This window comes from Prunus avium, chromosome 1 (genome assembly GCF_965620075.1).
Source record: "Prunus avium chromosome 1, drPruAviu1.hap1.1, whole genome shotgun sequence".
NCBI lineage: Eukaryota > Viridiplantae > Streptophyta > Magnoliopsida > Rosales > Rosaceae > Prunus > Prunus avium.
Genome location: NC_142284.1, coordinates 7,072,362 through 7,143,798, shown reverse-complemented (window position 1 = coordinate 7,143,798; position 71,437 = coordinate 7,072,362). Strand labels below are relative to the sequence as shown.

The 71,437-nt window shown below is 37.0% G+C and overlaps 5 protein-coding genes, 2 non-coding genes and 1 pseudogene across 7 annotated transcripts in view; 2 read left to right on the top strand and 6 right to left on the bottom strand.

Annotated features, from left to right (window-relative positions):
- Positions 1 to 13,745: 13,745 nt before the first annotated feature.
- On the top strand, positions 13,746 to 17,512 carry LOC110752513 (protein DETOXIFICATION 16-like). Its single transcript, XM_021953184.2, has 8 exons — positions 13,746 to 15,031; positions 15,186 to 15,730; positions 15,835 to 15,921; positions 16,143 to 16,199; positions 16,292 to 16,530; positions 16,739 to 16,857; positions 17,008 to 17,094; positions 17,176 to 17,512. The coding sequence occupies exons 1-8, from the start codon at positions 14,747 to 14,749 to the stop codon at positions 17,233 to 17,235; spliced, it is 1,479 nt and encodes a 492-aa protein (XP_021808876.2). The 5' UTR covers positions 13,746 to 14,746; the 3' UTR covers positions 17,236 to 17,512.
- Positions 17,513 to 28,249: 10,737 nt separating this feature from the next.
- On the bottom strand, positions 28,250 to 30,023 carry MYB36 (myb domain protein 36). Its single transcript, XM_021953212.2, has 3 exons — positions 29,831 to 30,023; positions 29,584 to 29,713; positions 28,250 to 29,368 (listed from the first exon to the last, which is right to left on the bottom strand). The coding sequence occupies exons 1-3, from the start codon at positions 29,964 to 29,966 to the stop codon at positions 28,474 to 28,476; spliced, it is 1,161 nt and encodes a 386-aa protein (XP_021808904.1). The 5' UTR covers positions 29,967 to 30,023; the 3' UTR covers positions 28,250 to 28,473.
- Positions 30,024 to 34,551: 4,528 nt separating this feature from the next.
- TRNAP-AGG (transfer RNA proline (anticodon AGG)) lies at positions 34,552 to 34,623 on the bottom strand. The gene has a single exon. It is a non-coding gene; the product is annotated as a tRNA-Pro (tRNA).
- Positions 34,624 to 39,217: 4,594 nt separating this feature from the next.
- On the bottom strand, positions 39,218 to 39,289 carry TRNAP-AGG (transfer RNA proline (anticodon AGG)). The gene has a single exon. It is a non-coding gene; the product is annotated as a tRNA-Pro (tRNA).
- A 511-nt stretch (positions 39,290 to 39,800) lies between these two features.
- Positions 39,801 to 46,330, bottom strand: LOC110752547 (kinase superfamily with octicosapeptide/Phox/Bem1p domain-containing protein). The gene is made up of 9 exons (XM_021953229.2): positions 43,240 to 46,330; positions 43,052 to 43,156; positions 42,767 to 42,919; positions 42,265 to 42,428; positions 41,989 to 42,136; positions 41,746 to 41,868; positions 41,544 to 41,631; positions 40,175 to 40,636; positions 39,801 to 40,082 (listed from the first exon to the last, which is right to left on the bottom strand). Exons 1-8 carry the CDS (start codon positions 45,634 to 45,636, stop codon positions 40,470 to 40,472), a joined length of 3,345 nt encoding a protein of 1,114 aa, XP_021808921.2. The 5' UTR covers positions 45,637 to 46,330; the 3' UTR covers positions 39,801 to 40,082; positions 40,175 to 40,469.
- Positions 46,331 to 53,143: 6,813 nt separating this feature from the next.
- On the bottom strand, positions 53,144 to 56,642 carry LOC110752541 (uncharacterized; annotated as a pseudogene).
- Positions 56,643 to 57,415: 773 nt separating this feature from the next.
- Positions 57,416 to 63,128, bottom strand: LOC110752526 (FGGY family of carbohydrate kinase). The gene is made up of 15 exons (XM_021953206.2): positions 62,822 to 63,128; positions 62,520 to 62,599; positions 62,240 to 62,357; positions 61,908 to 62,086; positions 61,510 to 61,592; positions 61,213 to 61,397; positions 60,983 to 61,044; positions 60,673 to 60,781; positions 60,458 to 60,577; positions 60,163 to 60,282; positions 59,938 to 60,058; positions 59,689 to 59,845; positions 58,836 to 58,908; positions 58,319 to 58,446; positions 57,416 to 57,868 (listed from the first exon to the last, which is right to left on the bottom strand). Exons 1-15 carry the CDS (start codon positions 63,006 to 63,008, stop codon positions 57,746 to 57,748), a joined length of 1,845 nt encoding a protein of 614 aa, XP_021808898.1. The 5' UTR covers positions 63,009 to 63,128; the 3' UTR covers positions 57,416 to 57,745.
- Positions 63,129 to 70,480: 7,352 nt separating this feature from the next.
- The window catches only part of BIO1 (adenosylmethionine-8-amino-7-oxononanoate transaminase), a 7,999-nt gene continuing 7,042 nt past the window's right edge, over positions 70,481 to 71,437 (top strand). Inside the window, exon 1 of the mRNA XM_021953233.2 lies at positions 70,481 to 71,422. Coding sequence (XP_021808925.1) covers positions 70,692 to 71,422 — 731 coding nt within the window. The 5' untranslated portion in view covers positions 70,481 to 70,691. The remainder of the gene's footprint in view (positions 71,423 to 71,437) is intronic.

Sequence of the window (71,437 nt, the reverse complement as noted above, 5' to 3'; positions counted from 1 at the left end):
TTTTTCATGGGAGATATTTTGATAGATGTTGGAAATCAGGTGAAGACTCTCCCCTGTTAAATATTTGCAAGAAACAAAATGAGCCCCATTCAGTCGTTACTTTGTCAGTAAGCAGAGCTGGCAAACCTTTCTGCTCCATTTATAGTGGAGTCCAAAATCACAATTGGTGCATCAAATTCATGTCATACTTTCTCATATTTTATAAATTATCATCAAGTCATACGATTTACAAAGCTAGCTAACGTTTATATACAGGCTATGCATCAGTTCCAATCCAATTTCTTTTGAAGAATCAGTATCCAATCCAATTAGAATTTGATTTGTCATATTTGAATTCAATATTAGGTAAGCAATCCAATCCAAACCGATTCAACATGTATAATTGGACTGGATCATTTCCATCCAACATAAAACATCTTTCAAATAACCAATGCCCATTGGAAAACGACATTTGCTTGCATATCAGTGGTCTTAAGTTCGAACCCCATGACACCATGGTAGTGTGTGTGTGAGAAACCTTTGCATGCATGGGATTGTAGTTGGCATCATTCATCATGATTAGAATATGATTCTATGTTGGCGGTTCATTTTTTTTATCCTCTTGTTGACGGGTGGTTTTTAATGCTCAACATAGGACTTTGACGTAAAAGTCAAAGTTTCCACTAGGCCGATCAGCAGTAATAAGTGATCAACACAAAAGGGATGGTCATGTCTCCTAAAAGGCACCGATGTGGTGTTAGCTTGTAATAGATTAGTTAGTTGGTTACTTTTCTATCTTGTCCTACACAAAGTCCTAGTCCTTATTTTATGGTTACCTTGTTTTAGGGAACCTTGTTTTAGGGAGCTTTACTTTACTTTCTTGTCTTAGGGAAACTTTGTTTCCTTGTCTTAGGGATGCCTTGTCTACCTCTTGGCTTGTAGTTATAAATGTATTGTAAGTAATACAAAGAAATGTTAAGTTGAAATCAGAAAACTTGTTGCAGCTCCAATTCTCTCTACATTCTCCACTTCCTTCAATTAATCTTCTCTATGTTTTGACATGGTATCAGAGCAGCGATCTTGGAATTGCTGACTCTTGTTCTGAATCTTTGCTACCTCCATGGGGGAAGATGTTTTTTTCCCTGCTAGAAATAGCACCACCAACTCTTCTCAACCTACCTACCTAGAAGCATTGAAGACACCGATCCCGACCCAGACACCGACCCGACCGATTGGCCTCACTTGGACTAGGTGTTGCCGCCAACCCAACCGAACAACCCTGACTGAAACTACACGATATGAAAAAGATCAAAAAAGATATGAAGCTGCAAGTAGCGACTCTGGCTATGTATTCCATACTTTGGATGATAGAAATTCAACGGGCTGGATAATTGATTCTGGTGCAACCGATCATATGACATTTGATCCTGATGATTTTCTGAGTACCAGTCAACCCAGACGAACTAGTATTGCTAATGCCAATGGAGTTACTTCTCCTGTGACAGGGGCCGGCACTGTGGCTCTCTCATCCTCTCTTTCATTATCTAATACTTTACTTGTTCCATCTCTATCAATTAAGCTAATGTCAGTTAGTCAGATTACTGAACAACTAAATTGTTGTGTACTCATGTATCCCGACTTCTGTTTATTTCAGGATATTCTCACCAAGGAGATCATTGGTCGTGGTACTAAGAGAGGGGGGTTGTACTATGTGGATGATTTCAGTATGGGAAAGGCACATAGTGTGAAGCACTCATCGACTTGGAAGGATCGACAACTTTGGCTATGGCACCGACGTTTGGGGCATCCGTCTTTTGGCTATATGAGACATCTATTTCCAGATTTGTTTTCAAATTCCTGTACCACTGATTTCCAATGTGATACTTGTATCTTGGCCAAGAGCCACAGAGCCTCTGATGTTTGGGGTCCTTCACCTATCTCTACAACTTCTGGCTTCCGGTGGTTTATTACCTTTGTGGATGATTGTACCTGCATGACTTGGCTCTTCATGATGAAAAATAAAACTGATGTGTTCCCTATATTTCAGTCATTTCACAAGCAAATTGAAACTCAATTCTCTACCAAGATTCAAGTCCTTCGTTCTGAAAATGGAGGTGAATATATCACCCATGATTTTCAGACCTACTTCCAAATGCATGGCATCATTCATGAGACCACTTGTCCTCAAACTCCTCAACAGAATGGTGTTGCGGAAAGAAAAAATCGACACCTCCTTGAAACAGCACGAGCTCTTTTGATTGGAGCTCATGTTCCTCGCCATCATTGGGATGATGCTATAATCACTGCAGTCTACCTCATCAACCGAATGCCTTCCAAAGTTTTAGACTTCCGGACTCCATTACAAGCACTTGCCCAACATGGGCCCTTGCCCTCTGTTCAGATGCTTCCGCCCCGAGTCTTTGGTTATGTGGCATTCGTACACCTCCATAAGAATCAACGTGGCAAGCTTGATCCATGTGCTATCAGATGTGTTTTTGTAGGCTATGCTGCCCATCAGAAGGGATATCGATGCTATCACCCCTCCAGTCGTCGTACATATGTCACTTTGGATGTCTCTTTTATGGAATCGGAAATGTTTTTTCATAATCCGATGTCCAACTCTCCGCCTCACAGAGACATACAAAGAGAACCACTGGGCAAGGAGGCCCTGGAAATTCAAGAACTTGAAGATTGGAGCAAAACGGATCCCAAAAGTCCAGAAGAAAATGTAACCTGCCCAAAAGCGACCGGTCGCCAGGAGCCAAGCGACCGGTCGCATAGAAGTCCTGAAGGTGAAAATCGATTCTGTCCAGAAACGACCTGTCGCCAGGAGCTCAGCGACCGGTCGCATCAACGCACTGAAGCTGAAATTCGAATCTGTCCAGAAACGACCGGTCGCCAGGAGCCCAGCGACCGGTCGCTTCCAAGCACTGAAGCTGAGGATCGAATCTGTCCAGAAACGACCGGTCGCCAGGAGCCCAGCGACCGGTCGCTTCCAAGCACTGAAGCTGAGGATCGAATCTGTCCAGAAACGACCGGTCGCCAGGAGACCAGCGACCGGTCGCTCCACAGCAGAGAGCACAATATTTTTTCATACTTCACCGACGATGATGATGAAGACCCCCCTCACATCTCAGTACCAGCTGATCAATCTCCTGAGAATATTCCTGAGGTACGTGATTCTACTCCATCTACTGTTTTAGTTTATGAAACTGTTAGATATCAATTACCCAATAGACAGAACCGTGGAAAACCACCAATTCGGTATTCACCGGATAATGGCAAAGCATCGAAGTATCCAATTGCAAACTATGTTTCTGCGGAAAAATTATATGCACCCCTCCAAGGCTTTGTACACCAGTTATCTGCAATTCATATTCCAACCAAAGTGAGTGAGGCATTGAAGGATCCAAAATGGGTTCACGCAATGAAGGAAGAGATGCATGCTCTGGAGAAAAATCACACATGGACACTGGAGAATTTACCTAGAGGAAAAAGGACTGTCGGATGCAAATGGGTTTACACCTTGAAATACAATGCTGATGGGTCAATTGAACGTTACAAAGCACAACTTGTGGCAAAGGGATACACACAAACATATGGTATTGACTATGAAGAAACCTTTGCCCCGGTTGCAAAACTTAACACTGTTCGTGTGCTATTGTCCCTTGCAGCAAATCTTGATTGGCCTCTCCACCAATTTGATGTGAAGAATGCCTTTCTCCATGGAGAACTCGCAGAAGAAGTCTACATGGATATCCCACCAGGATATGTTACATCTACTCCTGCTAATGTGGTGTGCAGATTACGGAAGGCATTATATGGATTGAAACAGTCTCCCCGGGCATGGTTTGGGCGTTTTACCTTGGCAATGAAGAATTATGGTTTTAAGCAGAGTAATTCTGACCATACTCTGTTCTTAAAACACAAGGGAGGAAAAGTAACAGCTCTTATCATTTATGTCGATGATATGATTATTACTGGGAATGATAAGCAGGAAATTTCTCAACTCCAACAATGTTTAGCAAAGGAGTTTGAAATGAAAAATCTTGGTGGACTCAAGTACTTCTTGGGCATTGAAGTTGCTCGATCAAAGCAAGGCATTTTTCTCTCACAAAGGAAGTACGTTCTAGATTTATTGGCAGAAACGGGAATGTTAGATTGCAAACCTGTGGACACTCCAATCGTTCAGAATCACCGCCTTGGGGAATATCCCAATCAAGTACCCACTAACAAAGAAAGATATCAGAGATTGGTGGGACGACTGATCTACCTATCCCATACCCGACCCGACATTGCGTATGCTGTAAGTGTTGCTAGTCAGTTTATGCATTGTCCAAGTGAAGATCATATGGATGCGGTTCTTAGAATTCTTAAATATTTGAAGTCCGCACCGGGTAAAGGACTTCTGTTCTCTAAAAATGGTCATCTAAATATCAGTGGCTATACAGATGCAGATTGGGCAGGGAATGTCACTGATAGACGATCAACATCAGGGTACTTCACATTTGTTGGTGGTAACTTGGTTACTTGGAGAAGCAAGAAACAGAATGTTGTTGCTTTGTCTATTGCAGAAGCCGAATTCAGGGGAATGACCAAAGGAATTTGCGAACTCCTTTGGTTAAAGAAATTACTTACAGAGATTGGATATGCACCTACATTAGGAATGCATCTACAGTGTGATAATGTTGCGTAGATACAGCTGCACCAAAATGGATTCAGTTGCATCATCAACTTGTGATACTCGCAAGTGCACGAGCCGTTTGGTAGTATAGCATATGTAAGTGCGAGGTCGATCCCACGAGGATTGGTGATTGAATGATCCAATTCATTTTTCCTACACAAAACAGAAATGAAAAAGAAAGGAAATAAATAAAACAAGGAAGAAAGAAATAACTAACTCAAGCAGATAAGTTCCCAAGTTCAATTAGATTAATGGATTGATTCTAGCTAAAGTATGATTAAGCCATGGTGTGTGGTCATAACCTTGTGTTCCTAATTCCCTAACTTGATCATTTGTTGTCTAACCTAAAATTAAGCATTAGGAACCCATTAAGCATAGAAGAACATTTTAAACAACCAAGTATGTATCTAATCCCTGTTGTCGAATGTCCATACATACTCTTCCTATTCATAGTTCAATTCGAATTAAAGCATGGTGTCTACTCTTAATTCAAACCAAGATAGCTAACATGCAAGCCTAAATGGTGATCAATCATTCAAACTAGCATATTAACTTATAAGCATAATGAATAAGAACAAAAACCATAATTGAAACTTGGAAACTAATCAAACTTGAAACTAAAGAAAAGAATTTACATAACAATGAAAATTAAGTAGAACTTGGAAAAACTTAAGGAGAATTTCAGCACAAAGATCTCATTATAACAATTGAAAACTAGAAAGAGAAACTAAGAGAATTTGAGGGAGAGAAGGGAAGGGAGCTCTAGAGAAGTGTTTGAGAGCTCCCCCCCCTTGGGGTGTGTTTACAAGCTTAGAGAACTTCCCTATTTATAGGCCTAGGGGAAGTGAAAATCTGAATTCAATATGGCTAATGCATACAACACTTGTTTTATAAAATCTGAAATGGTTGATGCACTTGTATTAGAAAATCTAAATTGGGTGATGCACTTGTATTAGAAAATCTTGAATTGGTTGATGCACTTCACCAATAGATCCCACCAGCAGCCCTAGCTCATCTTCATGTCACCATGACCAAGCTTCCAACCAGAAATGATAGCTCATACCTAGCTCACCATGACCAAGCATCCAACCAGCACATGCTGAGGTCAGCATGACCAGCAACTTCAAGGGCTTACAACTTGGGCTTCTCTTAATCAAATTAGGACTTTAAGCACTCGAAATTTAAGTTCAGAATGTCTTCTTTCCAGCCATATGTTATTTGGGCCAATCCAAGGTCGGAGGAGGAAGTTAAGGCCAAAACAAATTGCTAACTCATTTTCCGCGCTGATAAGATCCATCCTGAGCATGGTTCTGTGTTTGCTAGGTAACGGACTCTAGATTTATCCAATGGGGCTGAATTTTGGATATGTTATATTACACACCAATTGGAACAACTTTCATGAAGAATGTGGCCTCATTCGAGCTATGTAGGTTGTTGAAACAAAGCTTGCAATATGACCTACGGAACTGGACTGGCAGGGGGCTGTAGCCAAAATGAGTTTGTCTTTAAGCTCTTCATCCATTCATCCAAATTAGGCCTTAACATGCTTGAATTGCATGAATTATGCTCTCTAAAGCCATCATTATTACCTAAAGCTCAATGAACTGAAAGATAAACACAAAAAGGATTAAAAGCACAAGTTTAACTCAAAAACATAACCAAATCATAAGCTAGAAGGGTACAAAATGATATACAATTATGAACTGATCAGATAACAAGGCTTCAATATCCATTGCACACAATCCAGTCCAACATGATCGTACTAAACATGTTGAAGTGGATCGACACTTCATTAAAGAAAAACTTGACAATAAAGAAATTCAGCTTCCGTTTGTCAAGTCCGAAGACCAGCTGGCCGATATTTTGACAAAAGCAGTTTCTAGCAGAGTATTCCACAACTCACTGATCAAGTTGGGCATTGGTGATATCTATGCACCAACTTGAGGGGGAGTGTTAGCTTGTAATAGATTAGTTAATTGGTTACTTTTCTATCTTGTCCTACACAAAGTCCTAGTCCTTATTTTATGGTTACCTTGTTTTAGGGAACCTTGTTTTAGGGAGCTTTACTTTACTTTCTTGTCTTAGGGAAACTTTGTTTCCTTGTCTTAGGGATGCCTTGTCTACCTCTTGGCTTGTAGTTATAAATGTATTGTAAGTAATACAAAGAAATGTTAAGTTGAAATCAGAAAACTTGTTGCAGCTCCAATTCTCTCTACATTCTCCACTTCCTTCAATTAATCTTCTCTATGTTTTGACATGTGGTACCCGGCGTAGCCCAGTTTGACACCAACGTTCGAATGAAATTGGGAATGTTTTTAGGTAGAGTATCTGAGTAGAAGAAGTTATTACCCTTCTCAACGTTGGTGTTACCTTATGAAAGCGTTGTTGATCTTAGATCATGCCATATAGTTCTTATGGGCATGACTCAAGGTATGGTTGGGATTCTTGATTAAGTCATGAAGGCATGTGAATGTACAACAAGAAAATCTCTATTTATAGTAAAGAGAGAGAATGCTCTGAAGAAATGGTTCGGAAGTCTTTGGTCAAAGCATTGGGTATGATTGAGAATCAGGGACGGTCCTATGACTTGTACAACCTGGGCTATAGCCCAGGTGAGTTTTATTTATTTATTTCTTATAGTTAGTGTTAATGTTAATCCTATTTATAGCATAAATATTAATTTGAACTAATTGGATAATTGTAGTGTTACCCTTAGTTGCCGTGTGTCTATCTAACTCTATCTTTGTGATGATAAATTTTCATTTTTGAATTTTCTTATGAATTTTCATTTCTTTGAATTCATTTTTGTTCATCATGGTAGACCTTAGTTGGCATTGTTGGTGTAAAATAGGTCTTTTAAATAAATAAAATAAAAATGATATGTTCTTACATTATATATATATATGATCAATTCCATAAGCCTAAAATCTAACAGTTCAATAAGGTAAATCTAGCCCACCCCATTTTAAAATCCTGGGTCCGTCCCTGTTGAGAATGTCGATTATAAGAGGAAGTGGGCAGCAAAAGATGGGGGCTTAGGTTAATCTAGGAGCTTATTATCTTATGGGAATTCCTACTGCAGTATTGTTAGCTTTTGTCCTGCCCATGGGAGGGAAGGTGACTCATACCTCTACTTCATATTTTTCTTTTTCAAGTCCCCTCACTTAAAAAAAAAAATATTCGTTTTAATGTATCTTCTTAACATATGTTCTTCACAGCGTCTTTGGAAGAGAATTACAGTGGCGCTATTTGTTCAAGCACTGCCTCTTTCATTCATATGCACAGATTGGGTCCTTCGGAGGAATAATTTAAGAAAGGGGAAAACTTAACAGACAAGAAACGAAGGTTGTGGTCTTAATCATGCACTAAACCATATATTTCTCATACGATCTTCATATAATTTCCCCAATTTGGTGTTGTTGCATTTCAAGAATATTTAAACAGAGTATGGTATATACTGTATAATTACTTGGATAAATTATTTAACTTTAGTACTGCATGAAACAAAATGAGCATGTTATTCACTTGTTTCTGCCTCACTAAAGCACAACTGTCAACTGATAAACCTTTCTTCTCTAGCAAGTAATAAGACAGGAAGGCAGTGCTGATCAGGGCAAACTTCCAATTTGACTTAAGAAATGGTCAGAAATTGATAAGAGATGCAGAAAATAATTAGTCCAAAAGTAATGTACATATAATAAACCCACATATTTAAATAAATAAATCCCATTTTTCAGGGGAGCCTTCAGTTTGATTTATTCAAATAACAATTGATAACCCGTGGTATAACACGTGGATGAGTTATACTATGTTGTCATACTTTAGTACCATACTATAATTGTTCAAACTTTAAATTAACAATAATACTAGCTATAGGTATACCAAATTTGAACACCAAATTGAATTCCCAAATGATGTGACATTCACATCCTCAATGTTTAGGGAATTTTTTTTTCAAAGAGCTATTAATTTCCTGCGCTGGTGAAGTGGTGGTGAGTGGTGACAATGGTGGTGACAGTGGTGGTTACATACAAGCACTGCGTCTGTAAATACATGAAGTTATAAACTCTAGGATTATAGGATTAATTAATTCTCAACATATATGTTTTTATTTCTGAAAAGAAATCAATCATTCTTAAAAAACATACTTGTCATTTTATTAACATAAATTTGGTGTCTCATGTATGCATATAATTTTTATTTTAAAGATCTTTTTTTATTGAGAGGGGCTATAATATACTAAACTCATACAAGCTACACGGACCCCCTTGTAGGGCCCACCACACATTGTTTTTCAATGATCCGAACTGTCTAATTTTTAAATATTTCATCAAAGATCGTCTCTGCAAAAATAACTTGAATCTAAAACCATTTGATCACTCAATTAGATAATTGTTATTTTAGTCTTTTCTTGAAGCACCATGTTCGTTTATTTTATTGTTTGCAATTAGGTGCCTTAATAATTTTCAATTTGTTTGATTTTTGGCAAGAATAATCTATGAATGAAGATTTGAAAAATAGTCTATTTGGATCGTTTAAAAAAAATTCGCATGGTACCCCGACAGGACCCGACCCAAATTCTACTTTGGAAGCTGAGCCGAACCCTGTGCGTGTCCGACACCTTGCGGGTGCAGGGCACACTTAACCAAATTTCCCTTCTAACAACAACCAAAATTAACTTCAAGTTTGACTTCTGCCGAAAATTCGGCAGAGTCTCCCTTATAAATACTCATTTCCCAAAAATTTACACTTGTACGAAAAGCAATTTATAACCACAACCGTTCAGCATGCACCAAGTTTGAATTCAAGCAATCCAACAACAAAACTTTATGGCCTCAAGCCTTACAGAAATCCTAGGGCAATATCAGAGCAATACTAATCTATTTAATTAAAATAGAAGCACGGATATGTGAGAATATCCTACATAGTGGAAAAAGGATGAAAAGTGATTATGAACGCTGGGTAGTGGTGCTCTGGTACACGTCCATTGCCTGGGGGCGCAAAACATTAAAAATGTGAGTGGACAAAATAAAGTTTTGGAAAATAGAATATTAATAAACTAACCCCACTGTTAAAACATTTAGAAAATTCAATTATATTCATGTTCTATATTCGTACAAGAATTAAGATATGCATATTTATATATTTGTTATTAATCATGCATTCAATCAAATCATCAAAATCAATTTAAAGCATTGAAAAGAAATAATTTCCTTCCACCTAGGTATACCCATAATACATCTGTCAATTCCATGATTTTCTATTTAATTCCCACATTATACCGTCAATTCCTTGTGTCACGTAGTGTGACACATCCTCTCAGGCCTCGGTAACACAAAGTCGACCCGAGCCGCATTCCACGCAAGACTCAGGGGACACTTGGTCAACCTGAGCCGCATCCTCGCTCCTCACTGTCCGGATATCCCTAAGACTCGGCGGGCAAATGTGAAACGCATGCTGACTCAACCGAAGGCAACTAGAATGTCCGTGGACATCATTATAACTGAAGGCAATAATTTATCCGAAAGCAACTTTTTGGGTACCTACGGTGGTTTTAAAAGAACATTTCCTGAAAAATTGTTGTTCTCATTAAATCCTTATATCCTGTTATCATTTTGTTTTCTACTTTCCAAGCCATTCATAATTAAACATAAATAGAATTTGATAAAAGAAATATTTGAATTCAAAATAACTGCTTGGAAAGCGAAAGCCATACATAATTCCTTAACTTAACCCAATCATGAAAAATCCTTCAGAATCGTTCTCAAACTAAATTCAAATATGCATAAGATACCATTTAGAAAACTGGAAATCATAAATTACCAATTCCATAAGCAAAACAATTAATAATCACCATTCAAGAATTTCTTAAAACTATTTAGAAAACAAATGTCCACTAACTGAGCGTCCAAGCTAGCCTGACCCTTTGAGGGTCCTTCCTATGGGTTCAATGAAGCACGATGTTGGCCACCCGAAGGTGCATGTTTTAAATTTATAAAACTCGCAAGCGCACGAATCGTTTGTAGAATAAGTGTGTGTAAGTGCGAGGTCGTACCCACAGGGAGTGCGTGAAAAAGATGGAAACAAACCCAACCCAAGTTAATTCAAAGTTGAAAAAGAAAAATAAATAAAGCAAAGAATTGAAAATGCAAATAAACTAAAATTGGGAAAAACTTAGGTTTTAGATTCCATACCATTATTCCATAAACTCTAACAATTCCCACGGAGTAGCAATCAAGAAATCAATCTACTACTTTCTCAAGATATATCAATTAAGCATGCGTTTTTATGAATCTTATGTAAATTCCCCTTCCCTTCATAATTACAAATTCTAAGTCATCCTATGTGAAAAATATTGTTTAACTACAAAGGATCAAAGAAAATTGTATATTAGTAATACAAAACCAAGGATGCATTAATAGATTAACTTGTATTCCTAACTACCACAAATACATGATAGAAGTGGTGAAAAGAAAATTAACCCATTAATCATGTGAAGGTGAAATTATAAACATTGAAGAATATAATAGTTGGGAATTGAAAGTTAAGAACTAGAACTTCATTTCATAATGGTATTACATCATTAACAAAGTTTAACTAGACATAAATAAAATAACAATACAAGATAAAAATGAAGAACAAAGAGGAGAAGGAAAAATTGCATCATCAACCTCTTGGTTCCTTGCCTCATGGCTCCCCAAGGTTCTCTCCAATTATATTGCCATTTTTCCTCTCCCTTTGGTGCCTAAGAATTGCACAAAATCTGCACTCTATTCTACTAAAATCTGCTCTACAATTCTCCTCCCATTCTCTTTGCATTACCTTCAATTTATAGAGGAAGGAAAGTAACTAAAGCATCAACATAATCATCATCTTCACATGTTGGCAGCTGCACACATGGTGCTGCCCATTCATCTTTTAGCATGGAGGTCTGGCTCTTTATTTGCTGCCAACCCATATGCTGCTGTCTAAAGTTGCTGACTGTTAAAGTTCTTTTGCTGCTGCACATGTGTTGCTGGAAAAACGAATTATTCTGCACCAGGCTTGGTGTAGGAAGGCCTGAGGTTTCAATATGTATCCAATGGGGCTCAAATTTGGATATGTTATAATAGACACCCATTGGAACAACTTTCATGAAGAATGCATTCCCATCCGAGCAGTACAAATGTGTGTTTTGGGGCTTGCAAGCTGACTGCCGAAAATGGACTGGAGTTTGGGCTTCATTTCTTTTCTCTCCTTGGGCTGCTTGCAAAGAGAGAGCTACCTAATAGAAAATTCAACTAAATTAGCCTTTATTTCAATGAAGTGCCAATGGATTTGTAAAATGCAATGTAACATTCTAATTGGTTCAAAATTCGTTGAAACAAAGTACTAACAAATATAGATTAGGGATATAAATTGTAATAATTATGTGTTTATCACCCGAGTAGCTATTTTGGCAATTCAAAACATAGCTCAACCATAGATATTTAATCAAAATCCTGACCCACGGCCTAAAAAGTGAGTGTACATAATTTAAGAAAGTTTCTAGGCCCATTATCAACATTCTAACACGTGGAATGGTCTGAAGAGACCCGAGGTTCAACAAGCGATTAATTTCCCATAATGGTCAACCCGGTACCCCGTGGGGTCCACGACCTCCGATTACCAATCCAAGAGTTCCTATAGGTTCAACACACTTTACTAAACATGCCCCAGATTGCTCATGATCGCACGATCAGACGGTTATCATTTATCTAAATTTTGAATTATTGAATCGGAGTATCTGAGACTTCGATTCTCGATCCGCAAATTCCTACAGGATCCTAGAGGTGTCTAGATCAACATATTTGAAAATGAAATCGATCCAACGGCCCAAACATATCGAACCCGGACAACGCCTAATATATGATATCCGATCGACAATCAAACGGTAACCAAATTGAAATCCGAGCATACCGTCGTGCTCGGGACAACGTGGGGAACATTCTAGGACAAAAACCCAACCTTAACACCCCGCTGACGCACCGCCACACGCCGCCATTGCCAGCGGGTGTGTAGAGCAATTTTTCCACGATCGGAAAACTCCAAACCTACAGATCAAGCACATCAAGGGGAGTAACTTTATACCTTGGCTCGACGATCAATTCCACCTTTAAAGCCCTCGAACAAATGATTTTATTTTTGAAAAACCTAGAAAGTTTTAGTTTGGGATTTGTCAATTTCTACTTGAAATTGAGTCAAGTCTTTGAGGGAAATTACTAAGGAAAGGCAAGGGAGTGTTTTGGAAGTGATTGGGTGGCGGGTGGTGGCCGGAGTTCGCCGGAAATGGCGTCGGTGGCCACTGAAAATTCTGAGGAAAATTTGTCAGATTTTTGGCTCTGTTTTCGATCCATTTTCTGGTTTAATCACTTGGAATATTGGTTAAATATGGGTATGTATGGAAAAAGGAGAGAGAGACGAAGAGTTTGCAAGTTGTGGCGTCGGAATTGGTGTCTGAATGGTGGAGAAATCTGAGTTTGAAAACGGCTGTTCGTGAAGCTCGCGAGAGAAAGAAGAAATCTGGGTTTTAAAAATCTGAACTTCGAAAAATTTACGACTATGTCACTAAGCTTCCGTAAATCATAACTTCTTCGTTATAACTCCGATTTGAGCCTACTACGTGTCTACAGATTTATCTCGACGTGCTCTACGCAACGTTACAACTAAAATTCCCAAATTTCTTCCTGAACAAAAAGTCAACTTTTAAACTATTAAAATATTCCCGAAATAAAATTATCTTTTACTTGAATAAATTAATAATTAAATAATAATTTAGGATCAGGTTCTTACATACCCTAAAGGGTGTCAATTTTCCCCCTAAATTATACCATAATTGTCAATTTTCCCTTTGAACAATGTTTTCAATAAATTAAGGATTTAAACTATATGAAATTAGCCAATTAGGGACTCGCCGTTAATTTTTCAAATGTCCATCCACCAATATTAATGGAAAATTTGTAATATTAAATAAAAAAATACCACCTTATTAAATAATAATAAAAAGGTCAAAAACAGAATTTTAAAAAGAGAAAATAACAACAACAAAAAAATTTCTGGTGAAATGAATTTGCAGAACGAAATTGGAGCTAAGCCTGGGCAGGGCTCGGTGTCACCTGGGCCTCACTTGGCGGACTGAATAGTGGTGGTGCCGTCCAAGCCGTCGGCATTAGAAAAGCCGGCGAGTTGGGAGTTGGGTCTGGCTGAGGTGGGGTTTGAATTGAGGTCGACGGAGGAGATGGGGTTTGAATTGGGATCGGTGGAGGAGGTGGGCTTCAAATTGAGGTTGGTTTGAACTGGAATTGGGGTTGGAGAAGATGAGAGAGGGAGAAGAGAGAGTGGCAAGGTCTGAATGGGCGGAGCATTTATGGATTTTCTGGAGGCCATGGTGCAAAACCCCAATAGCCACAAACAATATGACTACGAAAATGAAGATCCTTGTTGATTTTCCCACACAACACGTTTTTGTATTTCCTTTTCTGGGTTCTGCCGTAGAGTCTGAGAGATGAACAGAGAGAATGGTGGGTTCTGTTCTGCCCAGGCACAGCACCACCCCCATCACCAAACCCAGGCATAGCACTACCCCGTTACCAAACCATTCGAAGGAACTTTTTCGACCCTTTTTTGACTTTCTTTTCTTTTAATTTTTTTTTATATAAAAATTTTCTTCTAATTTTTCTTACATTTTTTAACTTAAAAACTGGCCATGCAGGTCACGTGATTAAAATTTGGATGGACATTCGAAAAATTAAGAGCGAGTCCCAAATTGGCCAATTTCATATAGTTTAAGTTCTTAATTTACCGAAAAAATTGTTTAAGGGGAAAATTGACAATTATGGTATAGTTCAAGGGGCAAAACGACAGTTTAGCCTAATTTATTTGAGGGATCTTAAAGGAAATAAATATTTTATTGCAAGTACAGATCGTTTGGACCATGTTGCTTGCTCGATTTATTTGAGTCACCATATTCCGTGATCAATATGTTTGCAGGTTGCAACAACGGCGGATTCTTTGTGTTCTACGCCTTCAACACATATTCCTCTCTGAAGAACGAGAAAGTACCAAATGAATGCAGAAGAACAAGCAGGTGATCTTGAGTCACCCTTGATTCCATTTGCAGATCAAGAACATGACTATCAAACAAGAAAAGGACAACAGCTGACCCGAGATGAGTTTTTCGTGGAAGTGAAGAAGCAGCTGTTGTTAGTAGGGCCTCTTGTGTCATCAAATTTCTTGTTGTTTTGTATACAGGTTGTTTCAGTCATGTATGTTGGTCATCTCGGAGAACTTGCACTTTCAGGTGCTTCCATGGCCACTTCATTTGCTTCAGTAACTGGTATCAGCTTGATGGTAAGATGGCTTTTCCTATTATCAAAAAATAATATACACACATATATTATATATCTATATAGTGTGTGTGCGTGTGATGTTTGAATTGTAATGCTTATGTTGTGTTCGATAATAATCCTAGTCTTCATTTCCGTCTTATTAATTTGCGGATTAGATTGGAATGGGAAGCGCATTGGACACATTTTGTGGCCAGTCCTATGGAGCAAAACAATATCATATGCTTGGTATACATATGCAGAGGGCAATGATTGTTCTTTTGCTGGTCAGCATTCCTCTTGCAGTTGTATGGGCCAATACAGGCTTCATTCTTGAATTTTTGGGTCAAGATCCAGAAATATCTGCTGCTGCCGGGGAATTTGCTTGTTACATGATACCAAGCCTTTTCGCTTACGCAATCCTTCAATGTCATTCTAGATTCTTGCAAACTCAGACCAATGTGGTTCCCATGATTGTTACCACAGGAACTGCAACTCTGCTACACTTGCTTATCTGTTGGCTTCTGGTATACAAGACCAGCCTTGGATATAAAGGTGCGGCTGTGGCAAACTGCATCGCATATTGGATCAATGCATTGTTATTGTTTCTTTATGTCAGATTCTCTCCCTCTTGTAAGCACACATGGACTGGATTCTCAAAGGAGGCCTTTCATGGAATTCTCAGTTTTCTTAAACTATCCATTCCTTCAGCTGTAATGATCAGGTAACCTTTTGAGATTTAAAATGAAATAAGAAATGTGGTCATTCGAAATTTCACAATGTGAACTTTACTATCGTTGGTTGATGGTTTTATGTCTCTGTGAACAGCTTAGAAATGTGGTGCTTTGAAATGATGGTCCTCTTATCTGGTCTTCTTCCTAATCCAAAGCTTGAAACCTCAGTCCTGTCAATCAGGTTTTCGTTTGACCTTAAGCAATGACAATAGAACAGTATCAATTCTAAGAGCTGTTATTGACACTCAAAACAGTCATCGTGCACTCTCCCCCCGGTGCAATTTCAAATGAGCCCAGTGTTATTTTGAAATGCCAATGACAGCTCCCAAAATTTTCATTGCTAAGTAATAAAAACTGAAGGAGAAACACTGATTACTAACCGATTGTGACATATTCACACAGCCTTAACACATGTGCACTGACTTACATGATCCCCCTCGGACTGGGTGGTGCAGCAAGGTGAGTTTACGGCTACATTAAGTTTCATATTTGTCTTTATTTTGCATATTTTCTAAACAATCCTTTTCTATTCTTCTATTATTTTCTGTTAGCACAAGAGTTTCAAATGAATTGGGTGCTGGGAAACCACAACTAGCCCATCTTTCCGTATGTGTTACACTCTCCATGGTTGTTACTGAAGGCATTGTGGTTGTTGCTGTCATGATATTGGGTCGAAAAGTTTGGGGCTACTGTTACACCTCTGATAAAGAAGTTGTGGAATATGTTGGAGAAATATTACTGTGGGTTGCAATAGCCCACTTCTTTGATGGAATTCAATCTGTTCTTTCAGGTCTCTGACATTTTTCTTCAAATACTTCTTCCATCACAGTATAATTTCTCATTTGAATCTGGGTTTGCAAACCTTTTGTGTAATAGGCATTCGAAAAAAAAAATTCATGTCAGGGCATCCTCTGTGAAAGATTGAAATAACTTTATTAGTTGCTTGTCATCTTATAATTGATTGATTGACAAAATGTTACTTCCAATTACAATTTCAGGTGTCATAAGAGGAAGTGGGCAGCAAAAGATTGGGGCTTATGTTAATCTTGGAGCTTATTATCTTATAGGCATTCCTATCTCAATTATATTAGCTTTTGTCCTGCACATTGGAGGGAAGGTAACCGGATGTTTCTCCCCTGCTCATTTATTTATTCAAATTTATATTCCACATTCTTAATCTTCCATAGAAATATATATATATATATATATATATATTTTTAGGATTATACTTTGGCATATTAATTTCAAGTCAACATGTTCTTCACAGGGTCTTTGGATTGGAATTACTGTGGCTCTGTTTGTGCAAGCAGTATCACTTTCAATCATAGTCACATGCACTAACTGGGAAAAAGAAGTAAAGTGCCTTGCCATGTTCTGTTTCATGTATGAATCAATGCTACATTCATCTCATACTCCTTTTTCATGCCTTCTGTAGGTGAAGAAAGCTTCAGATAGAGTGCACAAGACAATGGCTGTGACGGATGCAGTATCGTAAAATAGATGCAGAAGTCCTGATCATATCTGGATTGGGTCCTTAAGAGAAAAGAAAGAACGGAGTAATTAATGAAGGATCTAGCCCTTATTTGTGTGCCTAATGATGTCCTCGGTGGAAGACATTTCAAGCCGTATCAGAAGCCGAAGGCGACGAATCTCAAATTACTAAACATTTGATTTGTATGGCTTGGTTGCCAGTTTTGGCATCCTCAGAATTTCCCAAACCTAGTGTTGTTGCATTTTCAAGAGTTTAGACAGGGTATAGTACTCTGTAATTACTTCGGGAAGAAAGAAACAAAATGAGGTCTTTTTTTTGTCAAAGAACAGCAGGTGTTTCCAGTCTATTAAAAATTGTGTGAGTTCTTACAAGAGTTAGAATACCACCTCCCACCCAAGAGTCCAATTTCTTCAAAATCAAAATTTGAATTACTGATTTTGTGTAGACCCTACTTATATTTTCATTTCTTTATGTGGAGTAAACACCGGAGTAATATGTACACTCCATATTTTGATTCCGATTACGGATTAATAAACATGTCATTAATTCATTTTCAATTAGTTTTGAGTTGGATGCTTACATTCTGATATAGCATTCGAACATGCTATTCACGTGTTGGTCCTACATCCATTGCCAATTGATTTTGGGTTACGGGCTCACATTTAAATACTCCCAATATCTCTAACCTCATTCTTCAAGTCTTAATATTCATATGCGTTCTTCACTAACCTATTTGGCTCTTTTATGTATACTTTTTCTACCGCCACAGTTTGTTACTCCTCCAACCCATTTGAAACTTCTTTTTTTCATCACTCATCTGTGCCTTTTTATTTTACCCTTTTTCTTGTACTAGTGGTTTCCAAATGTAAGTTACCAAAAAAGTTAAAAAACAAATCAATATCAACTTAAAATATTTAAAAAAATAGAAATTTATTTATTTATGACAAACTTTTCAAATGCATAAAAATCTTGGAAATGACAAAAGAGCTAGCTGTAGAGCTCCATATGGATGCAGAAACTGTTCATATTCCAATGCACATTGAATATTGATGCACGCGTGCATGTAAAATCCGAATTATTCAATGGAGAGGTACGTTAACCGAAGGGGCTTTGGCTAATCAGATATGGCAAATTCCAATTAGTAGTATAGCTTTGGAGCAAAATCAATTTCGACTGCAAAAACTGTTCATAATGTCGTTCTTCCAGTTTGTTGAAGTTGCATCAGCAATAATTGCCCCAGTTGCCACTGTTGTTACCGTAGTTTTACCGGTAACTGCCCCGGTTGTCGCTCCCGTTGCCGCGGTTGCTGGAGCTGTTGTGGGTGCTGGGGTTGTTGTTAATAATGTAGCCAAATTGCTAGGGCAGAAGTGAAGTCGTTTAACTTTTTTTTATGGGGTTTTGGGAATAGTACGTTGTCTTTAATTTTCTGTCATGTTAGTATATGTACGTTGTCTTTAATCTTTATTATGAAATGGTAATCTTATGAAGGTTTGTTTGCCCGTCTTTTGCTCTTAATAGATTGTTTTGTTTGCTTAGCTAGTTGTAACTTGGTTATCTCCTTGCAGAAACCAATTCAGATAATTTACTTGTGGATGTGTCTTTGAACATTTCTCATAAGCGCATCGTATCTCTTGAAGCCCTTCCAATTAGAACTATGAATAAACAAGGGTTCCTCCAGTCTTTCCAACCATTGCATGCAGCAAAGTAATATTTCAAAGCCTATACATGCAGCGACATCCAGCTGAAACAGTAAACACTTTGCTATAAACAATTAATACGTACTGGAAATGGGTTGGTTTCGGATTTTCAAGAAGATTGTTGCAGCCGCGCTTTTTGCTCTTACAAGATTGATGGTTCGCTAATGGCTCATTTTAGAATGTGTGGATGATAATAAAGATGTCAATGTTCAAAACTCATAAAAAATGACAGCATCCAGAAATTCTACGAATGCAGAAGAATGCTTAAGTTTATGCATCGAGAATGTTGCTCTTCTTTTTATTTTTAGTAAATTGAGCTTAGACCCATAAAATTCATTTTAAATCACCTACAACTCTTGTTTTTAGTTTTCTATTTAAAATACCCAATTTTTTCAAATAATACCCGATGACTAGAATCCAACTAAGCAAGTTACCTATCTAATATAACTTAAAATATGATTTATTGTATTTTTAGGATTCCAAAACTACCCTTATTTATAAGTTAATGTGTTAAAAGGGGGGGGGTGTAACTATTGACACACGTTGAATTTGGAAAGATCTTCAAATAATTGTAATGGATGTAGGAATGAATTTAGAAACTTATTTGAAATTACATATTAAAGTATTAGTAATCTATTTTTGAATTAATGTTGTTTTCCTTTTATGAATTATACGACTAGTATTCTATTTTATTATAGTTTAATGAATAATAGTGTACATTCTAATTATGTTGAAAAATAATTTGATAATCTATTTATTATTATTTTTTTGAAAAACATTTTTTTAATGAACCTATTTTTTCTCTAAATAAAGCACCTATTACTTGTTTTATCAAAAATAATTTGATCATCTTTTTATTGTTTGTTTTATGAAAACAATTTTTTTTAAATGAACCTATTTTTTTTCTCTCCAAATAATGTACATTTTTTTTTCTCTAACAATGTACCTAGTAAAACAATTTACCTAGTATAATGAACCTATTTTTTCGCTAAATTTTGTATCTATTTTTTTCTCTAAATAATGTATACCTAGTAAAACAATTTACCTAGTATAATGAACTTATTTTTTTCTTCTAAATTGTAATTTGCTTCAATATAAAGGACTTGAATAAAAAATTCTTATAAACAATTACTTAAAATACCGAATTCCACATTAACTGAACGAAGAAAAAAAAAATTGTTATTCAACCCAATATGCAATTGGGATGAGGAAACGTTCATGAATCAAGGCCCAAGATATTGAATATGATCATTGTGGCGCCAGCCTAGGTGTTATCAGTAATTGGAGGCACTATTTTCATTATGCCTCCAGCCTTGGTATTACAAAAGTTGTCACCTGTAGTCAGAAACTGTTCATATTCCAATGTCCATTGATGCCTTAGAAGAAATAAACGACTTTAATCGAGGTGCAATAACCGAAGAGAAAATTTTGTCTAATTAATCCGAAGCCCTTCCAATTAGAAGTATAAATAAACAAGTGTCCTCAAGTCCTTCCAACCATTGCACATGCAGCAAAGTAATATTTCAAATCTTAATACGTACTGGAAATGGGTTGGTTTTGGATTTTCAAGAAGATTGTTGCAGCCGTGCCTTTTGTGCTGCCAATAATATTGTCAGCATTTTCGGTACCAGCTGCTGCCCCTCTTGCTTCGGCTGTTGATGCTGTTTCTTCTGTCGCAAATGTGGTGCTGCAGCTGATGTAAGGGGATGAATGTAGGTTCTCGATTTGCCTTGTGTACTGGGATTAATATATGTTTTGCTTATCCTCAGGGAGTTGAGTATGTAATCGTGTGGTGGTCTTTATTATTAAGTTTTATTATGAAATAGTATTATCTATTTTTACTTCGCTTTTCTCTTACAAGATTGATGGTTTGCTAATGGCTCACTTTAGAATGTGCGGATGATAATTTTTTTTTTGGTCTAAACCATGAGGTGGTCCTGGATGGGCCCCAACTATGGGTGGCACCTTTAAGCCTTAATCACAACCCAGACTAATCCCCACTCACACCGGGTCGGCCCGTAAGGGGTAAAGTGTTGGCCAAAGTGGTGACTCCGTACGAGAGCAGGGATCGAACCCCTAACCTCTCTTAAGGAATGAGAGTGCCGAACCACTCACACCAACCACCTTGGTTGTGCGGATGATAATTTAGCTTAACGTGAAAGTCATTTTTCCTGAACTACAACCCCTGTTTTTATTTTTGTTTGAATAAAATCCTGTTTTTACTAAATAAAACTGGATGACTAGGATCCAACTCGCCAAGTTACCTAATCAAGTGCAGAATCGATTTTATTGTACTTTTTTTATTCTTAAAAATATCTCCAACTAAGCCATTATTGCATTTTGTATATTAATGTATGAACCAATATAGAAACAAATTTTAATTGGATTATAACTGACACACGTTGAATTTGAAAAAATCTCCAAATGGATGTACAAATTAATTTGGAAACTTTTTTAAAATTTAACAATAAATTCATATTAACATACCAAATGGGTTTACTTAATATAAAAATATTTTTTTAAAAAATTATTTATGAAGTATATGTGATTAATTATCTATTATATTATTGTTTTATAAATATAGTAGCATACATACATTTTTATATTGAAAAAATAAAGTACCTATTACTTCTTTTACGACAAATAATGTACCTAGTATGAATTTACTTATTATTCAAATAATATACCCAACTTTTATAAATGCATTTTGGATATAATCTATCTAATAATTAACTATTCTCCAATAATATTACTTGTATTTTACCTATTATGGGTATATCGTAGGTATATTAAAGCCAGCACATTTATAGGTGTATTGTGAAAATAGTTTACCTACCCAACTTTTATAGGTACATTGACTATTATGTACCTAGTATGAATTTACCTAACTCAGGAGGTTAGGAGGGAATATGTGAAGTAATTTGATAGTAGCCCATTATTTATGGGAGTGGAAACATAAAAATGCAGTGAGATATTATTTATTTGCCTTAATTTGGTGATTGAAAAACGATTAGCAACCAAATAAAGATCTAGTGGCATGTTTGTAAATAAATCAACCTACATGGACAAATTTTATCATAATTTAACATTAAATTTTACTTAAAGATTTTATTATTGGTGGATTATTGTTTTGAGTTTTTAAATTGTAAGGGCCTATTTTAATATGACCCAAATATAATTACAGCAGGGTCTTAAAAAAAAAAAAAAAAAAATCTCTCTACTTTGAAGAAAGAAAAAACCCTAGGAGCCTACAGCAGTCACCGGCCCCAAAGAGGGCGGTGGCTTCCCACTCGCCCTCCCTCCTCTTATCATCTCTTGCCCTCATCCCCTCCAATATGCCAATAAACTGAAGCTATTGAACTATACGTGCGATTGCAAATAAAACTGAAATTAAATTCAATAAATGCCAAAATAGTTTAACAACCATTGCGGTTGCTCTAAGCATTAAAATTAGAGAGCATATTTGCTACCCGTTAATTGGTGGTGAGTATTAGCATTTATTTTGGTTAACAATGGAACACGAGGCCCCAAAAAAAAAACGCACGAGCATGTCATGTCAACAACCTTTTTTTGATTCCTCCAAAAGATTAACTTCAGCTAAAGGTCATTAACCAAATTAAACGGAAGATACAGAAAGTTTTTTTAATTTTTTTTTTCCCGCATAAGTAACAGAAAAATAAAGGAAATGGACTCCTTTCAATGCAAAGCAAGATCAATGGAAGATATAGAATCCATAAGATCAGAAAGTTTGTTGCGAGTTGAAAATCATCAAATCTTTCTTTTTCAACTCGTACTAATATCAAGAAATAGTCAAACAAAACGAAACCTTTGATATTTTACAAATTCCTCGAGAAGTTTACGTTCACCTAAAGATATTACGAAAAAGAAATTCCAAAACCCTAATATTATTATTTATTCATTATCACAGCAACCAAATAGCCAAATCAGGGAAACCCGATTTTGTTTTTGTCGGAATATTTATTAGGATCCTAAAATTAGAGAGCTTTTTTCCTATTAAGGATGGTGAGTATTATCACCGCATTAAATAACGTTAAAATCACATTCATTCAACAGTAATTAATACGGTGATAACACTTACCACCAATGCCTCGTGACTTATAAATAAGCGTCCAAGTCTCTCCATTTCACACACAACCCACTGAATAACACACACAAACACAAAAAAGCACACCCATTATCACATAATGGCCTACGAGCCTGAAACTGCTTATTCTGGCTACATCGAGGCCATCTACGAGTCCGAAACTGAAACTGGTTATGGCTACGACGAGCCGGAAACTGCTTATGTTGGCTACGACAAAGAGCCCGAAAATGCTTATGTTCGCTATGACGAGGTGGTACCCTCGAGCTACAACAGAGAGATGAACGTCTCTAATGAAGTTGAGAACCGAGTGAAATCGTCATACAACGACCAATATTGTCGATCTTCAAGCAGTTATAGGGAGAGTTACAAGACACAAGAGCATGTGGACAAGCGCACTGGGCAGATGGGTTACAAGGAAGAGGAAAAGTACACCTACAACCAAAAGTATGTGGACAAGGAGCAAGGCTACACCTTTGAGCGTGAGACCCAAGTCAAGTTCAAGGACTCTGTCTACCCTAACAAGTCTGCAACCAAGTCAAACAATAGTCGCATCAAGTATTAGCTAATAGCTAGTAGTATTTTGTGTATTTGGATTTCCTTTTTATTTGCTATTTTTGGTTTTTGTCTCTTTTTTTATGATAGTTTGTTATGAATTGATTTCATAATTATCTTTTAGCAAAATATTATTGTTTGTCCGTTTAGTTTACCTTTTATCACTTTGGGTTCCGTAGTTGTAATTTGGTCACTTTTGTCGATGTAGTTTTAAATCTCTTGCAATTCAAGGACACGTTACAAATTTTATCAAATTTTCTTCCAAATCTGTTAAAATACCCCGTGTCCTTGAATTGCGAGGATGATCAAACTACACAGGTCATCTTTCTTTTTCTTTTCAGTCTTTGCCTGACACTTTGGTATCACAAGGGGATGGGATTACGATGTGTTTTTCCCATAAAATTTTTGTTTCTATTTTTTCTTTTAAAAATATAAGCGACATTGTAAATTAATCTAATGTATGGGAAGGGGTAGAGGGGGCGGGCACACACATTGCATTTACATTTTCGTTTCAATTTTTTAGTTGATGAATACAATGGTTTAAATGAGTTCATTCTCATGAAAAAAAAGCTTTATTTAACTGTCGAATATATCTTATTTTAGTTACTGTTATCATACGTAATAGTTTGTATGTGTTTGGAAGGGCATTGAGAGGAGAAACCAAAGTGGGATTGTTGGATCTGCTAACTGTTTATTCAACCATTTTGCATCTTTCGTGAATTAAGTGGTAGGTTTAGTAATTTTAGGCTAATATGATGGATTTGAAGTCGAGAATCAAGGTGCCTTGCTTAGACTCAAGGCATGTTCTTGGTTTCTTTCCTTTTCTTTTAACTTAATTGGAGTAATTCTTTTCCCATTATTTGGTACTAGAACTTGAAGGAAAATGGACTAAACTCACCGTCAACCATTAAAATCATCCCGTCATCAATGTGCGAAGTAGATTCGATAAATTGTTTGGAATTGAAAGATATTCTTTCCTTTTCTTTTTACTTGAGCCAAAAAAAATTCTCTATTTGTGGCTTTTCCCCTATTGTCAATCACTTTTGACAAAATTCCAATTAACACTTACTTGACAAAATCAAAAGAGCCAATGGAGTTTAGCACAATGAAAAGAGAGCCTTAAGTTGTAGTAATTTCTCCTTAACTTGTAGACCAAGTTCGAACTCTCATGACACTTTGGTACGTAGCGTGTGAGAAACCCCTTACTCTTAATATAGACTATCGCTTTTATTAATTTTTTTTTTAAAAGGAAAAAAAAACTAATATTATAAGAGTATAATTAATAGTAATTAGCAACAAAAAGGAACATAAGCCAATGAGGGTTGGTTCAGTTGGTAAGGTCCATGTACTGTGTAATCCTCATTTAATTAATAATTTCAATTCTTAATGTTTGCATTAACCAAAGACATTTTTTGGTATTTTAAATGTTTTACCATTTTCTGCCTTTTGTGCTATATATAGATTCTTATGTATAGAGAAAAATCAATATTTTATGCTTTTGGTTGACAAAGAAAGAGTTATCAAAATTGTTTGATAGAAATTTTTCTCTAAACGATAAAAGGATAAATTAGGGATGAACAAATCATTGAATAGATAAATAAATTAAAAAAAACTAAAACGGAAAATAAATGGATAATGCAAACCGTGACACAGAAGTTTTACAGTTTACTCCTATATCGTGGCTTATAAATAAAGCCTTGAAACCTCCACCCCCTTTCTATCACAGAAACACGACACCCCCACTATCGATATCAAGTAACATCTCCTGACTTCTTGCGTGTATTTATTTCTGCAATGTTAAAATATATATATATATATATAATAGATAGAAAGCCCTATGAAAGAAGATAAAAGATTAAGATAATAAGAAAACAATTTAGTAGATAAAAAGTCCAAAAACAGAAAATAATAAATGGATAAAACCAAACCGTTACGTAGTTACATGCAGTTCACTCCTCTCCTGGCTTATAAATAGGCCAAACCAAGCCATTTCCATTTCACAAAAAAACCAACCAAACTCTCTATCGCATAATGGCCAAAAACTATGAAGTTATTGGTTTTTGTGGCATTGTGGAGGCCGTGCCCTCAAGCAACAACAACAGGCAGCAGATGAACGTCTCCAATGAGGTCCAGAACCAAGTGAGGTCTTCGTTCAAAGACCAATATGGAGGGTCCTCGAGCAATTCCACACAGAGCTACAAGGCACGAGAGTACGTGGACAAGCGATCGGGACAGACGGTTTACAAGCAGGAGGCTAAGTACACTTGCAATGACAAGTTTGTGGACAAGCAGCAAGGGGTCACTACAGAGTTCAAAACCCAGTTGAAGGTCACCAAGTCTGTTTACCCTAACAAGGGTTCCAGCAGCAAGTCCAGCAACAACCGCATCAACTATTATTAATTAGTTTGCTTTTTATTTATGTTTTATTTGGATTAATTTCCTTGCTATTTTCTATTTTCCATTAATTATGAACTTATTTCGTTGTCCTTATTAGTAAGTAATGAGTATTTTCTGTCTTTCTTATTGTTCTTATGGTTTTTTTTTTTTTTTGGCACGATTGGTTCAACTTTTTCCTTTCGTGATTGACAGAATTAAATTCTTTTCTTCTGACATTTGCTATCGCTTATGTAGGTTGAGAATATGAAATTTACCTATTAATTTTTCAATTGATACAAGGTTATTTCTCAGGGAAAAAAGCCTTTAATATATATATATTTTTCACGGCAAGGGAAGATAAATTTTTTATTTTTTTTATAAAAAAAAGTTTAGGGGAAAATTGGCTACTCTCACTAGTATAGATTTATGTAGGAAATTACAGATTGCACACCAACGAGGACTGCTAGTAGCGGGACTCGAACACTAATGGGGCTAAACACAATCCAGGGACCTTACCACTGGCGGGGAAGATAAATTTTGATGAGATAAATAAAGATATAAATTATAATGTTAATGCTTATATCTCTGTCCATGCATAGGTTAAGGCAAGGGAAAGTGAAGTTGCTATTGCTAAATTTACTACTTAGAATTGCGTAGAACATTAAAGAAAATGACAACGGGCCATGCCAATAATTGTTTCATTTGAGCAATTTCAATGCTAGGCTACAAGACAAAAAAAAATTGCAGCCCATCAAATTTGGGCCTATGTGGATTTTGTCACTCGTACGGTTGGAACTAGGACAAAGGCACTTAATTTTTCTTGATCACTCACACCTGGCGAGTCCTAGTTCCACTAGAAATATTTACTCAAGCTCAATAGAACAATGAATTCCAAACATACCCAAATAGGACTCAAAACACTATAGCAGGAAACAATTCTGCAAATTTCAAGCGAAGTTAATTATCACACACTTGAAAAACAACCTTTACAAAACTCACTTATGAAACTTCAAGAAAGATCCACCTTGCTTGAATAAACATTAAAACTAAAATTGGTACTTCTCTAATTTGAGCAGTAAAACATTGCTAATGTCACAACTTTGATGTAGAACACTTAGGGGAAGTGATCGAAAAAGAATTAGAGTGACGCTAGCATAGGGGCATATCAGGTAAATTGTAAGTTTTGGCGCCGAGCTCCGATTTCAGCCCATGATCCAATGTTTCTAAGAGAATAATGTCACGAGTCAAATTCACTGCTTTGTTGTGACATATGGGCTTTTTTGGGGCAGTTAATGACGTTTACTAGCCCAAAACAACATTTTAAGTTTTGATTCCCTTTTTGAAAGTTTTGTTATTTATGTTTTTCATTCCTATTTGGATTCCTAGAGGTTCTAGGGTTTGAGGCAGTATTCATTTTAACTTTAGCTAAGGGTTTAGGTTGTTATCCCGATTTTCAGAATTCATAGAACTTCACACTTTTGTCATATCTCCAGTGGATTCCAGTGTTCATGGTTATTGAGGCTATCGTTTGATTGCCTTTGTTTGTAATGATGCGTCAAACATGATTGATTCAAAGCGTAACTTGACTATGATACCAATTGATAACCTCAATAATAGACATACTTAGTCTTTAGAAAACTGGTGAATTAGCAAGGAAGGGATGACTAAGAGTTATCATGAGTCGAAACTATTTTTATTTTCCAAGGTGGGATATTGGGATCTAATAGATATAAATCACCTTTCAAGTTTTAATCAAGGACCTGCAGTTATCAGTTATGCAAGTCTTTGCTGCTCAATCGTCTACTTTGTGCTGTGCTTTGAGGTCTTGCTCTTATAGAGAAGTTGCAAGGGGATATGGAATTTGCAACAAAACAAAGCATCTTTGTCATACGAAAGTGTCCGAAGAGAATGACCCACTTAATCTCTGCTAGTTCTTCTCACCATATTATTGCGAACTCTCATTAAAAATGGATTTCGTGAGGGTGATTGGATCTTGGGAGCTACTACTAGCTAGGGCATTCCAAATGGTACTAGTTCAAAGGAACCTCTTGGTTGTTTTACTCGCAATCTATAAATAGTAGGGGAATATATTGTTAAGCAGTACTGAACCACTAGCTAGCTAGCTAGCATGCAATCAGAAATTAATATATGTGTTCTCTTTGTGAGCATCTACTTAAAGCTTGCACGACTTTTGTGAATGTCAAACAGATTTGGCAACACAATAAAAAGATATTGACATTATTTTTCAAACAATTTACAAAACACATGCATGGCATCATATATTTCAGTTCCGTCTTTGCCCTAGGCATATTCTTATGACCTTGAAAAATTACCATACCCAACTTCCTATAAAACTATTTGAACCACATATGTCAACCAGATTGTAGACTGCATCTTTGATAGAAGTATGACCCACTCATATTTGTGGGTTCGTCTTCTATTAGTGGCGCAGTCTCCAATACAGTTCATAAATGTGGTCTATATAACTTTACTTGTCCCTATCACTCATAACTACAGGTTGTAACGCAATTCATAATCTTGAAACATCCCTTGAGACTGGAGAACAGAAGTAGAATCCCAGGAGTTTGAGGATGCAGATTTGGCATCAAACTCATTAGCCCACCACACCAAGCTGTCCTTGGGGCCATTCATTTCCTTAAAACAATCAAATTCAGCAATTTGATCATCTTCCTGTTGTGGTGTGTAAGCAACAGATTTGTTACTAAGAATGTCACCAAATTCAGTTTGGAAGCTCGAATTAACCTGCTGATGATCATGAGTTCCTGCATCGTTCGAATGCTCCATACCATCGGCAGCTTCCGTCACCACAATAGTCGAGTCCACTTGATTGCTTGTGGAGATGAAAGCATGATATGCGGCGTCCGAGCATGACATGCCATTCAAAGCATTCTCCAACTCATCCATATTCTTGGGGTTGCATAGTTTTGCATATTCTTCCTGAATTCTGATAGAAGCAGAAGTGGGTTGCAGTTGTTCATAGACATCACTATTACTCTTATGCCCTTCAACTGTTTGATGAGGGCTTGAGAGAGCGTGATGGTGCATCAGAGGGTTACAGTTTTGATCATTCATGGATCGGAGGGTCTGGATCATCTTTTCTTGCAAAGGATGCAACTTGGGCCACAGTGCAGGAGTGTTGTAGAAAGAGAAAGGGTTTTGAAGGCTTTGAAGTTGCATATGGAGTTGGAGTCTTTCAAGGGCTGAGCTGCTTAAGGCATGTGCATCTTCAGCGTCCTTGAGGTGATCCTCACTTTGACCAGACGGCGATCGATTGATGTTAGACTGTTTGCGCCTTCCGAGTAACTTTTTCTTCAATCGGGTGTTCCAGTAGTTCTTTATATCATTGTCTGTCCTTCCAGGTAATTGGGCAGCAATTATAGACCACCTAAAAGTAAAAGAATATGAGCATGTTAGATTCCAACAAGAAGAAACTAAGGAAACCCTAGGAAAGTGGATCAATGATCTGTATTGTACTATTGGATGAGATGCATAGGCTAGCAAGGAGTTATAATTAATTATTTCTGCTGTGAAAGTATCATAGACAAGGGAAAAGAGACAACATATTGAGGTTAAAGTTTTATGGGTGAAATTAATTTTTACCTGCTTCCAATACTTATATAGAGGTTGCAGATGATGTTGTCTTCTTCTTCTGAGAATCCACCATGCTTGATGTTGGGCCTCAAGTAATTCAGCCATCTCAGCCTGCAACTTTTTCCACATCTTTTAAGCCCTGCAAGTTACGTACCCATCAAAGGGTCAAATTAAATGATGCTTTGAAATCTGTGTACAAGTTTCTAAACAAAAATTAAGAACAAATTATGTCATAGATGAGCATATATGTGTTTACCAATTTTCTGAGGAAGGGCAATCCAGTTGCCACCAGTACCATGCTCTTCAATATAGGCCTTGAGTCTTGCATCCTCTTCAGGTGACCATGGTCCCTTCTTGACATTGGCCTTGTCACAGCACGGAGCCCGTCCCATCTCGATCGATCTCTTCTCTTCGTTCCTTTTTTCCTTTTTAAGATCTTCAAGGAAAGTGAGTACCAAAAGAAGGCTGTCTGAGATTGTTAGGAAAGAATAGGAAGGAAGACTAAGATTTATAGGTAGGAAGAGTGGATGATGTGATGCTTATGAGGACAAAAAAGTCAAATACCTCTACTCATCTATCCCTCTCCTCACTATTCAACCCGAATTTTCTTCTCTAGGGTTTGATCAAGCTCTCTCTCTCTCTCTCTCTCTCTCTCTCTCTCTCTCTCTCTCTCTCTCTCTGGATTAGTTCGATCATATATAATTAATAATGCATGCAACTGGACAAAGTACGACACAAGTTTCTTCTTTCCCAATATTAAATTAAACTGCTTTTTTCCGGGATTAGTTGTTTATTATTTGAATCTGGTGAATCACAAGAAGCCTCCATCCTATTAATTATCCCTTGAAATGTTCCATTCTTTCCCAAATGCCTTAACCTATATAGCTTTTCTGATATATTGTTAGATTAAACATATAAACAGTCTGCAGGAAAATGCTGGCTGCGAAATTTTTTCAATTTAATAAGGCATTTGGGATAAAATAATAAAATTGAAACAGTATAATTGTGGGGTTAAGGACCGTAATCACTGTGATTAGCCGACTAATATGACCGAAATTGAGTGTAACTTTATAGAAACTATACCATGATTTTCGTTGGAAGTTTCTTCTAAATAATCACAGCTGACGACTTTGATTAGTCTGCAATCAAATATGTAAAGTCAGATATTTCGTGTAGTAACGGAAAACTAGGAAACTTCTGCAAGAACTTTGTCACAGACCTAAATGTGTTTACCTAAGCTGGTGTTGACAATGTTGGGAAATTAAGGGTAAACATTTCTTAATTAATGAGTACGAAAATGTTGGAAATAGTACTTTCATTTGTACTTAAGTTGAAAAGAAGAGAGCGCTAATTGTTCATCTTGTTGCTTCTATACTTTATTGTTCTATCTCCAAATATCCACCTTTCTCGATCTATTTTCTGAAATATTATCCAGATTGTATTTCTCAAATATTTTTTTGTCAGGCCAGTTCTACTATTTCCGAGATTAATTGAATAGTAATTATTGATGAAAAAACAAAAGTACAAAGCTATTCTGTCGAATATGGGTAAATTTTCTCGAGTGACAAAATGCAACAGCAAGTACTATTTATTAATATTACTGGTGGTATTTATCTGGTTACCAATTTTACTAGTACTGGTTGTGACCAGCACAAAATGAAAGAACTGAAATTAAATTAAGAACATAGTTGGTGGAAGGTTCTAGAAAAAATCTGCTACATATTCAGGTGAAGTTGAATTGTATTCATTCTTATCCTTTTACATGTTTCTCAATATTTGGCATTTCAAACTAGCTGGCTAGCTACCACACAAAGTAATGATAACAAACTGATTGGAATTCAAACTCTTGCTGAGGAAAATAAGCAGTTATTAGATTTTCATAGTGCAAAGAAGCTGGTGCATAATGATATCCATCCCCCTTGACTTGTAAGTGACAAGGGGTTTCTCTCAGTTGGTACAGGAAAGTCCATGCCCTTGGACTAAAAATATAAGAGCCTATCATAAGCTAAAACAGATTTGAAGGTTTCAAATGCCTTGTGTCATCTCCACCAAAACCTACATACAACTAGCAGAACTTGTTGGCGTGACTTGTGGATTATTGACTTTTTTTTCTTACACACCAAGGATTCCCATTATAATTATATTTGATTTAGTTTAATTCTTGATTTCCTATTGTAAATAGAAATAGGAATTTATTATTTATTTGCCCATTCAGGTTTTGTTGTATTATAAATATGACCTCCCACAAGGAGAAAAATACACAGAAAATTCCCACAAACAAATATTCTCTCATAGTTCTCATATTTTAGCAGAACTTACCTTGATCATGAACTACTTGTAGTTGACCATGAAAATCCTTTTGGAAAATGGAAAAAATACAAAGAAGATGAGAAAGTTGCCTAATAGCATTGTTAAAGTGAAACCGTTCTACTTGTCTGTATATTGTTCTCATATTATTTTCACTATTAAGAAGAAAAAAAAAACCCAGTAAAGCCTAGTTTTGCTAGAAAAGCCCTAAGGCACAAGTTGGATAGGGGCCGTAGGATTTATATTAAACAGGAAAAAGGCAGTATTATAATAAACAAGAGAAAAGGAATTTAAAAAAACAAAGGAAAAGGCATAGGGATTTCAAACCTTTTAAAATAAACACCACTGATTGACCTTGTTTATTACATAATTTAATGTGTTAATGACTTTCTTAATCAAGGTTGAGAAAGAGGGAGGTCCAGAACCCCAACCACGGAGAAATAACAAGAGGAAACTATCAAAATTCAAAAAGCACTCCCTCAAAATATTAATTTCTTAATCACCAAATGGACTCAGATCTTTGAGAGAAAGAAAACAAGCTTCTGCTTGTCTTTCTCTGGACTTTAGAATCTCTGCATTGACGCTGCAATTCCATCCTCTAGCCAAAAAGAAAGAATGAGAAATTATAAATAAATAAATATATATATATATATATATATTAAAAAGAAAGAAAGAAAGGTTACATTTCATCATCAAGAAGACCAACCCTCATCAAGACTATTGTAATAGAGCTGGTAAAGATGGTCCTAATAACAGGATAAACATGGACTCTCTGTGCTTAAATACATAAATTAATATGGTATTATTGGTTGGTGCTAGCTACTGCTAGTGCTAGCTAGCTCAATTGATTTCTTAAAGTATATTTTGAAATGAATTTGACTTGCTAGCTAGGCCCTCTTGGTCTAACAGTGTAACAATTATATGTGGCACATACTAATTGACTTTTTGTTGGGTTATGAACTACAAATACTACTTGCCTCCTTTCCTATAAGGAGATACGAATCACAGTTTGACATATACGCAAAAATAATTCATCAAAAACACAAAAAGAAAAACTTCTGCACACATGTCACACTTGTTATTAGCTAGAATATATGAGCTCCTACTTACATGGTAAGGAGAAAAGTATTTTCCATGAAGATACGATACTCTTGTTGGGTTCAGTTACCAATGTTAATGGTGTACCCCACATGTATTGTCTTCCATATATGTATGGTGAGAAAGAAATCCAAGTTATACATAATTGTGGCAAAGTCCAATCAATATTCTGAATCCAAAGAGTACAGACTACTGGTTTCAACACCCTCTACAGTTTCGAAGTCATTTCATTTTGCCCTATGCTAGTGCCCACATGATATGCAGAAATTTAGCATTTTTCTCAAAGTATGTTAAGATAAAACAATTTTTGTTCAGAAGTCAGAAAAGTGATCTATATAGATCTTCATTGTGTAATCTCTAAAGGTTGTTGTAGTGGTTATAAGTCCTGTCACCTCCTTATAAAATTCTTGTAACTATTTAACTTTTCATGAAATTTGTTGTTTCTTTTTTGTTTTAATTTAGACAGGTCATTATGATTAGTCATCTTGTACAGAGATAAATCTGCAGTAAATTAGGAAATTAAATTCAAGACTAAGTCCAAGATTACTTCTTGTGTATTATTTGTAAAACTCATCTTGCAGTCGAAGACTTTTAGATTTCCTTGTAATCTTAGGTTTTTTTGTGTATCGAATCGAGTAGTGTAGAGAAAGTTTTGTAAGTATTGTGTAATGATTCAATGAAAGATTGGCTCAGTGGCCTCATGATCTCATTCTCATTCTTTTCTTGTCTCCTCATTATTCTTTCAAATTAACCAGCAACAACTTGCTACCAGCTGCATACACAGTCTTAGCATTGTTTCATACATCAGTAAATATCTGATGATTAGGAGTAGAAAACATTGGATACTGGTTCTTAGGTAATTGTAAGCATATTTGTGTTGCCCTTAACACATGTCACCCAGCCAGCAAATAGCTTTCAGTCTATTAAGAAGAATTAAGATAAGGGTGACTTTCACTTAAAGCATGTATAAAGAATTGGAAGCTTGAGCTTTGTATAATACCTATATCGTCACAAGGGTTGACAAATTACGATGCGAAGGAGGACTTGCAATAACATAATTAACATCAAATGCATTTTCAATAATCCACAACGAGACAGCAAAGACCAATTGATTAAGCTTGACAAATGCCTCTTAATTATAAATTATTGAAGCTGTTGCTATCTTTGAGTCCTCCATGCACTTTATGTAAAATGATGCGCAAAGACGCTACAAATGGACGCAGTTGCTGAGCTCATACCAGTCTCAAGTCTCTCTGCCCCATCCTTCAAGTCATCAACAATTGTCAAACTGTCCTTGTTAATGTTTTTTCAAATTTGACAGCAAAAGAACATAATGTAACAAATTTTTTAGTCTTCTAGCACCCAACGTTTTGGTTGAATATCCATCCCACTTGATATCAGAAAGCTCATTATTTACCGGTTAAGGGTAACATACACTGGGGATTCGAACTTAGAAACTCTTCTGAGGTTGGGAAAAGAAATACCATTAAACTAATAGCTATTTGGTGACAATGATATCACATTAACATTTTCCAGTTTTCCTCTACTGCAAAGAACACACCAAAAAGGAAATGGGGATTCCGAGAATTGAACTCGGGACCTTTCGCTCCCTAAGCGAGCATCCTACCACTGGACTAAATCCCCTGAGTTAACTGCATGTTGCATAAAAAGCCTGAAATTGATGATAGGATGTGGTCCTCCATTTTTGGCAATTAGCTCAACACCTCTGCAGTGAGGTACAATCCAAGATTTATCAGCAAAAAACGAGCAGTAGGTGTTGAATTTCCTTACTGCAATGCCATGAGGTAACTGCATATCATTGTCTGTTTTTTACGTCTTGTATGGACCATTTAGATTTACCGCTCCCTAGCTGGTGCTATTGTACTGATTTTGTACCATCTGTATCTTAGAAATATTACAATATCATGAAGTCAATTGGCACGTGCGAACTTTGACTTTATATACAAAAAGTCTTTGGAGTGTGTTAGGTACCGTACATGGGAAATAGTTTTTTTTTTTTTTTTAATCAATGGCAAATAGTATTCTCCGGAGGGCAAGGAGTTGGAAATTGATGGTGTCACAGAATTTGACCCCATAGATTTTGTATATAGAGAGAATAGAGAGTTGGTAATGCCAAGCCAATTTGCCCTACAACTTAGACTTGGATAGTTTAATCGTTTAGCCAAAACTCATATCAATGTCATATTTCTCAAACTCGAATATGAGCAAAATTTTATTCATCCAAGTCAACCAGGTTCTTAATTATCTTGATGAATCAAACTTCGGTGGGTATTGCGTAGTTGGTAGGGACAAGAATAAGTAACACAAATAAGAGTATAGGTCTTAATCTCATACATTATTAATTTGCATATGCATGTTTTGCATTGTTTGGTCATGATGTTTTGGTAAAAGTGAAGATATTTTAGAATGTATATAATGGAGGCATATATATACATTATACATATATCTATGGCTAGTCCTTGTTGATGGATCGCAAATACGTGTAGTAGGTACGAAATGCAATGATAACCCTTATGCTGACACTTGGTTCGATAATGACCAAGCTCTCTCAAATTGTCAAACAAACAAAAAAAAACACAAAGCACAAAAGAAAGAGTAAATGTGACTAGACATGGATAGTGTATATCCATCCACTTTTGCGAAGGAGGTATGTAAACTTATACTTTAGTATACTTATTACGGCGTCACATAATAATATACAACTCGATTTGATTACCAAAGTATAGTTTTCGCAAATTTTGTTTAAACTTGATTAATAAGAATTGAGGAAGTTGGTAATTATCATTAAAAGGAAACTTCTCATAAATTTAACAGTTATAACATGTTTGTGTATGGTTAATAGGTTCTAGCCCAGTAAAATCCTGACTTGCATATCAATGATCTCAAGTTCGAATCTTTATGGCACGTTGATAGTGCGTGTGTGAGAAACCCCTCGCTTATATTCAAAACATGTTTGTGTATGGGTGTAACATATGGCCTATATGGGAAGCACACAACACATAGCCTATAGCCCTTATACATAGCTCTCTCCTTCTGTGTAACGCAACTAAGCTCTCGTCATTTTGCACTTCTTTACCTTCATATGGTAAAAACTCAAAGCAACAGATGGTGAGTGTCACTCGAATTGAGTGAATCAAGTTATATTTTGTGGTATTTGTTTATGATCGTGTAGTTTTATGGTTTTACTCTTGTTGACCAAAAATTGGCATCAACGGTTTAGTACCATTAGTAGAAAAAGATATCTAAAATTGTATCAGCTTTCTAATCCTAATACACTTTATCCTCCTCTGTTTGTTTGTGTGTTGGTGGGCGCGGTCCAATCTGGTTCCATCTCACACCAGAATCGGTATTGGTACTATTGAGCAGGTGCGGTTCGGTTGGTTTTGGTGAAAAAAAATTTTATGAAATCGGACGGTTAGGTTTAAACCAATTCCGTTGCAATATTCGATTTTCCCGATTTTGGATTGGATTTTTTTTTTTTTTTTCCAAATTTTTTTTTTCAAATTTCAACTAAAATTTTATTTGAGATTTTCTATTTAAACCCCACACTTCTCTTAGTTCACCCCATATTCTAAGTTCACCCCAACTTTTAATTTAAATTTTCACAATTTCTAAGAAAACCCCACTATCTTCCCAAACTACCCTTAAATACACCCCAAACTGAATAAAAAATAATAAAAAATTTCTATTTAAACCCCACAAGCTACCCTTAGTATAACATAAAGAAAAATTCAAGCTACCCAATACTGATATTCCAAAAGTGACAATAATATTACTGGTGATACCTAGAGAACAAATTGATTCTAATATTGACGTTTCATTTGCTGCAAACAAGCGTCAATTTAACGATTGAATGTTGCCAGATAGTTCTAATATTAAATTGACACTTTGCACTAGGAGTAGGCCATCTTATCGGCCACCAATGGAGAATACATTGAAGCTTTTATCAGAGTGGAAAAGCAACAAGAAAAATAACCCAACTATTGAAGTAGCAGCAGCAGGATTATGATTTTAGATGCATACTGGAATTCCAGAAGTGACAATAATATTACTGTTCCCAGAAAAAAAAAAAAAAAAAAAAAAACACAAACAAATGGAACCCCAAATTTGAAATTTAATACTTTCTAGAGAAAGAGAACAGTTTTACCAAAACATCAAGTATTAAAAAAAAAAAAAAGCAATCAACAAAGGGAAGAGAATAAGATCATTACAGCCAAACAATCAACAAGTCTTTCCATCAGCTCCCACGCAGATTTTAAAGAGGCATGCTCGTCAATGTTCTACGTCTTTGACAATAGGAGTTTGTATTTTTGTAAAACTTAATATGAAGAGTGGTGGGGTGTGTGGGGTGTGTGTATAGATGTACTAGGGTTAAGTATTAAGTTGGACGACTTTTTTGTCTTTTTACACAATAATAAAACTTATAGTTTAATAATTTAAGTATTGGGGTGAACTAAGAGAAGTGTGGGGTTTAAATAGAAAATCTCATTTTATTTTTTGTGCTTAAAAATTCACAAATTATTCAATTTCAAGCAAAGAGAGATGATTGGGCCTAAAAAAGAAAGGTACTTTGAAGTTGGGCTTGGGGAAATATTAGTTATGGGATTAGAAATTTAACATTGGATTTTTTTAAAAAAAATTGAAATTAAAAAAAAAAGCAAGTGGTATGGTCCGATTCGGTTTGGTTTTGCAAGGTGTGAAATCAACATCGAAACCAATTTAAACAGGTCCGATCTAGTTCGGTGTTGGTTTGTTGACTTTTTAGTCAACACGATTTTTTTCTAGTTGTTTCAATTCGGTACGGCTCAATGTTCCAATTTTCCGATCTCGATGCCCACCCCTGGCCAATTTTGAAGCCCACAAGTGGAAAAGGCCAAAACTTGTGCCTATATAAGGGCTCTCTCCATCACTCAAGTGCTACCGATTTATTTTTTATTTTTTTTATACAAGAAATATTAAGAGAAGGGGATTCGAACCTAGAACTTTCGGTTTAGAGATTAAAGCTCTTAACAACTTGACCTCCAAGCCTCTTGCATGTCCCATCCTTTTAATCAAATAAACTATTCTTCTTTATGTCTTTCCTCCAAATTACATTGCCACATCCCAAAACCAATATAGACATAAAGGCTCATCACTTTCTAAAAGCTCACCTTGGCAAAAGTCTCTTAATTATAAAGTATTGAAGCTGTTGTTATCTTTGAGTCCTCCATGCACCCTCTGTAAAGTAACGTACAAAGACTCTGCAGATGGCCGCAGATGCTGAGCTCGTCAGACTCAACCCTCTATGCCCCATCTCCTTCAAGTCATCAACAATTGTCAAACTCTCCTTGTCATAACAAGTTTTAGCCTTTTAGCACCCAAAATATTGTTGAATATCCATTAATTCCACTTGGTACCACGCATGGAGTTCTTGTTCCAAAGGTAACCCATGCTTCGTAGCTCTAGGGCCATCTCGAATGCAAAGGGACTAAACCTAAATTTTGGAATTTTAGCCCAAATTATTACCCAGCTGGTTTTTTTTCAGGCGGAATTTGGGACTATTTAGCAGTCTAGGCAATATTTTTGTGGGGCCCAAACTGAACCCACTTGAAGGAGCAGGCGCATCATGCCAAAAAGTCATCCATTTTCACTTATTAAAACTAGACACATGGCATTTGCCGGAGCATTGACCGCTTGCATCCAAGGGTTGTATTTGAACTTGCTCCATTTGGTTTTTTTATTATTATTTTCAAGTGAAATAATTTTATGTTTATTTTTTTACTATGCTCCTGTGTTCATTTTCAAGTGAAATAATTTTATGGTTGTATTTGAACTTGCTCCTTTTGGTATTTTTTACTATGCTCCTGCACTCATTCTCATTTTAAGTGAAATAATTTTATGTTTGTGAAATTTCAATTTTTTTTTAAATGTATAAACATTCAGAAAAATAAATCACAAAGTTCCCCAAAAAAAAAAAAGTTAAATCGTTTTTAAACAATTTAATAAAGTTGCGGACTCAAATTTTGAGTCAGCAGGGTTTGGGGAAAAATCTGTTTGAGTTCGGACAATACTTGAATAGTTGTATTTTGATATGGGAAAATTTGGGTTTGAGTCCTCTAGGGTTGGAGATGGCCTAACCATTTCACAATATTGACATGTGCCTAGCTCTTATATTTTGGCATATTTACATTTAACATTTTGCAGTTTTTTCACTACTGCAAAGATCATAAAAAGGAAATGGGGATTCCGAGAATTGAACTCGGGACCTTTCGCTCCCTAAGCGAGCATCCTACCACTGGACTAAATCCCCTGAGTAGTCTGTATGTTGCCAAAAAAGATTCAAATTGATGATAGAATAGGATGTGGTCCTCCATTTTTGGCAATTAGCCAACACCTTTGCAGTGAACTACAATCCAAATTTTATCAGCAGAAACCAGAGGTAGGTCTTTAGTTTCCCTACTGTAAAATGCCATGAGGTAACTGCATTATTGTCTGTTTTTGACTGGTGGTATTGACCAGTGAGATTTCTAGCTTTTTATGCTGTAAATTAGAAGTCTGTCACCAAGCAATAGATGGCTATATGAAAACATTATTGCAACACTGCCCAAAACACCTCAAACATCTTAAGCCATTTGAATTTCAAAGGTCAATGCAAACGAAGATTGCCTAAATTGTCCAGTATTTGCCACTGTTCATGTCAAACAAAATGTGTGATAGTCCGGGGTACAAATTCGATCAAATATTCAGATACTTTATACATATATGCTTTTAGAGTTTCTACATAAAACACACTCAAGCCAGACTTCAATGATGTACGGAGGTTCTTAAAAATAATCATATGCTTTTCACATTCCAAGAGCCAAAGCATAAGCCTGACATACAAACAGATGTTCGTAGCTAACATACCCAGCAGAGGCCCAAAATAAAATAAAATAACGAATAACGAAATAGGTTCAATTGTGTAAAAAATTTAAGTATAATGCACCATTATCCTCTCAAGATATAGCTTTAATAACAATTAATTTATATACATGCCCTTCAAACGAGACCTTGGTTCAGCTTCGATATCAGTACCGTTGTGATCTCAACCAAATTACTAAAACCTGTAAAAGACAGCCAAAGTAATTGCTTTATTACAGTGTCACAAAACAGTAATAGCATACAAGTGTAGTTGAAAAAAGAAAAATAAACTCACATTTTGGTCGTGCCATCATGGCTCCGGTTGGTGTATGATGAAGCCCCTTCCAGGCAAAAGCCACTCAAAAGTGCATTATCCGGCACTTCTCAAAGAGCATTACCATTTCACAGCAGTATACAAAGGGTACCTTAAATATGAACCAAGGCATAATATTACACTATTAGCCTTAATATACTTTTAAACCAGTGGTGGCCTTAAACTGCAAAATCTATGCTTCAATTTATTTTCCTCTTTGGCTAAGTCCTGGCTAACATACAATGCAAGAAGTGAATCAACTGCATCAAGACTGGAATTATTTCACATTCATTGCAGCAGCCATAGTCCTTAGCTTCTGAGAGATTTCAGAAAATGATGGCCTCTGAGAAGGCTCAGAGGCCCAACAACTTTCCATCAAAGATTTCCATTCAGGATCACACCAAGTGGGAATTTGCGGACGCAATGTGTTGTTCACAATTCCTCCTGCAAATAAGACAAAGAAACAGATTAAAGAACAAAATTAAATATTGTGTATACTTGGCTTGAATGGTTCAAATTGTGGATGACATACGATAATGAATGCCTAGAAAAATAGGCTGATTGAAAGCATGCAAGCGATTTAATTAAAAAACTTAAGCATGCCAACAGGACTTTGTAAGAGATGTTGTCACATAATAAATCATGGACTAGTGTCTGGATGGAGACAGCAAGATGACTGTAGTCAAACAATGCAAAATTGCCAATAGAAAAGGATAAGGATAGCTTTCTTTTTCCTCCTAAGCATATACAAATACAATTTAGAGTTTACATGTTACTCCGTGTAGTGTTAAACTTGTTACAACAGCAGCTTACAACGTATCAAAATGGACAGTGGAAAGAAAATATAATAGTGACTACAAGTCTGGGATCATATTACTACCAGGTCAGAGAAACAAAACACGAAAACAAATTGCAAAGAATATAGTTGGTAAATAAGGTAAGAGTGTCAAACCAGCTCAAACATTTTATAATTGCCAAGTGTAAGTAAATAGTCTTAAAAACAACAGAGCATTCTTTAAGAACAAATCAACATTTTCAATTATTGTAACCCAAAAGCAATGACTGAAAAGTCCAGCAACAAATGGAAAGCTACTTCGTAGTGTCTATCAGTTGTATATATGAAGTGAGTCAAAAACAGAATTCAGCTAGAAGATATGAATCAAAATGTGATCCCATATGAGCTAGCATTAAACACAGATTATCTGTAGCTAAGGTTATAAGTAACTTCTCGGAGATTGATGTTATTTTATTAAATAAATGATGACAGTGACCTCACCTTTTGAACAAAATGGAGGGAATCATATTATGGTAAAATAAGTAGAATATAAACCTACAAATTATTGGTTCTTACCAATTATAGAAGCACAATGCATATCCGTATATGGCTCATCCCCCGTAAGCAGTTCCCACATAACAATTCCAAACGAGTAAACATCAATCTACAAAATGGAAAATGACAACACATGAAATAACAAACTAAAGACTAATATACTAATCATTCTTCTGGGAGAGCCAAAAACTTCTACATATGTGCCAAGGGTAGCATCACTTGCCTTTTCTGTTACCATGTTACTTTTCCCACTAAGAAGTTCAGGTGCCATCCAAGGCAAAGTTCCACGAACACCTCCAGACACTAAAGTGTGTTGTTTTACTTTGGATAATCCCAAATCACCAATCTAAAGAACATGCACACATCATGTGAGTTCCCAACACAAAGCATGCTTAGAAAAAGTGTAATGGAGCTGGAAACTAAGAGTCGAGAGGAGGTGACAGATCTGTATTTAAATCAGCCAAACCTTACATACAGGCCGCTGTGGATCTCTCATGTTTACTAAAAGATTTTCACACTTTAAGTCAAAATGTACTATATTTCTCCCGTGCAGATACTCCATTCCAAATGCAGCATCCATAGCTATGATCAATCTTTTACGACGATCAATTGTTCTGATCAATGACACAATGAAAAGATTATCATATGCTTGAGCGATGAATAAGGCCTTCAAATATAGAAATTGAGAAGAGAACAACAGAACAAATTAGAAATGTTGCTTCCTAGAAAATACACTAGATACCTGTCTTTTTTCTGCAAAAACTGTTTCAAAGATCCATTAACCATGAATTCAGTCACTGTTGCTAAAGACCCATCAGGACCGTCACGCACAATACCATAGAAAGAAACAACATTCGGGTGATGCAATGAACCAAGTATCAAAGCCTCCTTCCAGAAATCTGCAATCTGTCACAGCAACAAAGAAAACCTTGTATTACATAGCCACAGATAATAATAACAGAATTAAATACTATTTCCAGAAGTATAATTTCTCTCCGGACAATTTCATTTCAATGACAAAAGTTCTAAAAAGTGAATAATATGTAATAACCATGATGATAGCTAGCATGCAGTCACTGTTTTTTTCTCTCTGTGGCACTAATTTGCAGGAACCAGAATATCATATAAAATGTCAGAACTAACAATATATCACACAAACCACAAACTGGGGAAGCAAGGCAGTGTTCTGTAATAGGTCAATAGCAACTGTAATAATCTAGATTGGAAGAGTGCTAAGATCCTACCAAGCGTTCTCTTTCTGATGGTCTCCCAGCAAAACAGCTGGATTTTATTCTCTTTATCGCTACATCAGACCCCTTCCACTTCCCATGAAAAACAGCCCCATAAGTTCCAGAACCCAATTCTCGAATCTCCTCTAGATCATCATTCTTTATTGTCTGTCCAAAGAACAATCATACAGTTTAAAGAAAACCACATGAAAGACCAAGACAAATAGTATGAGAAATAATGAGGATAAGCCAATGATGACTCTAGGATTTAAGAATTACATAAGATTGAAGCAAACAGACCTGCAATCCCTTGGAAATAGCTTCTGCCTCAGCCTTCGTTGGCTCAATTTTGGAATTGTTCAGATAATCGTTATCAGAATCCAATTCCCCATCTCCAGGAGTGTTCTATAACACAACAGTGCATTAAGAAGAGAAAACAGATAACTACAGAACAATTTCTCATTTTAGATATTTAACTTAGTTCTCACCACTCGTTCCAAATTGTTTGCAGCTGCTTCTTCGGCTATTGAACTATCCTTCTCAGGATCTCCACTTTCTTTAACATTGGCTTTCACCTCCTCAGCCTCTTCTAATGCAGCTCTTTTTACAGAAGCCATCAACTCAGGTATGAAACTCAAATGGCTAACAGAAAGCTTTGGAACTTCAGGAGTAGAATGATCATTGTCACTAGTTTTGACAACATCACCACTTACTTCAGTAAGCTTAGGGAAATTTGAATTTATCAACTCAGGAGATACCATTTCATAATTTTTATCAGAAAATTTGTTCTGACTTATACCCTGCATGTCAGAGTTCTCTAGCTTCTCCACAAGATTTACCTCCTTTTCTTCTCCAGGCAAACTTTCCCCCTCCAACCTCACAACTCCAGTAACGTGGTCTAAAGGAATAGCACAATTTTGCATATCAGGTGCGGGTTGAGTAGGGTCTGAAGGAAATGGAGGACGATTTTCCTGACCAAGTGTGTTTGGATTAAACTTCATAGTGTGGCCATACGAATAGTCCGTAACAACTTTTCCATCAAAACCTAACATTTGCTGCGAGGAGTCAGCCCAAATATTTTGATTGTCTACTGCAAGGCCCAACCTTGGACTATCCTCATGCCTGAGAAATCCTGGGTTAACAGAACCATTCACTTGTGGAGCAGAATTGGACGCTTCATAAGAGGGCGCAGCATGCATTGGGCTCTGAACATTTCTCCATACTGCAGGTCCCGGTACATGTCCATGAGACACCGGGTAGAGATTATCTCCTCCATAGGCATAAGGAGGATTCCCATAACGAACCCCATGCTCTTCTGGAGGAGTAACATGTACATGGGATGGAGCAGGCACAGGTCGGTCATGAAACACTTCATTTCCAATTTCAGGTCCAACACGCTGATGAACATAATTTGAAGAGACGTGATGGCCATCAACCATATTACTAGGACCAAGAGGCAAATTCATGCTGGGACCATCTACAATGTAGTGATCATTCAATTTCCCAGCTCCAGAGACATGTGGTCTTGCTTCCTCAGTCCGACAATTCAAATGATGATGTGGAATCCATCCTCTTTCATGATTTGGAGTCTCATTATAAAGAGATGGAGGACCATTATTCTGTTCACTTACGTATATCTCATGGTGCAACTTTGCATCTGAATTCATCATGAAACTTTCTCTATTTGGAGGACACTCAGTGCTTGGGTTAGCAACCTGGTGAAATCCATTCACCATGTTGGATTGCTCAAAATGTGGTTGGTTTCTCTGGAAATTCATCCGGCAATGCTCACAAATACTGTTTCCTTCGAGAACATTTGTTCCATGAAAGATGTTACCAGGAAAGCCCGACTTTTCACCAGATATAGCTCCACTTGGAAGCCACACAACATTCTCAGAATATTGTGTTTGGTGTTCATATGCAGGCTGATGATTCAATGGCTGTCGTGCATATTCTTCAGGCATTCTATCTAAACATTTATCAGGTAAATCTGGAAATGGAATACGGTACCGTGCAGAGGAAGGAGAAGATGGAAATTCTGGCATTGGTCTTGGATCAAGATGCCCATGATGCCTAGGAGAATAGTATGCAGGACTCCAAGGAGCTTCCATTTCGTTATACCTCTGAGTAATCGGTTGATGGTGTTGCCCTGATCCTATATGAGGTATCTTGAGGTGATGCAAGTTATATTGAGGTGCGGACATATCACAACTTCTCTGAAGGCCACCCTCAAGACTTATTGGGCTAAAAAACTGTTCAGCTATATGGATATCATCAACTGGATTAATAAAAGGGGACTCAGGATGCTGCTTCCTAAAGTCGGAACCATCATTTAAATTATTGAGAGCATCGACATACCTCCTCTCATTATCCCTTTCATCTCCCTCATAGTGTGATGATCCATCTTGGTCCGGATGCGAAAACAGAAAAATCCTGAGCCTAGTGAAACCATCACCAGAGCCCAGCTTATCATACTCTTCCATCATATTAGTCACATCATCATCGTTCACAACCGAGACAAGTGCGTCAAGATCTTCATCAGGTTGCTGGTACTTGAGCACTGCTGCCCCTTCATAAAGCTCCCTCATCTTGTTCATCAACTCCTCATACTTAATATCTCGTGGAACACTCACAATTCGTGTCTCTCCACCCACATACCGGAGCTTCCCATCTTGTGGGCGAGGCAATATACTACCTGAAAAGCTACATAGAAATTTAACACGTGGGCTCTCCTCATTCCAATTAGGGCTCGAAACAGCCGTGGAATTAGAACCAAAATGAGGGGTAGCGGAAGGGCTATCCATCAAGTACACAGCTTGATGAGGGTGTTGCTGATCAATTGGGTTCTCAGACTCGCTCAAGCACGCAATTCCTTTATTACACATGAGTAACACTCACACCATATATATTTCAAATTTTGAAGATTTGAGCCGATAATTATAAGCATGTTCTTCAACTTCACTAGCCGAAATTGAGAAATCCTCCATTTATAACAACTCCATCAAAACCACACAAAACCATAACATTTCCGAACACCAATCACGGCCACCATCGAAACAATCACCAAAACCAACAAAATAAGATCAAAACAACCAAATTTCAGCCAACAGCCAATCAAAATCACACCACCACACCCCAAAAGTCTCAAACTTTATCAAACTAGATCCAAATTTAATACCCAGATCAACAACTTCCCACAGAAACAAGAATTGGGTACCTGAAAATGGGGAAACTGGGCAATCCCAGATGCTAAAACTCAATACCCAATCGAAAACAGAGCCCCAAGGAATCTTCTGTGCCACTTAGACGCGTCTTCAGCCCCCTCTGCCTTAGTTGCGAGCCTACGATCAAGCAGAGCAAAGAGAGTTGGAGAGGCGTGGAAAGTAAGAGTAATTTAGGCTCTGTGAATGAGGTGAAGAAGATGATGGTGATGATGAAAGGGGAAGGAGATGAAGGTGAAGATGAAGGACCGCCATAGGCGTAGTGGCTTGGTTCGCTTGGCTTTGGGTCGCGTGACTCCAAGATGCGATGCCTGCTTGCCAGGTAGCGTGCCACGTGGCACCACCTGATTTTCGCGTTCTCCTCTAGCATCTTATTTATCTCCTCAGGAATTTGGGATATGCCTTGAGTTGAGCCTACATCACGTGCGCTGCAACCTGCGACGTTGATTTTCCCCTTTCCTCATTGCGTTGTGATTTTTTTTAGATTTTCTATTTAAATCTCACACTTCTCTTAGTTCACCCCATATTCTAAGTTCATCTCATCTTTTAATTTAAATTTTCACAATTTCTAAGAAAACCCCACTATCTTCCCAAACTACCCTTAAATACATACCAAACTGAAAAAATAAGAAATAAAAGAAATTTTCTATTTAAACCCCACAATTTTCTTTGTTCTCAGCAAAAAAAACACAAACAAATAGAACCCTAATCCCGAAATTTAATACTTTCTAGAGAAAGAGAACAACTTTACCTCTCTCCAAGAACTGTAACTGGAATTCAAACACTTGGGTATTGTTGAGTTGATAATCAACAAGCCTTTCCATCAACTCCCACGCATATTTAAAGAGGTAGGCTCGTCAATTTTCTATGTCTTTAAAAAAGAAGAGTAATCTGGCAATAGGATATAGAAGAGTTTGTATTTTTCTAAAATTTGATATGAAGAGTGGTGGGGTGTGTGGGGTGTGGGGTGTGTGTATAGATGTACTAGGGTTAATTATTAAGTTGGATGACTTTTTTTGTCTTTTTACACAATAATAAAACTTACAGCTTAATGATTTAAGTATTGGGGTAAACAAAGAGAAGTGCGGGGTTTAAATAGAAAATCTCTTTTTTTTTTCTTTAGTTTTAAATGGCTATTCTCTTTTAATACAATCGACAGTCTCAATTATGAATGGAGGAATATTTTTCACATACACTACCAACATGTCATGAGATCCGAATATGAGACCATTGTTCTGCAATTTAAAGAATTTTTTAACTGGACTAGACCCCATTGGCAAATAAAGCCTTTTTAAATTTCTAATATTGTAAAGAAAAATCTTCTACATTTCAATGTAAAAAGATTTTTATATCATGGAAGTGAAGTATTTGTTTGTTTCTTTGAGAGAAAAGGGATTTCATTCATAACCCAAAAAATTCATACAGAGATCCGCACGAAATAAATTTATGTACGATTACCCAATTGATGCAGTCTTATAATACTGATAAGAAACAGATTTTTGTACGAGAAGGTAAAAAAAATATATATAAATTATGTATTCCTCGCATTAAATAAGTTATGAGATAATCAAAAGTTACCAACTTCTTGAAAAGCCTTACCTTTTTTCTATTTTCTTTGCACCCTTAACAAGTTAGATTATTGTTCTTATTTTATGTTAAATTCTTTGAACTTATTACAAACTCATTTGGGATGCTTCAATAAGAAGCAATTTTACTAAGACCAAAAAAAAAATTGGTTTGATGCCTCATAGGGCTTAGGCTAGGTTTGGGCTGGGCTTTTAGGGCTTAGGCTAGGTTTGGGTTGGGCTTTTAGGGATTTTGCATTAAGCTGTGTTAGGCATGGTTTCATTACTTCGGCTAAATCCCGCCCACACAGGGCAGATGATTTGAGCTTGACCAGACTGGGCTGGGCTAGGCCTTGCCAATGAATTTTTTAATTACAAAGAAAATTAGTAGGCCACATTGGATGTTCGTTGTATACATCACTTGCCACATAATACAGTATTCAAATGTGATACAAAAATATGGTCTTTTTCTTTTTAGCATTATACTCACAACATACCTTTTTTAAAATTTAAACACAAGAAAAAAAGTCCAATCATTATCTAGCAGACAACCCAAAAATCAGGTTGGGTGGATGTGAAACCCCGTATTTATAAAATTATATAATTTGAAGATGTAATATTTTGCCATTTAATTTATAAATTTTATATATATATATATATATATATATATATATATTATTTGCATGGTAGTGTGCATGTTGAGGTCAATCTTAGTATATTTTGATAGATATTTAAGTTGAGTGATAGATTTGGACAAACCTTCTTGTCATAAATTATATTGTATGTTATTGAAAACTTAGGAGTTAAGGCTTAAAAGATATTTTTGGTATTAGCATGAGGTGTTAGATCAAGAGTATTGTAGCTAGAGATGGTGCCACCATTCTTGCTAGGTGGCAAAGATTGGAGATAACATCAAGTTATTGTTATCCTATATTGTTGCCGCCAAGAATATTAACCAATGAGGGATTTCTTGTCGCCTACTTCTACTATTATAAATAGGAGTCTACATTTACAAATGGTTTACTACATCTAGAGAAAGACATGCATAGTTTGCATGAGAAATGAGAGAGAAAGTAAGAGAGAAAGAAGGAGTGAGAGTGGTGATGAAACTCTTGGAGCTTGGTTTGAGTGATAGTATATGAAGATAGGTAAATGGGTTGTCTTGCCAATTTATTTTAAGGGCTCTCATTATCGAGGTGAGTGGTTTATGTAACGTGTTCTAAAAGTTCTTATTTTGCGATAAAATATAAAAACCATGAATTATCGTGGATTTGTTCTATTTACAAATATCTCTCTATTTCAAGTTAAGCATGTCTAATTTGGTGCAATCTTTCACACTATACATATATTGATTGGAATATTTATGAAGTATGTATTATTCATGGAACATGAGAATTTCAATGTTGGAGTATCCGAGGGGTCTAGGGGTCGCATGATTGGTTATATGCTATGAAGGATAATCGAGATATGAAGGGATGATGTGATATGATCTGGATTGGTATATCTTTTCATGATATTTTCTAGAGTGTGTAAAACGGCATTGCTAGACTGGCATATTACATAATCTACTCACTGAGCAGTTGTTGCTCATCCCTCACCTTGTTTAATTTTTCAGATGAATTAGTGGGCAAGACAAAGACTAAATCAGTTGAAGCTGAATTAGATGAGAGTGATAGAGCTTTATTTATTAATTGTAAAGTTGTAAGATTTTGGGAGCTACTTTTATAAGAAAAGTTTATTTTATGTCCAGGCTTCTTTTTATTTTACTTTTTATTTTCTCACGCACAGGGCGTGGGGTTTCCACCGACCCCCTGGTCCAGGGCGTGACAGTGGAATTGGCATATTGGGCACAAACTGGTTTTGTATTCAATTTTTTAATGGATTTTAAAGAAGTTTAAATATCTAAGGGTATTTTATGGCTTCAGATCCTCTATCCATGTTTTTCTCTATTCCTCCCTGTTCCTACTTTAATTTTTTGACATCTGACACCCCACTTAAACCCACTTAAACTCTGTTATTTGTGCAAAGGACGCACTAGAGCCAAAATGCACAGTTTCTTAGCTATTAAGGTTTGTCAGGTTAAATCCTCACCATTGGTGACTAAATTCCAAAGAAAATTGATGACCTTAAAAGCTGGAAAGTAAGGTCAGTCTTGCTTTAGTTAAAAGTCACAGTTATTTATTGCAAATCATCGGATTTTTTTTTTCTACTACTGGGATATTTGGATATTTATGGTACCAACGTCAGAAAAATCTGGGCATTATTGCTCAGTTCAATTTAGAATTTTGCAAAAGGAACGATCAAGAGGCATTCCAGAACATTGATAACCAAAGGCCAAAAAATGATCAATGCATTATCTGACAAAACTTTTGCCACTTGGGCATTAATGAGGGACTAGTCCAAAAATTGGAAAGATCCAGCATTATTCAATCATCACATTTTTTTTTCCTATAAACACAAGAATGCCTAGACTAGAAAACAGACACCTAACCAACCAACCAACCAATCAAGCAAAAGAAAAACTCAACAATCAATCCCGATTGATCAAAAGAAATTAGAGATCACACAATCTTGCAACTACCAAAAGTAAGCAAGCAGTTTTCCTTAAGAAGCAATCTAGCTCAAGAAGAAGTCCAGAACACCAAGAAAAACCAAGATTTCCCTTGCAATTCAAACAAGGTAAATCAAACAATTCAAAAGAGATTAATTTCTCTTACAAATTTGGTTTAGCAAATTAAATAGATCAAGAAAGTCGGATATTTCATCATTTGAAAACCTTAACAAGACTTTTGAAAGACATCTTAGTGTCTGTCTACAGCGCAAATCTCACGGCCTGGAGTTCCGGGCCGAGGGGATATGCGTTGACACGCGACTTCCTGCTTTTGGGTGCGGTGCGGTTGTGCGCGGGCGTGCCAGCACGGTCTACCGTGCGTCGAGATGTTGATGAGTGTAGGATGGATAAGTGGTGCGCCTGTTTGAACTTGTCTTCTAATCAAACGATTGTAGCCGAGAGAGGAACTAATCTCGGCTGTTAGGTTCACGGCCTGAACTACAAGGCCGTTGAGTGATGGTGTTGGTGGTGGGTTTTGGGCGGTGCTCTGGCGCGTCGCTCAGGGAGCGACGGTCGTATGATATATGGGGTGAGTGAACGAACAACATGGATGGTGCTCCGGCGCCTTGAAAATCAAGGGTCGTATGATATATTGATGAATGAATTTTCCTTACAGTCTAACACTACTCCTAGGAAAGCAAGTAAAGATATTGAAAGTGCATTACAGGAAAAAATAAGTTGCTCCGTGGGAGGCTTTGGTTTGGTGTTTGAACCCTTTGAATGTAGCTTGAGCCTTGTATTTATAGGAAGAGTTCCTGTAGGAGTAATCGAGGCTGAAAATCTGCATGGTGGAGCCTGATTAGAGCAAGTGGGTAGTCCAATCGACATTTGGGATCGTGAAGTATGGTGGTGTGACCCCATAAATCCTGGTGAATCTCGGCCGCCGCCCCGATCATGGACTCTGCGCTTCTGGCCGTGGAGACGCATTTATGGCCTTGATAGCTGGTGACCTAATATCTCAAGCTGTCAGAATTCTTGTGAGAATGTCTACGTCTAATCACTCTGATCCTCATCACCAAATCCTGACTTCAATCACTTCCCACCTTCCTTCGTGCATTAAATGCTTATTCGTGGTTAGTGGGTTTGCTGCATTAAACAGGCACTACTTCATTAAATGAACCATGGGTCCCTGCTATCACGTGATGATCTGACTTTAATATTTCTGGCCGCGATTTTGCTCGGCCTCGGCCTCGGCCCGCAATCGAGGCTGAGATAAACATGCCTTAGCGTTTTTCTTTTGTCTTCAGGAAGGCAAAGCACCTTGGCGAAACGCTGCGTTTTAGCTTCTCGAGAAAGTGCTAGGGTCGAGAAAAAGGGCTCCTTCGGCCAATTCATGGCCGTGATTTATTAGGCACAAACAGTGTCTTAAAATTGTCTAGATAGCATCCAGATCATTCAGAATCAACCAGAACATGTACTCACCTGCAATTCTGCTCACCTTGCTAGCCTCCACATGGCTCAACTTGTTTATAGCTCTACCAATCTCAACACAGGTATCGATTTCCAGTTAATCTCTATTAAGCTAAAGGTGCTGACGAGCAATTCTAGTGCGGAAACATCCAGTCCAGCCTAATCTCAAAACCATCGTTGTGACTGTATTTTTAGCAGAAGTCAAAGTCTAAAACTCTTAGGCCTATCTAGACTTAGCAATCCATTTTATGCTTTGTATTTCATGCAGTTCTACTTGGATGAGTTTGTTATATATTTCATAAATTCGTTTATTTTGCTTTACTTACCACTTTTATCTAGGTAAATTATGAAGTCCTCACCAGTCTGAGGCATAGAAAATAACTCTCTTGGGAGGTTTTCCCACCCAAAATCACAATTGTTTGTCCAAAATCTATTACTTGGGGCGCAAGTATATAAAGTCATTCAAATATTTTAGAACTCTAAAGTTGCTAACAGTGGCACGTTCACATAAAAGAAAGTTAATTCTTGAAACCATTAATGGTCAAAGGGTTAATGGGGAATTTTACTTAAGCTTTGAACAGGTTCAATATATATATATATATATCAAGGGGTAAACAATTTTGAACTAATCACCAGTATATAGATGACAAGTTAGCATTGAGGCACAAAGGTATTGGCTAAAAATAGGACAATGATGAAGGGCTGGAGGTTGGGATAGGGCAAGGGCATGGGCTGGACATCTTTGTACATATAATCTATATATATAAAGCAAAAGTCAGGGAATCGTGAAACATTCAAAATATCAAAAATGCCCTTGGTTAATGCAAACATTAAGAATTGAAATTATTAATTAAATGAGGATAATATGGTAAATTCACACTTTTTCATATTTAAAAAAATTAAAATTAAAAGAAAAATCAGAAAATGGATCCTATTTTTATGGAACACAACTACCCATTATCTTTTTTAATTCTAAAATAATTTTAAATTTTTTTAAAAAAAAAGCCTCTCGCAAGCGCAGAAGCGCTTGTGAAGAGGCTAGTATACATATATGTATAGTCTCTCAAACAAAATTGCAAAAATAATTAAGATGGTAAAATTTGAAATTTACGGTTAAAATAGCTTAAATGAAATTAAAAATGGATTATTTTGATAGAACCTTTTCGTAAAAAACTATGGTGCATAGCATAACTGTTTTACCTTTTTTTTTTTTTATTTACAAAATAGTAGCCCATAAATTTGATGGCGGACCCAAGCTTAGGCTTTGAGTGAGTTGTAGCCCAGAGCCACATTTGAAATTCTAAGTCAAGAACCGATACTCGAATTGATCCAAAGCGGTATGGTTCGGTTTTGGAGCCAAAGTTAACTTTTTTGGTCAACGTGGTGTTTTTTTCCGGTTTTTAGACTCAGTTTACTGGTTCATCAGTTCAAATGGCCACCCTAGACATAGCTTTGATTTTAATATAGAACTTTGATTATTATGTTTTCTATCTAATACCATTACTGAAACAAGGAAAACAGAGAAAATGGAAAGTTTCTTTTCAAACTGGGAGAACCAAGACAATCTCACAAATATTAAACAACCTTAATTTCTACTACTTTCAAGTCCCAATTTTATTTTCATGAGCTGGGGCACCACATCCTTGATGTCCATTCTTTTCTCTGGCACATCTTCAGAACACCTCAGTCCTATTTCCATGATTGAAAAAATGATGTCTTCTGTGGCATTCATGTCTCTTCCCTCTTCTGTGTTCAATAAACCTATATCTACCACTTCCAGAACCCTATCAGTGAGCGACGCGTTTATCCACTGCCGCAAACTCAATTCTTCAGCAAACATTTCATCTGTAGGCTTCTTTCTCACAATTAGTTCCAACAACATAATCCCAAAGCTATATACATCACCTCTTGTTGACACTATTCCTGCATAACCATACTCTGCAAACAAACATTGATTGTAAAGCAATTATAAGAAGAAAAAAAATTAATCAAGAAATCAATCAATATTGAAGTAAAAAATTAATTAAATGACATTCACAATTTTTTCTTCGAGGCTGCCAGTAATGAAAAAAAAATTAAATTTACCTGGTGAAATATAACCAAGCGTACCAAGAGTTCTGGTTTGTGTTGCATCCTTAATATTTGCTAAAATTTTAGCAAGGCCGAAGTCTCCCACATGTGCAACCATCTCATCATCCAGAAGGATATTGCTAGGCTTCAAATCACAATGCACCACAAGTTCTGACTGACCATGATGGAGATATTCCAAAGCTAATGCAACATCAACCAACACGCTAACTCTTTGCAAAAGATTTAGACAATAATTGTGAGAGTACAACCACTTCTCAAGGCTACCATTAGACATGTACTGCAACACCAGAGCTCTTACCTCAGGGCTCGAGCAAGAAGTTATCACCTTGACAAGATTTCTATGCCGGATTGCTCGCCACACATTGCATTCTGCATTGAAACTTTTCGAAGCACGTTCCATTTGCATATTTAAAACTTTGACCGCGACAATTGTCCCATCAGATAGAATCCCTTTATACACAGAGCCAAAACTTCCTGCTCCAAGCAAGTTGCTTTCGCAGAAATCATTCGTAGCGCAACGGAGTTCATGATATGATATCATTCTATGCTTTGTTCCCAGTAACTCTTCAGCTGAACTCGAAATTATGCTTGCATTTCCTTTTCGATACTTCGTGCAGATAAAAAAAAGTAGAGCAATGGGAACTATCGTTGATGCAATTACTGGAAGAGTATATTTGAGCAAACGATGAACCCTCTTTGATTTTTGTGCTCTACGAGCCTTGCAAGGTGGAACTCCAAAATCTTGCTTCCCACAAAGTGCTCGGTTCTCCAGAAATGATTGAGGAGTGAAGTTGACAAATGGTCCCTCAGAAGGAATTTCCCCAGAGAGCTGATTGAAAGAGAGATTTATGTATTTGAGATATTTGAGTGTTTCAAGAGATTTTGGTATTGCACCTGACAGATTATTGTAGGATAGATCCAAGAATTCCAACCCTTTTAGGTCACCAAAAGTTTGTGGAATAGGTCCCATAAACATGTTGTTTGACATGTTAAAATAGTTTAGGCTTTGAAAAGCTCCAATGTTGCTTGGAATGTTCCCACTGATTTGGTTCCAAGATAAATCTATCCCTTGAAGAGAAATCAAGTTTCTCATTCTTGCAGGTAATTCTCCACTGAAGGAATTGAATGACAAATCTAAGAATAAGAGACTTTCAAGGTTCCATAAATTCACTGGTATTGATGATGTCAAGTTGTTGGAATTGAGGAGAAGTATCTGCAGGTGGTTGAGGTTTCCTATGCAATCCGGGATCAATCCGGATATTTTGTTATTTCCTAGTGATAGTTCTCCCAGATTTCTCGTATGACAAAGCTCATAGGGAATATGTCCTTCAATGCTGTTGTTGTGGAGAACCAATCTCTGCAAGCTCCTCATTCCTCCCAATGATGGCGGCAAATTTCCACTTATGTTGTTGTGATCCAATGAAAGGAGGGTTAAAGTTGTCAAGGAATCAAGTGTGGTGGGCATTGGACCTTTGATTTGGCAGCCTTGTGCATAAAAATCACGGAGGGACGAATACGAAATATTTCCAAAGGAATCGGGCATAATTCCATTTAGAGGATTATAAGTCACAACTAAACTTTCCAAGGAACTGCAATTAAATAAAGAAGAAAGGAATCTTAGTTGAGGAACTCCAGGTTCTCCTGTTAACTGGTTCTGCCACACTAATGATTTTGAGGTGCTTTAAGCTGCCAAGATTCAGTGGTATGGATCCATAGAGTAAGTTTGTGTTCATTTGAACTAGGGAAAGCTTAGTAAAATTTGAAAAATAGGATGGGATATTTCCAGTAATTTGATTGAAACCAAGGTCGAGAATTTGTAGGTTAGGAAGCCAAACTCCAGCGATTGAAGGAAAAGTTCCAGAAAGCGAATTATTTTGAGCGTGCAATTCTTGTAAAGAGGAGATGTTAAAAATTTCTTGAGGTATTGCACCTGTTAGGCCATTTGAGGAAAATTCCAAACTACGTATATTCGAAAGATGTCCCAAATCCCTCGGAATGCTTCCTGTAATGTTACTAGAGCTTATCTTGAGTTCGATCAAGCTCGACAAGTTACCTATGGTGGGAGGTATGCTGCCAGTTAGGCTATTAAAGCTAAGAGCAAGGATTTCCAGATTTTGTAAACTCCCAATTGTTTCTGGAATACTTCCCACAAACCTATTGTCTGCTAAACGCAAGTGCACAAGCTTTCTACATTCGTCTATTGTGGAGGGCAAGTGGCCACTGAGTTGGTTGAAAGAAAGACGAATTTTTTGAATATTAGGCCAATAATGGCAAAGATCAGCAGGGAGTGTTCCTGAGATGTCATTTTCTGGTAGATAAATGATAACTAAAGAAGAGAGGTTAAGTAGAGCTGAAGGAAATGAACCTGTGAGGCCGCATTGGATCAAACTCAATTCTTCTAATGTTGACACATTTCCTAAAAATGATGAAGTTTCACCTGCCGTAAGATTGTTGAAACTCAGATATAATTTCTTAAGTCTGGGTAAGAAACCCAACTCTTTGGGAATTTTACCGCTTAACATGTTCCTCGTAAGGAGGATGATCTCAAGCTTCTGGCAATGATGTAAAGTTGGAGGGATGTTTCCTTGCAACTGGTTATCTTGAAGGATGAGTATCCTCAAGCGACGTAAACGACTGATTTCATGTGGCAGGAATCCAGTGAAACTGTTATTCTGGAGATTAAGTGAGACAAGAAAGGAGAGGTTGCCAATATGAGGGGAGATGGTGCCTTGGAGCCCCATGTAGAAGAGGTCCAAGGCTGTGACTCTTGGCCTGCGTCTACTGCAAGAGACCCCAATCCAATTACAGAAGCTTGTTTTGTTGGTCCAGTTACCACCCAAAACAGTATTGGTGGGGTCAAATGTGAGTTTGGATTTAATGGCAAGCAAAGCAAATTGATCAGTGAAGTTGGAAGGAGAAGATATGACCAACAAGCATGGGCAGTGCACTACTAACAGAAGTACAAAAAGGAAAAGAGATTGTGGCTTCTCCATGACAATGATGAAGATTAAGTTATACCAACCAGGGATGGGGGGGGGCATCCTTTTAAGGCCCTTGATCCTAGAAGCCATTGACAAACAAATCCATAATTAATTAAGCACCCTAACCAAACCGCTAATTTATAAGTTAACATATATAGCATGATGCCGTAAAATGAATCAAAAGATTAATTAATCAAGACTTTGATATTGATATATATGTTCCAATTCCTTAGCCTTGACCTAAAGGAAAATGTGATATATACTGGCAGGCAGTCTCTCTTGAATGAACTTCCATGTTTCGTTTCGTCTGCTTCGAATAAGATAAGTTCTCCAAAATTATGATGCACCCTATTGTATTAGAACCAAATTGTTTAAGCGAAACGGGTAAGATAGACGCAAGCTCTGTGTATATACATGTATACATGTGCAAATTTTTATACACAATCATTAGTTTGAAGAAGTATTTGTACAAGTTCAGAACTGGTAAATTAAGACAACTGATTGCAGTTGCACACGATAATGATTACTATAATGATTTCCTAATCAAGTCATTAACCAATGTGTTGTTGACTTTTACGGTGCAAGAAACTTGAAGACTGGTCTGCTGTTGGTCTCTAATCTTAACTTCCTTTGCCAGGATGGTGCAACTAGCTCCACATATTACTTTTATTAATTAAAAAAAAAAACGAATCAATTGATAATAATGTTTCAGAAAACTGCTTGTTTTGTTTGTTTTTTGGGCTCTTTTTTTTCTTTTCTTATACTTTCTCTTTATCATTCAAGTATTTGTGAAAGTAAATGGTTGTCGTATTATTATTTCAAATATGAATAACAAAGTGAGAAACTACTTGGCAAAATGAGCCTATACATATTCTTTATGTACTAATTTTCAATTTGTGGGCCCTGCTTCACCTGTACATTGCTTTGGCTTTTGAAAAACCTCCTTAATGAGTTGCTCAAGTCATTGCTTTACATAAAAAAATATGTTTTGTTCAACCAAGTAACTTCACAAAGGCCAAACAGTTTTCGCTTCCGATACAGAAGGCCCCCAGAGACAGAAATGAATCAATTGAGCCAGAGGACCATCCTACTGCCACCAGCTTGACACAAAGAACCTACGCCAAGGCTTCAGCCATTAGGGAACGATGAGATAGCTGCTGCTCATAAAGTTCACGGAAAATGCGGTACTTGGCATCATGGTACTTCTTCACCTTAGGGTCTTTGGATGGATGGATGACCTGCCACATGCAGAAAATATATATATTTATAGAAAATGCATACAGAATAAGGGATCCCAGAGTCCACATCTAAAAGGGGGTGGCCTTTCACCACAGATATTTTTATGTATGGAAGTGTTTAGATTGTCATTTTTGGCACCCCTCGAAATAATAATAATAATAATATACGAATGATTGGTGATAGGGTAGCCACCATTGGCACCTCCAAGACCAGTTCAATCTTTGTGACTCAAAAACCACAAAACCCTGGAATTTTCAGAAGAAAAAACGAAAGGGAAAGAAAAAGAACCACGTTTAGCCCTATGCCTCAGAGTAGGCACGGAAACAACTAGATGCAAGCTCTGCCTTGGAAAATGTTGCGAGGTTTCAATTCAGACCTAATATTGTCCCGCAGTGAAAAAACTTTCTCTAAAAATTAATAAAATGATTTCAAAAAACCATTATTAGTACCTGACCCGCCGCATTTAGGGCCTTCATTGCCTCATGCAGACTACAATATTTCCTTGCAGCAACAGCACCAAGAATGGCAGCACCCAAGAGCACAGGCTCACTTTCTCGTGGAAGAATTATAGGGCAACCTGAATGCATCACAGACAGTAGGTCCAAGGTTTATGTACATGCTTAAACAAAGGCTTTTACTTGTGTATTAAAAGGATAATTATTATCATTAAGTTTCATTTGGCCAAACCACATCCTCAGTAGATACATCAACCATATATTCATTTTTTTTCTTCATAAAATCTTAAGCATACAGAGCCAGTTCAAATAAAAGAGAAGCACGATACGATAAATCTTAAAATGATGATAATAAAAGTTCATTCTGAAGAAAAAAGTTTTTTTTTTTATAAAAGAACAATGTAAAGACAAATAAAAAGCATGTTACAAACATAAAGGAGGGGCAGCTGATGTGTATGTTATACAGAGAGAGAGAGAGAGAGAGAGAGAGAGAGAGAGAGAGAGAGAGAACCGATTATATCTGCATGTTCTTGAATGAATAGCGCATTCTTAACAAGGCCTCCACATGCTAGTATTGTGTCAATCTGCAAAGGAAGAAACAGATACTCAAAAAAGGTTACAGGTTTTAGGTTATTTCAGAATTCAATGACTACTCTTTTAAATTCGTAGCCTCCACTCCATTACACTTTGAGAAGTTCAATCGTTTCCCTTTCTCTAGTAACATTTGCATGGTTCCTTTTGTTTTTGAGTTTGGTACCATGGCAGGCTGACGTCCAAACTGGTACAGCACAAATCAAGAGAGAGCCTACTGGAAGCTAAGGTATCACCAACCAAACTTTATTCTCGATAGACACCAAAACACCATCACTTCTAGAGTTTTTATTAGCGCAATTGATGTCTACTTTCATATTACCAAGCATACCGGTTACATATAGTCATAGGTATGTGATCCCTTTCTCCAAGGCAGCAATCTAAAGCATTGAGGCCATTTCAGGTACTCGGTTTGAAATATATTCTAATAACTTTCTCTTTTATACGACAACCTATAAATATTACATGTCATAAATAAAAAGTTCAAAGTCAAAATTATATAAATCATATACTTAATTATATGATTAATTACAATTTTAAAAAACAAATTAAGGCAAAATTGGGTGCTTATTTAAAATAAGAGTAACATTAGTTATAGAAGTAACATACACTATGGGTTCAAGACGAGTTAAAGTGATACTTCTGAATGCGGGGGAGACTGTGTAAATACATTAAAGAATATTATAAGTTTAATAAGAAATGCCCTTTTCTGAACTTATCTATTTAAAAGTGATGTATACAAAATAAAAGAATTGAAAAGCATGCATTCTTACTTCGTGACCATGGGCATTGCAGTGCTCTACAATGTGACGCGTACCATATGCAATACCTTGTACTGTGGCAAGGTACTGAAGAGCCAACTGCTTCTCACTTGTATCAAGTGTTAGGCCACACAACATACCTTTCGCTTTTGGGTCTGCAATTGGCGACCTGGGCCATCACAAACATAGCAGCTTAACTTTCAGCTGAGATGTGTCACACTATGAAAAGTGAAATCAAGATTTCAACGTATAAAGATATACCTGTTCCCGTGAAAATCAGGAAGAACATGCATATCTTCAGTCAAAGAAGCAAGGAATGGACGCTTCAGATCAAGCATCATTGTTTCCAGTATCTTGTTCAGAAGTTCAAACAAAGAAATACCTAGAGAGAGACAGAGACAGTAGCTTAATTTTCCCATGAATGGCATTCAACTCATTTATCTTAGTGCAGCTATTAGCATAAAAAAGTTGAGCAATGGATCTCACGTTGAGAAGCAGCACGATTTGCAAGGTGAGGAGAAGCGACATGGTTTTCTACCATGTAATCCAATAATGCACCAGTAGCACTCTGGCCACCTTCTGTGAGCCAATGTTCGGGTACCATAGCTGAAAATGTTGAAGAGAACAAGAGTAATTAAAGTAAGTGTGCCATTTACAATGACACAACAACCGAAAAATTCTCCTCATAAGGATAGAAGGTTTTGGGTGTTAAAAAATGTAGCAATCACATGATACAATTGATATTAAACTCACACAGAAAAGGATCTATAAATTTCCATACCTGACCAGTATGGACCCCAGACCCCTGGAATAAAAAGCTTGTTCTGTGATATGGCCATATGGCAAGTAGAAGTTCCACAGACTAACACCATACGACGGCGTAGAGCTTCCTTATCAGACTCTGAACATATAGCAGTTATTTAGAAGAATGCATCACCTTTAGGCTAAGAAACTAAATTAGAACAACTAAAAGGAAAACAAATAGGCCTTGTCAACCTTTAGGCTCAGAATCGGACAAAGGCACACTTTCCATTACCCCCACACCACCGGCATGAGCATCAATTAGGGACGTTCCAACAGGAATCCCTGCTACAAGACCTAATTCCTGAAATTCAAATTACTTCAAATATTAAAAAACTAACCACAGAATAGCGGTCAAAAAATTATCATGGTGAATCGCCCTCCAAAGCCCACCAAAAAAGGGATGTGCTCATATTCTAGCAACTAAAATTGTATGCTTAGTTAATGGACCTCAAGGGAGCGCCACTTGAAATCAATGTGAAATCTTCAGTACAAAATATCTTGCCTTCGCAGCAGTTGATGTGAGACCAGAACCCAGAGGATGGCCAGGGAAGGCTACACTTCGTCCTGTTTTCATCTCAAGTTACTAACTGGAGCCAAAAGTCCCAAATGGTAGCACAAGAAATTAAATACTCAAATTGACTTGTATGTTTAAGCAGACTGGAACTATTTTCAGATAAAGACAGTGTTGAGTAGATATACATATATAGAGAACTTAGGTCTACAAGCATTTACCTATCTTAGCATGATGCCCATCTACAAGATCACTCAATCCAATCTCCTCCCAGAAATCATCATCCCATCCACAAGCTTCCATATCTCGAGAATCTTTCTCATTGTTTTGATGCATGTGTGCATGACCAAGATATGTCCACTTGCACACTGTGGTACACAGACTCCGTGTATCATCTCCTGTGGCCCTAAAGTTGTGCAAAAATATAAGATTAATCAATAAATTCACGTCAAACTTGATTAGCCCTAAAGTTTTGAAAAGCTTCACATATCAAATGACTGGCTGGCAGATCCAAGTACCTGTATGATAACCAATCACTCAAGTCCATCCACCTGAAGACCATTGACCAAGAGTCGGGCAGATTTTCTTTCACCCATAGAAGCTGCAAAAGATGGTCTTAATTTGACGGCAAAAAGAACCCATAGAAAATAAATAAATAAATAATTTAGTTCAATAGTTCATGTGCAAAAAGGAAATAAAATAAACTAGCATGCTCACTACTAATCTGTAAAGGTACGTCTATAACTCTATAGCCCTCCTATATAGATTTTTGATACACATGATTATGATTGAGACACCTATGATGTAAGATAGTGGCAGTGAAAGTGGAATATGGTTAAAGAAATAACTCATTAAGGAATCATATAACTTTGTAGCACAGAATACCATGCTATGATCAGACTAGCTGTGTAAGTACCTTTGGAGGCTGCATCTCAGGGGAAAGAGCTCCACCACAGTACTGCAATACAGTTGAGTTACGTGAATTGATCCTTTCAGCTTGTTCTACAGCTCTATGGTCCATCCATACTATTATGTTTCTTCTTGAATCGCCACTCCATGAAACAGTAACAGGAGAGCCTTCGGCATCCACTGCAACTGCAAAGGAAAACCATCTGATCCTGATTAATGATTGTACATAGTTTCTGTCTTTTCTATAGTGCATAACATATAATAATCACTTAAGCAGCTTAAGTAACCAATTATACCCATTAGCACATCATGTTAAAACATAAGGAGAAAGTTACCCACCAAGGGAACAAGTAGCCGCAAACCCCATACCCTTCACTTCTTCCTTGGAAACTTCTGCGAGGGAGCACGCTGCTTTCACAGCTGCACTTATCGCATGCCAAATATCTGTAGAAGATTGCTAATTCGGAGAGGAAATAAAAAGTTAGAAGCAATCATTTCGCTTTCCCTGACACTTGCAATGCCCTCTACATATACTAGCTATAGCGAAATCACCACTATGTATCTATTTAGTTTCCAATATATCATGTAGGGATCAAATTCACCTCTTTTCAAGCCTTACCTCAACGCAATCACCGTCTTTCCAAATCTGTATCGGGCTGCTCGAAGAACCCAGAAGCTTCCCATTTTCATCAAACAGCCCTGCATCCATCACCAATTTAGATTACAGGACTTCACACAACCCAACAACAACTACAGCCGAAGCAAAATTCGCCGCTAAATCGATACAATTATAGTTGTCAAAAGCTTCTTCCTATCTGATATAACTTCAATTAAATATGCCATTGCCAACAACAAATATATTCGAATTTCTTATTTTCTGAGTTAAATAAAAATGGAGGGAGAGAGGAGGAGAGAGGGGACCTGCGCGGGCGCTGCCGGTGCCGACGTCGATGCCGAGGAAGACAGAGCGGGCGGTGGCTGGGACGGTGGAGGTGGTCATCTCGAGAGAGACTGAGCGAGGTTGATATGGATGTTGAGATTTTTGCTGTGAATGTTGCTGGCCAAGAAGTGGTGCTGAATCTGACCAGCCTCTTCTTTTACCGGACATTATTTTCTTCCTTTTCTTCTCTCCTTCGCTTTCTTTGTTTTTTTCTTTTGTTTCAGTTTCAGATTTTGATAATATGATGATGATTAATGGACTAATCACTCTCCCTTAACCCTTTTTTCGTTTTTTTTCTTCTATTTTGTATCCCTTTTTTATATTTTTGCGTTTCTTTGATTCTTGTGGTGGGAAAAAAATAAAATAATATTTGTTTTTAATGAATGACAAATAAAATTTTAAATAAATAAAAGGTCAAATTAGAATTATTATTTTTTGGTCAGAGTCAAATTATAATTTTAGCCCTTACAATTAGGGGTACTTTGATCCTAGTATGCTTGTAGTTATCCCATTAAAAAGTTGTGTGCGCTTGTTGGAACACGTCTTTGTTTTTCTTGTTTATTTTTTTAGGCAAAAAGTCAATTTTGATCCTTGTAATTTATCACTTTTACCACTAAGGTCCATGTGGTTTCAATTTGATCATTTTTGCCATTATGGTTTTCAATTTAAGCAATTCAATGACAATATCCAATTTAACTTCCCCTCCCCTCCCCTATCTATGTCGCCCCTACCAACCCCATCGCCCAAGCCGCTATGTCACTCACCATATCCCTCACATCCCCCCTTTTCCTTTTCATAATGTCAAATCCATGAAAGCAGCAGATGCATTGGCTAAACCAATGGGCATGACAAGAAACTCATAATGCCCATACCTTGTCCTAAATGTTGTCTTAGGGATATCCTCATCCTTCACTCGCAACTGGTGATAACCTGATCTTAAATCAATCTTAGAAAACATAATTGATCAAACAAATCATCAATCCTTGGCAATGGATACTTATTCTTAATTGTCACCTTGTTAAGTTGTCGATAATCCACACATAACCGAAGTGTATCAACCTTCTTCTTGACAAACAAAACAAGTGCACCCCAAACCTTCCTTAACTAATTTCTCAATCTGAATCTTCAACTCTTTCAATTTAGTTGGTGCCAATCTATACGGTGCCCTTGATATAGGTGATGTACTTGGAATCACATCAATACTAAACTCCACTACCCTCCTTGGAGGTAATCCCATAATATCCTGGAATACATCTGCATATTCACATACCTTCGGAACTTCCGGAATCACAAACCTACATTCCACACTCTCAAGTAGAGCTAGGAACCGAGTCTCATTGCTACATCATTCTTAATGCATCTATAATGAAAGATTAGTTGTTATGGAACATGAAATGATACTTTCATCTCATAACAATCAATCACAACATGATTGAGTTGTAACCAATCAACATCGAGTATCACATCAAAAGTATTGTTTGCAAGCATAATCAAATCAGCAAAAAACTCTTTATTTCCAATCAACAAAGGACAAGACTTACACACCAAATCAAGCTTTGCAGAAACCTCTAGTGGTGACTTAACATGTAAAGGCATATCAAGAGGTACATGAGTTAATCCCAACATGCTTACAATGGACATAATAGATATGAATGAATGCGAAGCTCCGGTATCATAATATGTTAGGTTATGTTTAGCTAAGGGTTTTAGCTTTCCTTGACAACTTTGTAATTGCGTAATGTAATTAACCAAGCTCAAGATTAGACTGAGATAAATTGCTCAAGTTGTTCTCCTCTAGCTGTTATCTTCAAAAGACTTAATATAATCATGGATTAGCAAAGGTAATTTCTCACATTACATTCATTAGAATGCATTAGGTTATGACTAGTCATCTTGTATGTGTATGACTAGTAATCTTCATTGCATCATAAGGATAGCCAGCTCATGTGTGATTCCAGCTGGGTCCTAATGAAGTTTTGTCTTATTCTCTGATATTCTTCTGTTTCCATCTGTCCTTTTATGAACTAGGAATTTTGGGTAAATGTACCCTTCATTCCTTTTTGGTAGCCGTCATTTGAGAGAGGTTTATTGAGAGGTTTTTAGGTTTTCTCCTCTGCAATCCTTCTCTTTGAGTGAACTTTTCATTGTTCATAAATGAGTTTTTCAAGTTGATTTTGAAAACTGCTTTGAAAAATAAAATCTGCATCTAGCTAAATCAAACACACACTCATATAAATCTAGGTCAGATTCTAGATTGATTTCTTCAAGAGTATGATTTCTTGAAGAAATTGGTCATTTCATTTGGAATCCAAATTTATTGTTCTGGTTTGGAGTTGAGCTGTGTAAGTTGGTGCCATGGGATGAATGAGCTAAGGAGGTAGCTGCCATTGCCATGAAGAACTAGCTACAAGCTTTTCTAAGTTTGGAAAAGAACATTGCATGTAGGAGGTATAGCTTGTTTCCTAAATAGACCCAGGATTTCTTGAGCTTGTCCATGAATTCTCTATAAGAATCTTCTTTGCTTAGTAGATTGTCTGGTCAAATTATGACTCTTTTTTTTTTCCAATGGTGGGTTTCTGGGTGAACAATTTTCTAGGTTTGATGTTCTTGATTGTTGACTAGTCATAATTTGTTGAGTATCTATATTTTGATTTAATGGATGTTCACACACTCTACACTCTAGTTGTTGTTAGCACTGAAGATACCTAAATTGACGGATCATTTTGAGTGCCTAGGGTGTCACTTAGCTTTCTTCTAGGATTGCAGGTGTTGATAATTGGTCTATTGTGAATCTAGGTTTTATATTACATGTTCATGGGCCTATGACTAGTTGTTGACTAGTCATACTGTTGCTTAGCTTTATACCAATTTTGGCTAATTGATTTACCTTGTATCTGTGAACTGATTGGTTGTTTATAGGTTTATGACTAGTTTATTGACTAGTCATATTTCTGCTAGGTTCAATCGATCATTATCATTGTTAGATCTGTTTGATTAGGGGATTTGGATATGTGTATCTCTTGCTTGTTCATAGGTTTATGACTAGTCGTTGGCTAGTCATATTGTTACTAGGAACATTTAATTATTGTTGTCTTAGATTTATCCATTGGGGTTTTAATTTAACCCCTTCACCTAAATACCAATTACAAATAACACTCTTACAAGACTATTAAAGAGAGTTAGTGTACCTTCAACTTCTACATTCATTTGCCCTACTGCAAATACTCTAGCATGCACTTGAGGTTGTTGCCTTGGTTTATTGTCCTTTTTTCGCTGCTTACAAACATTAGCATAGTGCATTGGCTTTCCACATGTGAAACAAACTAGATTCCTAAGTTTATAACACATTCTAGAGGTATGACCAACGTCATTACAGTTGTAGCATTTCACTGGCCTAGACTATTGAGCAGGTACTACATTTTTGTTTGGAGCTTGGTTGTTCATCCTTTGTTTCTTCCAAACATTTCCCCAAGAACTAGAGATATTGTTACTCTGTGCTGGTGCCTTTCCCTTACCCTTATGATCTCTTTTTTCCTCTTGACTCTTCTGATAGTCAAGATTGTTCTTCTCAACAAAAGTGGCACAGCCCACAACACTTGTCATGGTCTTGTGGCACAAATTAACCACTGATTTCTTGATATTATCATTTAGCCCACGCTCAAACTTCCTAACCCTTTATATCTCACCCATGGATTGGGCAAAACGATACAATTCACAAAATCTTGCCTCATACTATCTCGTGGTCATAGATTCTTGCTTTAGTTCCAAGAATTCAATCTACAATCATTCCCTCACAATATGAGGGACATATTTACCATAGAAGAGCATTTCAAACCCATCCTAGTCCATAAGTGTGACATCATTAGCCCTTTTGACATATTCCCACCAAACACGAACCTCATCTTGTAAGAGAAAAGTAGCCAACTTCCTCTTCTCCACTTCTGTACAGTCTATCATTTCAAATAAATTCTTCATATTACTAATCCATTGATCATCTTTCATGAAATTTGTATTTCCACCAAATGATTGTGCTTCCAATCATCTAAGTTCTCTAATTAACATAGGGAGTCGAATAGGGCCTGGTTGCTCATTCACTGGTGGATCAACATGTTCTGATTCTGGCACTCCCTACACTCTAGTTTGTAGAAATTCCTCAAATAACTCTGCCATATCAAGGTCAACATACACACCTCCTTCAGGTGGTACCACACCATGAATATTAATTTCCATAACTGGAACATTCTCACCATGTGGTATAGCTTGGCTTATAGCTCTACCTTTGCCTCTACCTCATCCTCGGCCTCTACCTCTACCTCTACCTCATCCTCGGCCTCTACCTCTAATAGGATCCATATCTTATAAATCAAAAGTATCAGTTAATCAAAACTTGTGTACCTACTTAAGATACAACAAGTATGATAGCAACACTACCACAACTAAAACAAATCAACAACATTCAAAGGACCCATTCCTCTAAGATCATGATTCACACTTGACCACTCAAGAGTCTAGTCCAGAGGATCCATTACTCTAAAATCTAGAGTTCTCGTAAAGCTAACCAAATGCTATGATATCAAGCTGTCACACCCCGAATTTCCAACACAACTAAAACCAACTTAGTTACAAATAAATAAGAACACAATTCAGAGCATGAAGCTCGGAATGCACAAAAATGCACCACATATCCTTGATTTCCTTTACCTGCAGAGTTAACCCCTACACCGTCAAATAGTGTACTGGGTCATCATTGACAAACCCGGTAAGCTTTTTACATCTCGTATGAGTAAACCACAACAACTACACATATTCTTTCCACATAATTAACATCACACATGCACTTATTTAGAGCACACACAGTCCATGTACTACCATGGCAATCTCAATATAAAATACCACAACAAAATCACAAGTCTTTTGCTTTCTCAAAACTGTCAAGTCATTCACTGACTTCCAAAAACTCTCTCTCTTTAGAAAACCGCATATCGTCACTTTTCAACAAACAGAAGAGAGAATACATTGAATCTCTCATTTGAAACACTACCACTCCCATCACAAGAGCATTAGTGTTGCATTACCCTCCCATCACAAGAGCGCATTATGCATTCATGATCTCAAACACATGAACCATATGGTGACAAACTAGAGCTTTAACTATTTTTGGGTCTTTCACCCAAGGGTTTTAATCCCTAATTGTTGCCACGAGACATGCCCCAATTGACACTCTCATGAAGGATTAAAGGTATTCTTACCTCTATTCATCAAACCAAAACATTCTGATTCCGAAAACAATTGAAATTTCCTTTTCACATCAAACATTGTTTTCTATGAAAACACAAATATCAACAATGTGTGTGTATATATATAGAGCTTCCATTGAGGGACCCTCAAATTAGTTTATTTCACTAATCCAAACCGTCTATGTTTTAGATAATCATTCAAAGATCATCTTTACAAAAAATCACTTGAATCTGATATCATTTGACCACTCAATTGTGTTATTGAAATTTTAGTACTTTCTTGAAGCACCGTGTTCATTGATTTTATATAATATAATTGGATGTTGAAACGGTTTCCGATTTGTCTAATTTTTTGCAAGGATGATCTATGAATGTAGACTTAAAAAATAGATGGTTTGGATCATTGGAAAAAAATTCGTAGGGTACCCAAAAGGATGTCCCAGATCCCTTAATAAAAAAGAAATATATATTCGTATGGTACCCAAAATAGATGCAATGGACGCCATCTCCTACTACTCAAAAGACAACTCTTGACCAACACCTCATGCATAATGAAATCCACCTTATGCTTAAAATATCTTTAGCTCTCATCAAATAACCATTTGACACCTCGAAGCCCCTTGAAAAATCTATAGATAATCTTACTAAAAATCAAATCCCCAAATTATCCATATATATATTTTTTTCTTTTGAAACACCCAGTATTCACAGATAATCTCTCTCTCCCTTCATCGCAGCCCCCATCTTCCCCCTCACCTTTTGTGGAAATATTTAAATAATATAATAATGGTTAATTTTAAATAATTTTTCTCATGACAAACGAAACCAACAACCCCTACACCCTTAACTTTCCTATAAAGAGAATGGATTTTTTTCATTTTCAAAGAAAATAGCAAATAAAGAGCAACACAGTCTTTTGCTACTTTTAGCAAAATCACTAGATTGTCACTGATTTTTGATGCGTATAGTAATATATTATTTTTAAGTAGTATATAATATAATATAATCATGTATGAATACAATATAATATGATATTTGTTTAATTTTGTCAAATTGAATTGAGATTATTTTGGGTTAATGAGTTGAATTTTATAATTCAATTGAATGTAATTGAGTTAAATGATAACTTAAAGTGAAAGATAAGTGTTAATATGCAGGATGGATATTTTTTTAAATAAAAAATGGGGAATTCATGGTGTGTTTGGGAGGTAGCCCCCGACAGGGACAAAAATGGGGACGGGGACAAGAATTCCCCGAAAATTCTTATAGGGGATGGTGGCGAAGACGGGGGCGAGGCGAGGATGGGGAGCTGGGACGGGGATGATATTACCATACCCGGCCCCGAACTGGCATGTTGCCATCCCTAGTTGTCAAGGGCTAATATTTGTACCTATCTTAAACCAATCTTTAGCAAATTACATCAATAAAATAACTAAACTTATAATTAACTAGTTCTTAGTTACAAGAAACATCAACTCCTATAGTCCGATAAGGTCATTCATGAAGGAAGGTCAGGGGTATTGGTGAAAGTGAAGGGGCTTTGTAAAGAGATTTGCGAAAACGGGAACAACAGGGATTCCTTATTCTTCCAATACGGATAAGAAATAATTTCCTATGTCTTTTCCCAATAGATGAGAAATGGAAGATTCATTTTCCACGTTTGGTAATGCTGAGAAAGTAAACAGAAAACACCACTTTATTTCATTTCCTATGTTTGGTCTATGTAGGAATGTAAAACAAAGTTTGTTTAATTTTCCAATTATACTCACATGAAATTAAATAAAAAATAATGCATTTAATGCTATATTGTAATTCTAAACTGTTAATTGGGACAAAATGGTCATAAAAAATGTGCATTTAATGCTAACTCATTTTCCCAAAGTTTCCCATGAAAAGGGAAAATGAAACCCAAGGGGAGAGGAGAGTTACATTTCTCCCTTATTTTCCTATGCGCCAGGCAACTATTTCCCATGGCTAAACTTATCAAATAAGGGAAAGCAATCAATTTCTTATCCCTAAACGTGCTTTCCCATGAACCAAGAGCAAACTTCTTTGTGTTAGGTTTTCCCTCCCTTGCATTTTGCAAGGTTTTTGTCTTCTCCCTAGTTGAGCGAAGACTTTCATATAGGCGCTTTTTGGCCGAATCTTTATTCGATATGTGTTAATTTTTTGAACAAACAGCTTTCAGTTTTAGTGTTGGTATTCCTATGACACCTACATCTTTAGATCCATTAATAAAGCGTAATTTGTTGTGAATTTGCATTTCATGTGGAAAATGGAATTGATTATGGTCAATTCCTAACTATTGTTATCTCCAAATCATGCCAAACATTACACCTTTTTTTCTTCTTTTTGTTGTTGTTCAAAGAAATGCCTAAAATGTGCGTTGAAATTTTGTTTGCACAAATTTATTGAGGAAAATTCTGATTATTTTCCCCCTTGGCCCCTTGTTTTGGCGCGTCCTTTGGGTGTTCAGGTTGAAACGAACAACGCATTTTATATCTAACCCCCACAAACATCGTTTTCCCTCCTTAATTAAACCCTTGCAAACCCCCTAGCCAACACTCTTCCTCTTCTCCACACCACACACACCACACATTCCACCACCGCCACCATGCTCACCCTCACCTCTCTCCTCCTCCGCCCCACCCGCCACCACCTCCATCACCGCCACGTCATCAAAAACCTATCCACCACCGCCGGCGCCGGCGCCACCAATCCTTCCCCGCCTCTCACCGTCCCTCTCTCTCACCCCATCTACCTCATTTGGTCCTCCAATACCTCCCTCGGAAAAACCCTAGTCTCCGCCGGCCTCGCCGCCTCCTCTCTGCTCTCCCGCCACCGGCGCCGCTCCTTCCTCTATCTCAAGCCCATCCAAACCGGCTACCCTGCCGACTCCGATTCCCATTTCGTCTTCTCCAAGCTCACCTCTCTTGTCCGCCGCTCCCCCCACCTCTCTCTCCTCGCCTCCAATCACGTCCTCAAGGCCTCGGCCTCGGCCGCCAGCTCCATCTCAACCCCCCAAGCTCCAAAAAATTTCGACAAGGCCATGCGCGATTTGGACTGGTGTGAGGAGAGGAGGGTTGTTGGGGACAATTCTGGAACAGGTCCGATTTCGGAGCTGCTTTGTAAGACAATGTACGCGTGGGGAGACCCCGTGTCGCCGCACTTGGCGGCTGAGAGGGAAAGCGGGGCGGTGGAGGACTCAGTCTTGCTCGAAATGCTGCAGAGGTGTTTGCAGATTGGGGTTGGGAAGGAGAAAGTGGACTCTTTTTGTGTGGTTGAGACGGCTGGCGGGGTTGCCAGTCCAGGGCCTTCTGGGTCGCTTCAATGTGACTTGTACAGGTACTTCAAATTCGT

What these genes read in the sequence shown, in the direction of transcription:
- LOC110752513 (XM_021953184.2), top strand. Translation starts at nt 14,747, where the DNA reads ATGAATGCAGAAGAACAAGCAGGTGATCTTGAGTCACCCTTGATTCCA. An exon ending in TAACTGGTATCAGCTTGATG is followed by an intron (nt 15,032 to 15,185) that starts GTAAGATGGCTT and finishes TTTGCGGATTAG; the next exon opens with ATTGGAATGGGAAGCGCATT. An exon ending in ACCTCAGTCCTGTCAATCAG is followed by an intron (nt 15,922 to 16,142) that starts GTTTTCGTTTGA and finishes ATATTCACACAG; the next exon opens with CCTTAACACATGTGCACTGA.
- MYB36 (XM_021953212.2), bottom strand. Translation starts at nt 29,966, where the DNA reads ATGGGACGGGCTCCGTGCTGTGACAAGGCCAATGTCAAGAAGGGACCA. An exon ending in TGCCCTTCCTCAGAAAATTG is followed by an intron (nt 29,714 to 29,830) that starts GTAAACACATAT and finishes CGTAACTTGCAG; the next exon opens with GGCTTAAAAGATGTGGAAAA. An exon ending in TATATAAGTATTGGAAGCAG is followed by an intron (nt 29,369 to 29,583) that starts GTAAAAATTAAT and finishes TTTTACTTTTAG; the next exon opens with GTGGTCTATAATTGCTGCCC.
- LOC110752547 (XM_021953229.2), bottom strand. Translation starts at nt 45,636, where the DNA reads ATGTGTAATAAAGGAATTGCGTGCTTGAGCGAGTCTGAGAACCCAATT. An exon ending in CACAGCGGCCTGTATGTAAG is followed by an intron (nt 41,869 to 41,988) that starts GTTTGGCTGATT and finishes CATGTTCTTTAG; the next exon opens with ATTGGTGATTTGGGATTATC. An exon ending in GCATTGTGCTTCTATAATTG is followed by an intron (nt 40,637 to 41,543) that starts GTAAGAACCAAT and finishes TCTTATTTGCAG; the next exon opens with GAGGAATTGTGAACAACACA.
- LOC110752526 (XM_021953206.2), bottom strand. Translation starts at nt 63,008, where the DNA reads ATGTCCGGTAAAAGAAGAGGCTGGTCAGATTCAGCACCACTTCTTGGC. An exon ending in CCTGATTTTCACGGGAACAG is followed by an intron (nt 59,846 to 59,937) that starts GTATATCTTTAT and finishes GTGATGGCCCAG; the next exon opens with GTCGCCAATTGCAGACCCAA. An exon ending in AGAACATGCAGATATAATCG is followed by an intron (nt 58,447 to 58,835) that starts GTTCTCTCTCTC and finishes TGATGCATTCAG; the next exon opens with GTTGCCCTATAATTCTTCCA.